General features: G+C 53.2%; 2 protein-coding genes across 3 annotated transcripts in view; both read right to left on the minus strand.

Moving 5' to 3' along the window:
* Positions 1 to 544: 544 nt before the first annotated feature.
* Positions 545 to 26,105, minus strand: LOC135182009 (sodium- and chloride-dependent GABA transporter 1-like). The gene is made up of 14 exons (XM_064155655.1): positions 25,865 to 26,105; positions 19,380 to 19,511; positions 18,621 to 18,721; positions 16,882 to 16,991; positions 16,367 to 16,499; positions 14,564 to 14,698; positions 13,408 to 13,511; positions 13,013 to 13,137; positions 11,317 to 11,429; positions 6,719 to 6,850; positions 5,830 to 5,932; positions 5,287 to 5,387; positions 4,745 to 4,912; positions 545 to 704 (listed from the first exon to the last, which is right to left on the minus strand). Exons 1-14 carry the CDS (start codon positions 26,103 to 26,105, stop codon positions 600 to 602), a joined length of 1,803 nt encoding a protein of 600 aa, XP_064011725.1. The 3' UTR covers positions 545 to 599.
* Positions 26,106 to 42,404: 16,299 nt separating this feature from the next.
* The window catches only part of LOC135182008 (sodium- and chloride-dependent betaine transporter-like), a 37,083-nt gene continuing 10,140 nt past the window's right edge, over positions 42,405 to 69,347 (minus strand). The window contains exons 3-15 of one of the 2 annotated variants that reach the window (XM_064155652.1): positions 68,510 to 68,644; positions 67,092 to 67,232; positions 65,535 to 65,622; positions 63,909 to 64,041; positions 61,834 to 61,968; positions 60,422 to 60,525; positions 57,880 to 58,004; positions 57,499 to 57,611; positions 56,113 to 56,250; positions 53,828 to 53,930; positions 49,031 to 49,131; positions 47,985 to 48,155; positions 42,405 to 44,387 (exon numbers count right to left, since the gene is read on the minus strand). In XM_064155652.1, coding sequence (XP_064011722.1) covers positions 44,244 to 44,387; positions 47,985 to 48,155; positions 49,031 to 49,131; positions 53,828 to 53,930; positions 56,113 to 56,250; positions 57,499 to 57,611; positions 57,880 to 58,004; positions 60,422 to 60,525; positions 61,834 to 61,968; positions 63,909 to 64,041; positions 65,535 to 65,622; positions 67,092 to 67,232; positions 68,510 to 68,644 — 1,631 coding nt within the window. In that variant the 3' untranslated portion in view covers positions 42,405 to 44,243. The remainder of the gene's footprint in view (positions 44,388 to 47,984; positions 48,156 to 49,030; positions 49,132 to 53,827; positions 53,931 to 56,112; positions 56,251 to 57,498; positions 57,612 to 57,879; positions 58,005 to 60,421; positions 60,526 to 61,833; positions 61,969 to 63,908; positions 64,042 to 65,534; positions 65,623 to 67,091; positions 67,233 to 68,509; positions 68,645 to 69,347) is intronic. The other variant, XM_064155653.1, reaches the window with a different exon arrangement.

Raw genomic sequence — 69,347 nt, forward strand, 5'->3', positions numbered from 1 at the left:
AGTCTAGAACAGAGAAGTGGTCAGCAGCCAGTCTAGAACAGAGAACTGGTCAGCAGTCAGTCTAGAACAGAGAAGTGGTCAGCAGCCAGTCTAGAACAGAGAAGTGGTCAGCAGCCAGTCTAAGAACAGAGAAGTGGTCAGCAGCCAGTCTAGAACAGAGAAGTGGTCAGCAGCCAGTCTAAGAACAGAGAAGTGGTCAGCAGTCAGTCTACAACAGAGAAGTGGTCAGCAGTCAGTCTAGAACAGAGAAGTGGTCAGCAGTCAGTCTAGAACAGAGAAGTGGTCAGCAGTCAGTCTAAGCTCGTCAGAAAGGTCTCACCAACGGGAGGAAGACCTGGGCATCAGCTGCTCCTCCCCGAGAGCCTGGAGCAGGATGTTGCAGGACAAAGACTGTCACCACCCAGCACCCCGGTGGCAGCTTGTTCAGGGCCTTGGGAAACTGGGCTGGGAGGAGGATATGTGAGAGGATTCCTCTGCCAGGTCCTCTCTTCGACAAGCAACAGTGACTGCGGAGCTAGGAGCAGCAAGCTGTGCTGGAGGAGCTCGAGAGACAACGTGGCACAAGAAGCTAAAGCGTGGGGCAGGAGGTCCAGGCTCCCCTAGACGGCGGCGTCCGAGCCCCTCCCGTTCAAGGATGTCTTTGGCTGGAGGCTGTTGTTCTGAGCGTGCATCTCTGGCTTGGGCTGGGTCATCTGCTGCAAACGCTGCCCGGGAGGGAAAGGAAAGAGAATGTCAGCCAGGGGCCAGGGGCAGCAGCCGAGGGTGGAGAGCCCTCACTCCAAGAGCTCAGGGGACGGTGCATGCAGCAGGAGTTATTCCTCCAGAGCCTTGCAGCAAGCCGCTGGAAGCCTCTGTAAGTCACCTTTGCTTTGGTGCTCCATGCAGCACAGCAGCTCCTCCTTGTACCTGCAGTGCAGGGATTGCCCTCATGAAGCTGGCAACCTGTCACTGAGGTGCCAGCAGGAAGAGGACCTGGAGCAGAGCTTTTCCCAGCTTCCACCATTTTCCAGCCAGGGTTGGCTACAGAGCATTACTAACCAGCTGCCTCAGGTGTGCAGCCTGCAGAAGAGCAGGCTCAGGGCAGAGCTCATTGCTGTCTGCAGCTACCTGAAAGAGGTTGTAGCCAGATGGGGTTGGTCTCTTCTGCCAGGCAAGCAGCAACAGAAGAAGGGCACACAGTGTGAAGTTGTGCCATGGCAGGTCTAGGCTGGATGTTGTGAGGAAGTTGTTGGCAGAGAGAGTGATTGGCATTGGAATGGGCTGCCCAGGGAGGTGGTGGAGTTGCCATCCCTGGAGATGTTGAAGCAAAGCCTGGGTGAGGCACTTAGTGCCATGGTCTAGATGACTGGCCAGGGCTGGGTGCTAGGTTGGACTGGCTGAGCTTGGGGAGGTCTCCTCCAGCCTGCTTGATTCTATGATTCTATTCTGTGATTATATGATTCTATTCTGTGATTATATGATTCTATTCTTTGAGGCTATGGTCTGTGCTGCTGCTTGAGCCCAGGCCATGCCACCTGCACAAACCTTTGCACCAGCAGCCATTGCTGCCAGCCTGAGCAATCCAGATGACAACTGCAGAGCCAGGTGAAGTGCAACAAGAACCCAGGAAAATAGAGGGGGGCAAGTGACTACTGGAGGTGTGAGGACTGAGCATCAGCAGCGAAGAAGAACTAATCACTTCTGCTCGTCAGGGAGGGATTAATGAGGCAGGTTGCAGAAAAGAAGGCAGTGAAGAGAAGAAGGCTTGAACCTGACCTGAAGAGGCAGCACCAAGTCAGGGAGAGGCTCTTTTGCACAGAGGCAAACGAGCTCCTGCTCTCTGAAGTGGCTGTTGCTGGGTGAAGTCCCTGCAATATTCGCTGCGCTGCTCCTGCCATTCATGGTCTTTTTTATCCCTTCACATTCATGCTCAGTAGGACTAAAGTGACTTGTAATCTTCCCTGCCTGTCAAACCCACTTTATTCAGCCTTGCCATCTAATTTCCCTCCAGCTCCAGCTCTATTACAAACTAATCCAGGATCTGTGCATGTAAGAGGCCAAAAATTCTGTCTCTCTGAAACCAACACAGGCACAGAAGCCAAATTTTTTCCTGCTGCCATCTGCTGCTCACTCCTGGGTCTGTGGATAGTGGGGACGAGTTCTGGGTCTCCTGTTGCACGTGGGTTCTGTCAGAGAGAGAGTGGGACACCCCAGCCACTCACACTGCTGACTTGCACTGCTGCTTTGCAAGAGCTGAGGGATTGGGTGGAGACTTGCTCATGAGCTGCCCCAACACGGCAGGAAAAGTCATCATCCCTAATGGAGGCAAGACTGAGCTCAAGCAATCTATATTTGCAGCCTTCCCTTCTCCTGCACATCCCCAGCTCATATTAAGAGGTGATAAGAAAGGTGATAAGAAGGTCTCCTTCACTGGAGACTTTGAAGGCCTGTCTGGATGTGCTCCTATGTGACCTGAGCTAGACTGGATGGTCCTGCTCTGGCAGGGGGGTTGGACTCAGTGATCTCCTTGGAGCCCTTCCAACCCCTAATACACTGTGAGCCTGTGATCTGGACAAGAAAGATCTGGGCATGCTGGAACATGTCCATAGAAGGGTCATGAGCATGATGAAAGGGCTGGAGAACCTCTGCTATGCAGACAGACTGAGAGAGTTGAAGCTGGAGAAGAGAAGGCTCAGAGCCCTTACTGTGGCCTTCCAGTATCTGAAGGGGGCTACAAGAAAGTTGGGGAGGGACGTTTTAGGGTGCTGGGTAGTGACAGGACTGGGAGGAATGGATCCAAGCTAGAGGAGGGCAGATTTAGATTAGATGTTAGGAAGAAGTTCTTCAGCATGAAGGTGGTGAGACACTGGCACAGGTTGCCCAGGGAGGTGGTGGAAGCCTCACCCCTGGAAGTTTCTAAGGCCAGGCTGGATATGGCTCTGAGCAATCTGATCTAGTGTGAGGTGTCCCTGGCCATGGCAGGGGGGTTGGAGCTAGATGATCCTTGAGGTCCCTCCCAGCCCTGACAATTCTATGATTCTATAAGGAGACCTTGAAACATCTGAGACAGGACCTACTGTTGGCACTGCTGCTGGTCCCCAACAGGAAAGTGAAAGAACCTAATCTGAGCCTCAGCTGAGAGAGCAGAATCTGAAAAGAGCTCTGAAACAGCAGACTTGCCCAGTTTCTGCACCCTAAGCCCATCCATATGGAGAGCTGGGAGGAAGGAAAGCCAAGTTCACCTGCAACTTGACCTCAGAGGTAGAGAGCCTGAAGCTGACCCAAGCCCAGCAATTGCAGCCAAATTCACTTCTGAATTAAACCTTGCTGAAATTACAACATCCATGGGCTAAGTTTGTGGGGTTCAGATGGTGTCTCGTGGCTGCTGCACTTGTCCTGGGAAAGCCAGAAGTCAGCACCCCTGCAGTGAATGCTTAACACTTGTAGCTTGCAGCACTCCACATCGAGACCCCAAGCAACTCTGCAGGCTCAGGATACCGTGACTGGAGAGCTGCTGGCAGAAAGGGACCTGGGAGGGGTTCTAATTGACAAGTGGCTGAATATGAGCCAGGAGTGTGCCCAGGTGGCAAAGAAAGCCAGTGGCATCCTGGCTGGGATTAGAAATGCCGTGGCCAGCAGGAGCAGGGAGGGGATTGTCCCCTTGGACTCAGCTCTGGTGAGGCCACACCTCGAGTGTTGTATTCAGTTTTGAGCACTGCAATACAAGAGAGATGTGGAGGTGCTGGAGCAGGTCCAGAGAAGGGCAACGAAGATGGGGAAGAGCCTGGAGAATAAATGTTATGAAGAGCAACTGAGGGAGCTGGGGATGGTTAGAGTGAAACAGAGGAGGCTGAGGGGAGACCTCGTTGCTGTCTACAGCTACCTGGAAGGACTTTGTGGAGAGGCTGCTGCTGGGCTCTGCTCACAGGTAACTGGAAACAGAACAAGAGGGAATGGCCTCACGCTGTGCCTGGGCAGGTTTAGACTGGACATTAGGAAACATTTTTTCCCAGCAAGAGGCAGGCATTGGGACGTGCTGCCCAGGGCAGTGGTGGAGTCACCGACCCTGGATGTGTTTAAAAGTCATTTGGATGTGGTGCTTGGGGATGTGGTTTAAGGGTGAACTTTGTAGAGTAGGGATAACAGTTAGACTTGGTGATCCTGGGGGCCTTTTCCAAGCAGCATGTGTCTGCTCTGGCAGAGGGGTTGGACTGGGTGAGCTTTGGAGGCCCCTTCCAGCCCCTGACACTCTGTGATGCTATGATTCCACGACTCACTCTGCTGAGACAGGCCAGCTAACCACGGCTGGCAGCCAGGCCACGCTGGGGACTGGCACCTCTCTGGGTTAAGAAACCCTCAAGATTTCTTTCCAGTCTCTTACAGGGCTTCAGTCCTCTGCACCAAAGAGATGTCCAAGGAGAGGGCTCCCCTTTTGTGGTGGTGACAAGGCAAAGCTCAGTGAAGCCTATCCACTTGGCCAGATGCAGCCAGCTGTGTGCTGCTCGGCGGTGCTCCCAGCTGCTCCCAGATGTTAGCGCTCAGTAACGCCAGCAACTGCTTCCCAGCCAGCCCCTGCCTCTGCATGGCTCTGTGCACTGGAGCTCATCTGAGCCCTCCTGGAGGTGTGCAGAGCTCCTGAAGCACCAGCCTGACGTGCTCTGGCAGCTTTGTCAAAGCAGAGCCTGCTTAGTTGCTCTTAGTTTCAGTGCAGCAGGGGGCTTGCTCTGAGCGGAGAAGAGAAGAGGAGTGGAGAAGCTGCTCGTACCTGCCGGAGAGTCCCCGTCGAGGTGAAGAAACAGTACAGCATATATCCTGGAATCAGCACCATGGAGGACAGAGCCATGAGCCAGCCAATGCCCTGGCCCCACGCAGGATAAACGTATTTGCCTAGTGTCAGGGGGGTCATTTCCACCACGCTGAAGAAGAACACACCCTGGGGAAAGACAACTGTAGGTGAAACTGTGCAAAAGCAGGCTCCAGCCAGCCAGGCTTTCGTGCACTGTCCTCTCAGCTCAGACAAGCAGTGCCCACACACCAACTCCTCCACAGCCCACCCAAACTAAGAGGCTCTGCTGGATATCCCCCTACATTCTCTGCCTTCTTCTCCTACCCCTACTAGCAGTGCCCCCACACCAACTCCTCCACAGCCCACCCAAACTAAGAGGCTCTGCTGGATATCCCCCTACATTCTCTGCCTTCTTCTCCTACCCCTACTAGCAGTGCCCCCACACCAACTCCTCCACAGCCCACCCAAACTAAGAGGCTCTGCTCGATGTATCTCTGCAGATAGAATGCCCCAGGTCTTACCAGGCAGACAAGGGGAGTGAAGAAGGCCCAGCAGATCTTCCACCAGGCACAAGGTTTGTAGCCAATCATTTCTTCAATGTTCCTGTAGAACCTGTTCACACCTAGGGGAAGAAACAAGTGCTGGAAAAAGCCATCCCACCTCAGCTCTGTGGGCAGCATCTCTGCTCAGGCACAGCACAGGCTGCCCACAGCAACAGGCTGACAATGTTGGGCACTGCCTAGGAGGGCTGAGAACTCAAAACCAAATTCATGCTAGCAGCTTCCATGTTTCTGGTGTCCTCTTTGAGGACTAGAGGCAGAACTCTAGGCAACTGCCAGTTCATGCAGAGGTCTTTGTGGTGTCCTGTAGCAAGGAGACGACAGCCTTCTGCTTCTGGGTGTTTTTTGGGCTGTTGTGGGGTTTTTTTCTGTTGTGTTTTCTGCAGTTATCACCCTTAGCTATTTTCAGTTGCAAAGTTTTCATTGGCTCCACTGTGGGAGGCTTCTGAAATAACCCTCTGTGCCCGTGGAGCAAACAAAGGGACAATGTCTTTTATTGCCTACCATAACACCAAGAAATGGAGATGGTCTCAAAGAAGACGAGGAAGAGCAGACACATGCCACTGGCTGAGTAGTAATCAAAGAGCTTGAAGACATAAATGCCACCCTGAGGAGACAAAAGCAGGGTCAAGGAGTTTAATTCTAGATTATGGCCAACAGTATCAGTGGGTTGCTTGGGTTGTTGCTATCTCTGCCTGCTGGCTTTAACGTTAATTTCCTCGGACAGCGGAGCCAGCGTTGCACTGGAGTCTGCTTCCCAACAGCAACACTGATGTGCTCTTGCAGGCAGTTAGCCAACCTGTCCTGGCACAGCCAAGGGCAAGGAGAAGTGCAGAAGTTCATAAAGGGCACTCAGTGAAGGAAGGGTTAAGAAGCAATGCAGACTTTTATGCAGGACCCCTCAATACCCACAACTCTAATCTCATTTAAAACCCAGTTTGAAAGGCTTTGGCCAGGGGTTTGTTTAGCAGTGAGTGGTGAGTCTCTGGTTTAGATGGAGTTGCTTCATTTAGTCTGCTCTGCCTCTTCCAGGAGCTTTGTTGTCTTGCCTTCTACACTGCTCCACTCAGCCCTAACCTCCACGCACATGATCCTTGGCTCCAGACCCAGAGGATCAGAGCCCCAGCAGACTGGTCTTTATGTTATTTTAAGCCTTTGCACCAACTGGGCCCTGGTGGCTTGAGCCCTTAATGCAAAGAGCAAAAAAAAAAACCACAGGATGGTGGTGAAAAGCCTGGAGACATCCTAAGTCACCTGAGATGTAGCAGTGATGAGCAAACCCAATCCTTCAGCGTTAGGATGACTCTTATGGAAGCTGTTGCTTCTCCCAAAGCTTTCAGTGCTGCTATGCTATGCCACAGTGACTAGAAAGTGGCCACCAATGTGGAGGTACCTGGGTGATGTTGGAGAATCCAATGAGATAGGAGATGAAGCAGACCACAGCAATGAAGATCTTCTTCCTGGCTCTCAGGAGATGAGGATACTCATCCATCAGGGCTGTAATGAACCCTTCCACAGTGCAGAACTATGGGAAAAGGTATACACCAAAGACACATATGTAAGGATCTTAGCCTGACATCATCACCTCCTGCATTTAACTCCAGTGTTGGGAGACTCATTGATTTAAATGCTCTCTGCAGACTCTAGAAAAGAGGGCACAGCTGCACAAAACTGGTCCAAACCATCTCCTGAGAATGCCTCACTGCCTCTGCTGAATATAGAGGGAGATAAAAGCATCAGGGTGAAATACCTAAAATGAGACAAAATTCTGCTTCCTGTTTCCTATGGAAAGCCTCCTTGTTCTTTTCCTTCTCTACAACCTCCTCACCACTGCCCTGCTGCTGCAGGCTGCCAGGCTCAGCCACAGCAACAGCTCTGCTTGCAGTGAGCAGGCTGCCTGCTGATGGAGCACGTGCAGGGCCTTGCTTGCTCTTCATTTCCCCTGGGTGCTCTTCTCAGCCTTTTGCAGCAGCACTTACTCACTAAAGAATCATAGAATCAAGCAGGTTGGAAGAGACCTCCAAGCACAGCCAGCCCAACCTAGCACCCATCCCTAGACAATCAACCAGACCATGGCACTAAGTGCTTTGCTTCAACACCTCCAGGGATGGTGACTCCACCACCTCCCTGGGCAGCCCATTCCAATGCCAATCACTCTCTCTGCCAAAAACTTCCTCAGAACATCCAGCAGAGACCTCCCCTGGTACAGCTTGAGACTGTGTCCCCTTCTTCTGTTGCTGGGTGCCTGGGAGAAGAGACCAACCCCACCTGGCTACAACCTCCCTTCAGGGAGTTATAGACAGCAATGAGCTCTGCCCTGAGCCTCCTCTTCTGCAGGCTGCACACCCCCAGCTCCCTCAGCCTCTCCTCACAGGGCTGTGCTCCAGGCCCCTCACCAGTCTCCATGAGCAAAGCAAATCAACTTTCCAATCAATATTCCTGTTAGTTCTGCCAGATGGCATGAGGACAGTCTGGTTATAAATATTTGAGGTGCATCCTTCTCTCCTATTGCTTGATAAATCATGAGCTTCACTTCTGTATCTCACTCCCAGAAAGCTCTGGTACCACACAGCTCTCAGAGAGCACATCCTGCCTCTAACAAAAGTCCTGGGAAGCTTATGAAGGCAGCAAGACTTGAGCTTTCCTCATCACCCTCAGCATATGCATCAGCCAGAGCAAGGAAAAGGAAAGAGGTCTCCTTGCTGTTGATGTCAGTGGCCACTGAGTCTCTGGGAAAGTGCTCTAGAAAGTCCTGCATGCTTCAGATGTGGCTTTGAGCAGGGAAACAAGATGAACAAAACCCTAGAGTGGAGGTGGAGATAGTGTCACACAGGCTAAGAAGAGCAGCAGAGGGCTGGAAAGATGTACTGAAGATGTGGAGACATCTGTGCTGCTCCTAGAGCTAGGCAGGGACAGTGAAAGAGCTTGCACACCCTGGCTGCTGGGGTTGGCTTCCACGTGGGACAGAATGAAGCAAGGGGAGATGTTTCTGCCCAGGATTTCATACCCACACAGTGCAGCATTCCCTGAGCACCAAACTCAACTGCGTGAGATGAGCCTTCTCTGTTGGCCACAAGTGCTCTCGAAGCAGCTCCTGCTCCCCAGGCATGGCATAAGCTGTCTTTATACTCATCAGCAGAGAGCTTTTTACCCTTTCCCACACAGCTCATTGTCTGGAAGAGTGAGAGCTAAGCTGGCACCACAGTGTGAAGAGCTGGTGCATCAAAACCTCGCTGTCAACAGCTATTCTTTCCACTTGGATGCATGGCCAGGTGCTGCTAGAGCCAGGGGAAGGCAGAGAGGGAAAAGGGTTCAGGGGGGAGTTAGGGGTGGTCAGGGGCAGAGGGTGGATGTAAGGAGTGTCCAGTGAAGAAGATGATGTCTCACACAACATGAGGGAGTAAAGCTGACAGCCCTTTGGTGTAGGAAGAGGGAAGCCAAGTCAGGGAAGGCAGAGAGGGAAAAGAGTTCAGAGGGGAGTTAAGGGTGGTCGGGGGCAGAGGGTGGATGTAAGGAATGTCCAGTGAAGAAGAAGATTTCTCACACAACATGAGAGAGTAATCCAGTGAAGAAGAAGATGTCTCACACAACATGAGAGAGTAAAGCTGACAGCCCTTTGGTGTAGGAAGAGGGAAGCCAAGTCAGGGAAAGCACAGAGGGAAATATCAGGGAGATGGGTGATGAGGAACAGGGCTACAATGTGCAATGAAATCTCTTTGGCTCCTACCAAAATCAGAGAATCATAGAATCAGCCAGACTGGAAGAGACCTCCAAGCTCATCCAATCCAACCTAGCACCCAGCCCTGTCCAACCCAGCAGACCATGGCACTAAGTGATGAGGTAGAGAACCACATGGCAGCACTAGGCACAGAGCAGGCAACAGCCTTCATAGCGCTGACTGCAAACTGCCTCAGCCCAGCCTCAGCTTTCAGAGGTGATGCTGCCTGCAGCAGGTTCACATCTCCAGCTCCAGTGACTATGGCTCCTGGACTGGCCTGGAGTCCAGATTGCCCACCCTGCATACCCAACCTTAGATTGAGCATCAGGCAGGCACTGGAGTGGAAGCAGGCAGGACACTGTGGTGCCTCCTGGTCTCGCCTTTGCCCTGTGCCTGTGCTTGTGCATGCAGGCGGATGCAGGCTCACTCAGGCACACACTTCAGTCTCCTCTCCAAAATGTCCCATTTTCCTCATTGTCTCCAGCCACAATCTTTAGCACATGCTCTGCTCTTCCTTGATATTGTTATTTCCATTTGCTTCTCTCTTTTTCTTCCCCCCCTCCCCATTCACACAAGTTTCTGGGTCCAATGACCTGGGCTTGGCAGCCAGCACAGGTAGGACCTCAGTCTGAAGGGAAGTCTCTCCCACCTGCTCCCAGTGTCAGGGGCTTACCCACAAAAAGCCCCCTGCCCGGGACCCACGGGCCAGCTGGGAGTCCACCCACAGCTGCCAGATGTGTGGCAGAGAGCCAGGAGGGTGGCTCTCTGCAGTGCCAGCTGGAAGTCCTCATGAGCAACCTGCGAGAGGCAGGCTCACATGGGACGGACGCAAGCTTGCAGTCACAAGGCTCGCTGGCTCCCCCGGGGACAAAACGCCTGACCTGGAAACGGGGAGGTTAAAAAAAACCCATCAGCGTGTTATGCAAGAGGGGCTGGATGCGAGAGAGATGCAGGCAGGGTGGATCAGAGGCAGAGGGGACGTCAGGGCAGAGGAGAGGCGAGAGAGCACAGCAGGTAGGGATGCGCCCAGCGACACAGGTCACTCATCCCGGGCCAGCAGCGCAGCGATCAGAGAACACCACAGAATGCCAGGGGCTGGAAGGGACCTCCAAAGCTCATCCAACCCCCCTGCCAGAGCAGGGTCACCCAGAGCAGATCACACAGGAACACAGCCAGGTGGGCTTTGAATATCTCCAGAGAGGAAGATTCCACAACCCCCCTGGGCAGCCTGTTCCAGTGCTCTGTCACCCTCCCAGGGAAAAAAATCCTCCTCATGGTTAAATGAAACTTCCTATGCCTCAGCTTCCACCCAGTGCCCCTTGTCCTGGCACTGAGCATCACCCAGCAGAGCCTGGATCCAGCCTCCTGCCACTCACCCTGCACATATTGATAACCATTGACAAAGTCACCTCTCAGGCTCCTCCTCTGCCAGCAGCACAGCCCCAGCTCCCTCAGGCTGTTCTCATAAGAGAGCTGTTCCATTCCCTTCAGCATCTTTGTGGCTCTGTGCTGGACTCTCTCAAGCAGTTCTATGTCCCTCTTGAACTTGGGAGACCCAGAACTGGACACAGTACTCCAGATGTGGCCTCACCAGGGCAGAGTAGAAGGGAGGAGAACCTCTCTCAACCTACTAATCACAGCAGACTCACTGTTGAATGCACTGAGGGGCAGGAGTGGACCTTCTGATACCATCACTGAGGCACACGGTGAATGCAGGTCTCAGCCCTAGCTCCCACAGCCAGCCAGGGCTTCGGAGCATCTTTGCTGTGGCTACAGCCCCATGCCTCACTGGTGGCAAGGGAAAGCCCCAGCCCAGAAGCCTTGGAAGTGCAGGGCACCCTATGGCCCCTCCTCACCCCCAGCCCTCAGATATCTAGAAACATTTATTAACTCCCCTCTCAGTTTTCTCTTCTCCAGACTAAGCAGCCCCAGGTCCCTCAGCCTCTCCTCCTCAGGCAGTGCTCCTGTCCTCTCATCATCCTCCTAGCCCTCCACTGGACCCTCTCCAGCAGATCCCTGTCCCCCTATACTGGGGAGCCCAAAACTGAAGGCAGTACTCAAGATGAGGTCTCACCAGGACAGAGCAGAGGGGGAGCAGAACCTCCCTTGATCTGCTGGACACACTCCTCCTAATACACCCCAGGATCCCATTGGCCTTCTTGGCCACAAGGGCACATTGCTGTGCCATGGATAACTTGTTATCAACACAGCCACTCCATCATATCTGATGATATTTTAGCATGTTACCCTACCTTGTCCCTGGGTTGTCTCACCTGACTATCCAGACCCAACATCATCAGCATGGAGAAGAAGAGGATTGACCAGAGAGGTGACAGGGGCAGCTGCGTGACAACCTGCGGGTAGGCAAGGAAAGCCAATCCAGGGCCTGTGGCAATGAGAAGAGGAACAAGTCCATGGTCATAAAGTATTTGATGGGAAGGGTCACCTAAGGGTCACAGGTACACAGAGACGAGGACCAGAGCCTGGAATTGCAGGATCACAGTCTGGAAGTGCAGGTGTTTCACACAGGAGCCAAAATCCCAAGCCCTTGCCCTCAGCACAGCGATGCCCAGGGAGGCAGAAGCCACTGGAGATGTGCTTAGCCTGGAGATGTGCTTTGGCTCTTCTCTTCCCACCAGCCACAAAGGCATCAAACTACTGCTACCAAATGGAGCTGGAGCACTTTCCTAGAAAAACTAATGGCTGTTCAGGGCTGGCTATAACTTTTCTGAGGCATTTTTCCTTTCCAGAAGAAAATGTGGGGCTTTTTTTCCTCCTGGGGATAAAAGCTTCCCCTGTGAAGACAGCAATTTTACAAGATGTCTTTGTGCAAAAGGCAGCCTTGGCTGCGAGGAAAAGGTTATTCTGAGAGCAAAATTTCACAGGGAAGAGTGGCTGCAAATTTTGGCCACATCTACTGAAAACATAGACAGGATCTACTCACAGAATCACAGAACCTTACAGGTTGGAAGGGACTTCCAGACATCATCCAGTCCAACCTCCCTGGCCAAGGCAGCATCACCCAAGGTAGTTCACACAGGAATGCATCCAGGTGGGTGTTGAGAGCCTCCAGAGAAGGAGACTCCACAACCTCTCTGGGCAGCCTGTGCCAGGGCTCTGTCACTCTCACTGTAAAGAAGTTTCTTCTCATGTTGAGCTGAAGCCTTCTATGCTCCAGTTTGTATCCATTGCTCCTTGGCTTACTGCTGCTGACCAGCAAAAAGAGTTTGTCCCCCTCCACTTGACCCCCACCCCTCAGATACTTGTACACATGGATCAGTTCTCCTTTCAGTCTTCTCTTCTCCAAACAGCCCCAGGGCTCTCAGTCTCTCTCCATAGGGGAGATGCTCAAGTCCCCCACTCATCCTTGTGACTCTCTGCTGGACTCTTTCCAGCAGATCCCTGTCTCTCTTGAACTTGGGGAGCCCAAAACTGGACAGAGTATTCCAACGTGGTCTCACCAGGGCAGAGTAGAACCTCCCTAGCCCTGCTGGTGGCACTTTTGCTGATGCACCCCAGGATGCCATTGGCTCTCTTGGCTACAAGCACATTGCTGGCCCGTGCAGAACTTGCTGTCCACCAGCACTCCGAGCTCATAGAATCATAGAATGATTCTCCAAGGTCTTTGTCCACAGAGCTGCTTCTGAGGTCATAGAATCATAGAATGATTCTCCAAGGTCTTTCTCCACAGAACTGCTTCCTAAGTCTCCTCAGGAAGGTTTCAGAAAGCAAATGGCCTGAACACTTCACACAAAAGTTCAGCACTAAAAGCAGGTGAACATTAAACGCAGGTGCAAATGTCCCTTGCAGCCCAAGTGCAGTGAACAGAAGCCATAGGTGCCTGAGATCCATCCTGGTGACAGGGCATTCGAAAAGGGTTGGACATTTGGATCCCCTGCTCCTGAAAAAAAAATGTTGCTATGTTTGCCCCTGAGTTTCTGCTGTGTTTGCCCCTGGGTTTCTGCTTACCAGAAGAGGCCAGCTCTGAGATGGACTTCTTGGTGATGTGTGACATGAAGCCAACAATGGAGAAGATGACAAAGCCAGCAAATATGCTGGTGGTGGAGTTTATGCAGCAGACAATAATGGAGTCTCTGGAAGAGAGAATGAAAGAAAGGAGGAAAAGAAGTCACCTGCACATCCCTACCTAGAAGTTAGGAGTGGAGAATGGGGCAAACAAAAGGCCAAGCTCTGTGGAGAGCTGTTACAGTGCCCTGGAGAAGCAGCAGGGATGATGTGTTAGATGCCATGCAAATGGGAGAGCTGCACTGCTTGCCACAGAGAAGATGGCAGAGGCCAGGCACCTCAGACTCACTGTGACCCTCTACCCCACCCAGGAGGAGGCTGGAAAGAAACCAACAGACCTGTAGACGTTGTTGTGGAAAGTGTTGTAGCTGCCCAGAGCAATCAGGGACCCCAGCCCCAAGCCATAAGAGAAGAAGATCTGTGTGGCTGCATCCATCCAGACCTGAGGAGGAGCCAAGAGACAAGTGCAGGACCCCTGCAGCAGCTCAGTGCAGAGCTACTGAGGGGACTGGACCCAGATTGCACCGCCCACTGGGGTGGATCCCCATCCTTTCCATGTGGCAATAGCATCCAGGGTGCAGTTTGGCTCAGCACCAGATGTACATACCCAGATCTCTAAAACCTGTGACTCCAGTCTCCTTCCAGAGCTGGATAGGGATGGAGAAAGGCTCTGTCCATTTCATTTCTGAGCTGTGCCCTTCAGCCCCCAGGGCAAGTCAGAACAGACTCATGCACCCTCAGAATCTGTGTGTGTGGCACCCTGAGGGGTGCTGCTTCCCTTGGAGCCCCATGCCCCACACTCATCCCCTCCATTTCTCTTCCACTAGCATGTTGGGGTCTTCTTAATTCAATGTGCAGTTTCTTGTGCCAACGACTATAGAGGGCAGCTTGCAACATCAGTCTCAGTGCCTTTGTGGCACACGAAAAGGAGGCTGCTCATTTTTTAGTGGCATAACACTAAAACACCTCTCCTGATCCTGAGGTTCCTGTTTCCAATGTTACAGCCAATGCAGCACACTGACAGTAAGTTTCTGCCAAGAGGGATCATTGAGATCCCTTTGACAGCTATGGGCGTTCAGCTGCTCCTGCTCACAAGTGCCTGCTCACCTCTGGAGCATCACTGCTCCAAAAGGCAGAGTCTGTGCCTGATGCAAAGCTGTACCTCTGCAAGCCTCCCTGCTCCTCACACAGGCTCACAGGATGTTAGGGGTTGGAAGGGACCCAGGGAGATCACAGTATCACAGTATCATCAGGGCTGGAAGAGACCTCACAGATCATCAAGTCCAACCCTTTACCACAGAGCTCAAGGCTAGACCATGGCACCAAGTGCCACGTCCAATCCTGCCTTGAACAGCTCCAGGGACGGCGACTCCACCACCTCCCCGGGCAGCCCATTCCAGTGTCCAATGACTCTCTCAGTGAAGATCATCAAGACCAAACACCTGCCAGAGCAGGGCCAGTAGAAAATGAGAGCTTTCTGGAAGAGATGCTCACCTCAGAGTCAGAGAGCTTTCTGAAGTCTGGTGTGAGGTAGAAGAGGATGCCCTCCTTGGCTCCCGGCAGCGTGACTCCCCGGAAGAACAGGATGAAGAGCATGAAGTAGGGGTAGGTGGCAGAGAAGTACACCACCTGCAAAAGATACCATGGGAGAGAAGCCATCAGAACACCAGTGCTGCCCATGATGGCCTTCCACCTAGTCAGTGTCTCCATGAGAGGGGCAGGCTTGCTGGAGATAGCTACTGTTGGCAGCACTTTGCTGGCCCCTGCTCCCTGCAGCTGTGCCTGCTTGGTAGAGGCTACTCTCTTCCAATGACACCCAAGGATGCACTAATGGCAGCAGCAGCATGCTAAAGGCTGGGTGAATTTCCCAAAGACAAGGGAATTGCACAGGGATACATCACAAAGTCTGCCATGATTGTGTTGGTGGAGCCCTTCCCACCTCAGCATGGAAGATGTTGGCAGGATGAGTGGTGAAAGCAATGCACAACTCCCAGTCACACAACAGCAAAGGGCTCTGAAATGGCCACAGCTCTCCTAGGACAACCATCTCCTTAGCCATGGAGGTGCAAAATAAGCATGAGGTAACTACTGCCATAATTAACAGCAGCAAGCAAGTGAGTGGGCAGTGCCCATGTGGTAGGAGGTGAGAAACACAGAGGTGAAATGGAGAGGAGTGACAGAGACCACAGAAAAATGGGCAGATCCTTTTTTCATGGACTGGGACAAAGGTCAGTCAGTGCTTTCCACCTAGAAAAGAGCTGGTTCTGAGGAGTGAAAGGGATTTAAGACCAAAGGAAGGATCAATGACTAGGCTGGACTTGATGATCTCAGAGCTCTTTTCTAGCCTCAGGATTCCGTGATTCTGAGATGCTGCAGACTTAAAGCAGGTGTTCCTGCAGTCCACTGCATCCAGGAGGGTCACCTTGACTCTGCTGCTTTCATAGAATCATAGAATCAACCAGGTTGGAAGAGACCTCCAAGCTCAGTCAGCCCAACCTAGCACCCAGCCCTGGCCAATCAACCAGACCATGGCACTAAGTGCCCCAGACAGGCTTTGCTTCAACACCTCCAGGGACAGGGACTCCACCACCTCTGTGGTCAGCCCATTCCAATGCCAATCACTCTCTCTGCCAGGAACTTCCTCCTAGTATCCAGCCTGAACCTACCCTGGCACAATTTCACACTGTGTCCCCTTCTTCTGTTGCTGCTTGCCTGGCAGAAGAGACCAGCCCCACCTGATCAACATTTTTCTGCATATCACAGAATCACACTGTGCCCTAAACACCTCTCAGTATCTCAGCATTGCTCTTTCACTAAACTGAGCAACTGCCCTTCTGCTGTGCCTGCCTGAATTCCTGCACAGTGAGTGCAACACCTAAAGGGCAGCAGGGACATTTTCAAGAGAAGTGGTGAGTTGTTGTTTGTCTGGTTGGGTTTTTTTTTGTTCCCCATGGCAGTATTTTGACACAATTCTATCCATAAAGAGTGAGCCTAGAAGAGTTCTCTCAGGGCTGCCTCTAAAAACCTCTTTCCAAGTCTCTTCCCATGGAGACTGGGCACTCAGACCTGTGACTTCACAGGGAAGAGCTTTGAATGGCAATTACCATAAGCACAGCAGCAATTTTTACAGCTGTGAAAAGTAAATGTCAGCATTTAATAGCAGCTGCTGGGCCTCTGCCCTGAAGCAGGGCAAGCTCAGCTCAAACGAAATTGAGCCCAGAGGATACTCCAGCAGCAGTGAGCTGAGCGCAGCAGCAGCCAGAGGCAGCACCGACAGGCTCAGCCCTCACACCGTACCTTGCCTGTCCACTCCACGCCCTTCCAGATGGAGAAATAGACCAGCAGCCAGGCCAGGGCCAGTGTGCCAGCCAGGGGCCAACGGATGGTGCCAGGCTCCCCCAGGCTTCCAGACATCTGGTGCATGTTCCTCCTAGGGATGCATGAAGTTCAGTTAAGGGCAGGTCTGACCCTTGGGGGAAGAGAGATTGGAGACCCTGGAGGCTGCTGGAGGGTGAAGGGCTGGGTGTAGACAACCACAAGAGCCTGCAAGACCCTCAAGGGATCTGAGGTTCACTGATGAAGGAGGGAGAAGAGAGGTAGGGACCTTCTTGTGCTCTCAATCTACCTGAGCTGCAGCTGTGCCGTGCACCCCACACCCATGCCCACCCCTGCCAGCAGCTGGTGCTGATGCCTTCCTGCCAAGGCAGTCCAAGGAAAGGGGCCAGTGTGTAGTGCCACAGCCCCATCGAGCAGGCACACTGGAGGTGGGCAGGGGGTGAAAGCTGGTGTAGGCAGGCTGTGGACATACATACTCCCAGAACTCGGTGACAGCACTGGTGAGGTTGGTGGTGTCACCCAGCGAGTAATTGGAGAAGCAGCGGTCGGTGTTCCAGGCATTCCCACAGCTCTGCCACGGCAGGTCCTGCACCAACACAAGGACATGAGGGTTAGCATGAATGTGGCATCTCTCGAGGGCAGCAGTGACAACAAAAATTGGCTTCTTTTAAACTCTTTTTTTATTTTTCCAAATAGGATGTGCAGCTTCCCAGGAGGAGCAGGAACCTTGCAGGCAGAAGCACAGAGCAATTCTCCAAAGCAAGCATAGAATCATAGAGTCAGCCAGGTTAGAAGAGACCTCCAAGCTCAGCCAGCCCAACCTAGCACCCAGCCCTAGACAATCAACCAGACCATGGCACTAAGTGCCCCAGCCAGGATTTGCTTCAACACCTCCAGGGACAGGGACTCCACTACCTCCCTGGGCAGCCCATTCCAATGCCAATCACTCTCTCTGACAACAACTTCCTCAGAACATCCAGCCTAGACCTCCCCTGCCACAACTTCACACTGTGTCCCCTTCTTCTGTTGCTGCTTGCCTGGCAGAAGAGACCAACCCCACCTGGCTACAGCCTCCCTGCAGGTAGTTGTAGACAGCAATGAGGTCTGCCCTGAGCCTCCTCTTCTGCAGGCTGCACACCCCCAGCTCCCTCAGCCTCTCCTCACAGGGCTGTGCTCCAGGCCCCTCCCCAGCTTTGTCGCCCTCCTCTGGATACCTTCCAGTACTGCAACTTCTCTCTTGAATGGAGGAGCCCAGAACTGGACACAGCACTCAAGGTGTGGCCTGAGCAGTGCTGAGCACAGGGGCAGAAGAACCTCCCTTGTCCTGCTGGCCACACTGCTCCTGAGCCAGCCCAGGATGCCATTGGCTCTGCTGCCCACCTGGGCACACTGCTGCCTCATCTTCAGCTACTCTCTACCAGCATCCCCAGGCCTCCCTCTGCCTGGCTGCTCTCAACCACACTGTCCCCAGCCTGCAGTTCTGCTTGGGGTTGTTGTGGCCAAAGTGTAGAACCCTGCACTTGGCCTTGTTCAATCTCATCCCATTGGCCTTTACACTGATTTGAAATTGATGATCAAACAAAAAGTAACACTGGATCTACAGCATTGATAGTGGCATGTCAGGCTTACAGCTAAGTGAAACAAGATACCATTTGAACCACAGAGCTGATGTTCTTAAGGCTGCAGGTTGCTCAGAGAGTTAAGGAAGCTCTTCCCAGCTACTGGACTCAAATAAATCACTAAGAGGAAGGGGCAGATGTCTAAATACTTGCTGAATCATTTTTCCATCAGAAAAACCCTCTGGGATTTCCTCTATAAATGAAAGAGTAAATGAGTACTAATTAAAGACAGGAAAAGGTTGTGACAAAGCCAGTAGTAGAAAAGTGCAGCTCTTGAGCTTACAAAGCTCTAGAGATATGACAGAGCCACCAGGTGGGTTTGTAAAGAACAAAGTGATTAGCCACAGTTGCCAGCACTGTCTCCTCTGGAGGACCACTCTCTCCAAAGGACAAGCTTTCATTCCCATCAGCACCACACAACTGCCTCCAGGGCTGATGAACCTCCCTTGGGAAGGGACCAGCAGGGTGCTGACCAAGGCTGCTTGCACAAACTACAGGCAGTTAGTGGATGGCCTGTGGCACAAACAACTACCTCTTGTAGAGCAGAGAGTAAGGACCCACAGCACAGACACACTGTTGGCATGTCTGTGACTCACCGTGGTGAAAGAGTTGAAAAGATAGTAGAGAGCCCAGGCAATGATGACAATGTAGTAGATGTTGAGCCAGAAGGAGAGAACCACAGCTGCCAGCCCCACTCCTATGAAGGAAGGCAGAGCACTCTGTCAGTCCAGCTCTCCAGAGCCCAGTTGCACTCATGGACATGGACAACACAATCTGTGGCAGAACCAGCTCATCAGGGAGCCAGTTTATGCAGCTAAACTGAACTGCTCTGCCAGGGAGTCTCTTCCCTCACATCTCTCACCCACTCTTATCTCCACGGAGAGAAGAGTGCTGCCTTTCATTATGCTACAGGTACTTTAGAGACAGAGCTCCTTGTCAACAGGATCTGGTCACTGAGTGGATGACATTTCCCTCCCCCACATCCAAATCACTTCTAAACCACTATTGCTTTTCAGAATGCTGCTACTGGCTTACATCCCAAATTTACAGCTTTCCTATGCAATCAAATCAAGCCCACCTGGGGAGGCTTAGGGAAGGCTTTGTGCAGCCAAAACCTGCCCATCACAGTCCCTGCTGCTCGTAAAATGCCTTGTCACATGCAAGACATGAACAGCAGTAGGCTGATGATAGTGACTGTGGACATCAGGGTGAAGGACAGCTTGACAAAGAGACAGGGGAAAGCTCCCCTACCTGTTACCCCACCCCAGGCTCCAGAGCTTTGCTTCCCAAAGCATTCAAGTGGGTTTGCCTGTAGTTGTGTGTGCTGTCACCTTCCCGAATTTCCAGTACAGTACCTTTAAACATAGGAGCTAATTTCCAGACTCCCAGTCCACCAACAGAGGTATACTGGCCCAGAGCAGTTTCCAGCAGGAAAAGAGGAATGCCAGCAAACACCAGTGTCAGGAAGTAGGGGATGAGGAAGGCCCCTGAAAGACAGAACAACGTGGCCAGGTGGGTCAGCTTCAGCAGGAAGCAAAGGCCTGCAGCTGTAGTTCCTTACCCTGCAGCATCCACGGGATCAGAAGCAGACTCGCTTGGGGGTGGCAGTCTGCAGCTGGAGCTGCTGTGTTCAGTGAGTCACAGTATCACCAAGGTTGGAAGAGACCTCACAGATCATCAAGTCCAACCCTTTACCACAGAGCTCAAGGCCAGACCATGGCACCAAGTGCCACGTCCAATCCTGCCTTGAACAGCCCCAGGGACGGCGACTCCACCACCTCCTCAGGCAGCCCATTCCAGTGTCCAGTGACTCTCTCAGTGAAGAAAGAGTCTCCTACTCTCTTCTCCTTCCCTGTTCCTCTCACCACATGTATCATATCCACTGGCATCACTAGCAATGTGGTGATGCCAGCCTCACTTTGCTGTTAGGCAATGCTAAGTTCAGTGTGACAACAAACCTGACGGTGACATTGGTGACTTGCCAGTGGTCTTTCTGTCTTACATGCCTTCACCTCGAGGGAGAAGAACACAGGAATCTCTGGCATTGCCTAATACTTTGTTTTCTCTATGGAGCCTGTGGAAATAATCTCCTCACTAGGAATGAGGCACAGCAGCCATTCAACAGAGGCACTATTTGCACCCTGTTGTTATTACAAGAGCAAACAGAACAGGAAAGCTTCTTTTATGTGTGATTTGAAGGGTGTACATGGTCAGGTTGTTCTGACTTTTAGGACCTGGGACAATGCTCCTCTTCCAGGTTCTTCATACAGAGAATCGAGGAGCACTAGAATGTTTTGAGTTGGAAGAGACCTTTAAAGATCATCCAGCCCAACCCCTGTCACGCTGAGCAATGACATCATTAATGAGATCAGGTTGTTTAAAGCCACATCCGACCTGACCTTTAATGTTTCCAGGAATGGGGCACCTACCACCCCTCTGTTTCACCACCCTGGAGTATGTGCTGGAGCATGTCATCAATCCAGAGCTGGACAAACTCTTGCAGAAGATGCTGACTGAGAGGAGAGATGGGACACTCAGTTTGCTCAGGAGCAGCTGGCTGTGTTCCCCACGCCCTGCTGCTGTGTTCTCTGCACTAGCCACAGCTCTCCACTGTCAAAGTCTTATTCTCCAGATACTAGTGGAAAAGCAAACACGGAGCCAGCGAGCAAAGCCAGGCTGGAAAGCTGCAACCCAGCTTGCACCTGGCAGAGCCAGGCTCCAGCAGCTGCTCTCTGAGGGCAGGGAAGCGGCGGGAGGCAGCCAGGGACGCTGGCTCAGGGGACACCCAGCTGGGGACGCCTGCCTGCCAAGCAGGGAGCTGAGCCCAGCTGGGAGAGGCAGGCGTCAGCGCCCGGTGTGGGATTTTATGGGAGGCTGCATGCAGAAGGGGCTGGCAGCAGGTGGCAGGGAGAAAGCAGAGTCGGGGCCAGAAACGCGCTGACCGTGAGCCCGAATCAGAAGCTGGCGTGGAAGCTCAGGCTCTCGGCTTCAGCAGCAGCTTGGCACGGAGGAGCAAACAGCTTTGAGCATCGCTGTGGGAGGAGCAATGTCTGCTCCGCAGTCTCTTCTGTGCTCTTGCTAGACGCTGCAGCCTGCGAGGTGCAACCTGATAAGAGCTCTGCAGGAAGGCAGGGTCTGCTCTGAAGGCGTGGGGCTGCCTCACTACGGCTGTGCCTGAGTCTGGAGACTGAGCTTATCATCAGTCACAGTGCCCTGCTTACCTCTGTCAAAAAGGATGATGAAATTTGGCCACAGTCCTGATGATTCTGCACTTTTTATCTAGAGCAGGCCAGGAAAGTTTGTAGGTGAAAGATTTTGTTAGACTGTTGAGAAGAAAGCAGACAGACTTTTGGACTTAGGTCACTTATCCTGGTTTGGCAAAAACCCTCTACAGGGCAGACCATAGCCTTGAACTGAGAGCTGATGACAACGAGATTGTTACTTTAGAGAGTCAGGTCCCTGAGCAGACACAACATCCTTGGGTGCTCTACAGCCAGAAGGAAAACCAGTTCTGAATTTCTTACCTAAACTTTGCATGCCTGAGCCTACATTTTTGGCACAGAAAGAAAGAAATGGACTTTGACCTCCAGCCATGGATGGGCTGCTGAAAGGGAGGTTGTTCTGCCCCTGTACTCAGCACTGCTCAGGCCATACCTTGAGTGCTGTGTCCAGTTCTGGGGTCCTCCATTCAAGAGAGATGTTGAGGTGCTGGAAGGTGTCCAGAGAAGGGAGACAAAGCTGGGGAGGGGCCTGGAGCACAGCCCTGTGAGGAGAGGCTGAGGGAGCTGGGGGTGTGCAGCCTGCAGAAGAGGAGGCTCAGGGCCGAGCTCATTGCTGTCTACAACTGCCTGAAGGGAGGCTGTAGCCAGGTGGGGTTGGGCTCTTCTGCCAGGCAAGCAGCAACAGAACAAGGGGACACAGTCTCAAGTTGTGCTGGGGGAAGTCCAGGCTGGATGTGAGGAGGAAGTTGTTGGCATAGAGAGTGATTTGCATTGGAATGGGCTGCCCAGGGAGGTAGTGAAGTCCCCATCCCTGGAGGTGTTGAAGCCAAGCCTGGCTGAGGCACTTAGTACCATGGTCTGGTTGATTGTCTAGGGCTGGGTGCTAGGTTGGACTGGCTGAGCTTGGAGGTCTCTTCCAACCTGCTTGATACTAATGGTTCTATAATTCTATGGTTCACTCCTGGCCTGCTACAAATGATTGTGTGTGACCTTGGGAGAGTCCAGACTCGTATCCAAACTCCATAGATCAGATGGATGATGGTACTGGTTGTGCTCTGCCTGCTCAGGGCACCTGCCCTTGGAGGCAGAGAAGGATCACACAGCTCCTGACACTCACCCAAATCTGTTTGCCAGCTCCAGCTCCTAACACCTCGCAGCAAGGCATCATAATTAATCCTCAGCATGGCAAATGCTGCCCACGGATCAAAAGCTGGGCACTGCAAGCTGTCACATGCAAATGAGAATGCATGCTGCGTGGAAGGAAACGCTCTTCTCTCGAGTTATTCAAGCTCAGGCTCTCAGGGACCATTTTAGCACCTCCTGAGTTGCATTTACAGTCAGCTAAAATCCTATTGACATCAGAAGGACCGAAGGAGGCTTAGAATGCGTGGCAAAGGCTGGGGCGTTAGTCATAGCTGGGCACATTCCCTGGCACACAGAGCCAAGCCTGCCCCCTGCAGCAGATGGACCCTGCGCTGGGCTGCCGCAGCCTGGCTACGTATCCCTTAACGATGCTGCCGCCGGCAGCGCCGAGCAGCCCGGCCGTGAGCTGATGCGGTGTGACAGCGGCAAGCGAGACGACGATGTTTCCGTTCCGCTCAGCCTGCCTGTGCGTAATGGAAGCGGCGCACACGGCCGCGCTCCGCGCTCCGCACACGCGGCGGCTAAAATTAGAGCCCCGGGCGCAGCCTGCGCCGCTCCCCGGGGCAGAGCCGGGCCGGGGCGCACCGATCGCACCCGCACGCCGTGAGAGCCCTGGCGGCCGCCCCGCAGCGGCTCGCCGTGACGCCGCCGTGCGTCAGCTCCCTCGCCCGGCCGCGCCGCAGCCGCCCCCGGTCGCTGCTCCTTGCTGCGCTGCCGGCCGCGCGTACCGGCAGCCCGGCGGGGAAGCGGCGAGAGCAGCCAGCGGTGCGGGCTGCCGGGAGCGGCGCAAACCGGCAGGTGAGGCAGAGGCTCCCGTTCCCACCTTTCATCTGCCTCGCTCTTTGCTGACGGCTGGCTGCTCCCTCCGTGTGCCTGCAGCTGCCGGCGCACAAATCGCTCTGTTGCTAATCACAGCACCATAGAATCAGTCAGGGTTGGAAGGGACCACAAGGATCAGCCAGTTCCAGCCCCCCTGCCATGGGCACAAACACCCTACCCTAGATCAGGCTGGCCACAGCCTCAGCCAGCCTGGCCTTAAACACCTCCATGGATAGGGACCTATGCTAATAACAGCACTGCACACCCCCACAGCATCTTCCCACCTTGGAGTTGAGAGCAGCCCTGTGGAGAAGAGCTTGGGGGCACTGGAGGATGAAAAACTGGGCATGAGTTGGCAATGTGTGATTGTATCCCACAAGGCCAACTGTATCCTGGGCTGCATCAAAAGAGGTATGGCCAGCAGGTCAATGGAGAGTGTTTCTGCCTCACCACTATGCTCTGGTGAGACCTCACTTGGATGGCTTGAATTGGAAGGGACCTTAAAGATCAAGTTCCAGCTCCCCTGCCATAGGCAGGGCCAGCTCCCACCAGACCAGGCTGCTTGAAGCCTCATCCAGCCTGGTCTTAAACGCTTTCAGGGATGTGGTATCGACAGCGTCTCCAGGCAGCCTTTCCAGTCTCTCACCACCACCATAGTAAAAGATTTCTTTCTGATGCCTGATCTAAATCCAGCCTGCTGTGGTTTAAAACCAATGCCCCTTGTCCTGTCACCACATGTCCTTATAAATCATCCCTCTGCAACTTTCCTGTAGGCCCCATTTGGGTACTGGAAGGCTGCTATAAGTTCTCCCCAGAGCCTTCTCTTCTCCAGGTTGAACAGATCCAAATCTCTCAACTTGTCAGATGGTAAAAGTGATCAGAGGGCTGGAGCACCCCTCCTGTGAAGAAAGGCTGAGAGAGATGTGGCTGTTCAGCCTGGAGAAGAGAAGGCTCTGAGGAGAGCTAATTATGGCTTTTCAGTACTTAAAGGGAACCTACAAGAAAGGTGGAGACAGTTTTCTCAGGAGGGCATGCTGCACTGGGGACAAGGGCTAGTAGTATTAAACTGGAGCAGATACAAGAATGACATTTTTTACAGTGAGGGTGGTGAAACACTGGCCCAGGTTGCCCCATCTCTGGATATGTTCAGGGTCAGGCTGAATGGGACTCTGAGCAACCTGATTTAGTTAAAGGCAGTCCTGCTCACTGCAGTGGGGTTGGACTAGATGACCACTAAAGGTCCTTTCCAACTCAAAGCATTCTGTGAATTCTATGATTCACTTAGAATCATTAGAATCAACCAGGCTGGGAGAGACCTCCAAGCTCACCCAGTCCAACCTAGCACCCAGCCCTGGCCAATCAACTACACTGTGGCACTAAGTGCCTCATCCAGGCTTGGCTTGAACACCTCCAGGGACTCCAGAGTGAGGAGAAACTCATCAGTAAGTGGATGCTTTCCCAGTATCCACTCCCTGTGAAAAAATGAGGTTTCCAGACACTCTGTGGTAACCCTGCAAATTTGGATTTCAGAAGCTTGGCAAAATGCAAACTTCTCCTTATATTTTTTTGTGCTGCTTCTTCACAGCCTGCATTTGCTCATACAGCCCCAGGCTGTGGGATATGACCACCCAACAGCTTAACAGCTCCTATCCTTATGGAGTGTCCTTGCTCATACAGCCCCCAGGCTGTGGGATATGACCACCCAACAGCTTAACAGCTCCTATCCTGATGGAGTATCCTTGCTCATACAGCCCCCAGGCTGTGGGAACTAACCACCCAACAGCTCCCATCCTGATGGAGTGTCCTTGCTCATACAGCCCCCAGGCTGTGGGATCTAACCACCCAACAGCTCAACAGCTCCCATCCTGATGGAGTGTCCTTGCTCATACAACCCTCAGGCTGTGGGATCTAACCACCCAACAGCTCAACAGCTCCCATCCTGATGGAGTGTCCTTGCTTATACAGCCCCCAGGCTGTGGAATCTAACCACCCAACAGCTTAACAACTCCCATCCTGATGGAGTGTCCTTGCTCATACAACCCTCAGGCTGTGGGATCTAACCACCCAACAGCTTAACAGCTCCCATCCTGATGGAGTGTCCTTGCTCATACAGCCCCCAGGCTGTGGGATCTAACCACCCAACAGCTTAACAGCTCCCATTCTGATGGAGTGTCCTTGCTTATACAGCCCCCAGCCTGTGGGATCTAACCACCCAACAGCTCAACAGCTCCCATCCTGATGGAGTGTCCTTGCTCATACAACCCTCAGGCTGTGGGATCTAACCACCCAACAGCTTAACAGCTCCCATTCTGATGGAGTGTCCTTCCTTATACAGCCCCCAGCCTGTGGGATCTAACCACCCAACAGCTCCCATCCTGATGCAGTGTCCTTGCTCATACAGCCCCCAGCCTGTGGGATCTAACCACCCAACAGCTCCCATCCTGATGGAGTGTCCTTGCTCATGCAGCCCCCAGGCTGTGGGATCTGACCACCCAACAGCTTAACAATTCCCATCCTGATGGAGTGTCCCTGCTCATACAGCCCCCAGGGCCCTGATGGAGTGTCCTCAGCCAGAGAACCAGCTGCTGCCCCAGACTGCCACCTTGAGGGGACAAAACTACCCAGGACCGAGTGAAGGCTCTGCCCATTTCTCTCACCTCCTCCATTCTTGCCACAGAGGTAGGGGAAGCGCCAGACGTTGCCCAGCCCAATAGCATAGCCCACGCAGGACAGCAGGAAGTCAAATCTCCCCTTCCAGGAGCCTCTGTCTGGGATTTCCTTCTTTTTCTTCTTGGTGCTCATGGCCTCGGGAGTTATTGGCTCCAAATCCTCCAGGGCTGCCTGCTTCACCTCAGAGGGAGAGCTCAGCTCCACAGAAGGGTTGTCCATCTTCCCCATGGTGACTCAGGTGTATGGCCACTCTTGCTCAGGAGCTGGAGGAGCAGGAAGGGCAGCCACGACCCTGGCCAAGCAGAGGTGAGATGGGCAGTGCTGGGCAAAGCTCCTGATGGGAAAGAAAAGAAAGCATTCTGTATTAGTGTAGCAGGCTGAACAGAGGGCCTTGTGGGGTGTGAGAGAGCTCCCTGGGTAGTCTGGTGCATCTCAGGGCAGGCTTTCCACACCTCCCTGCTTTCCTTGCACAGCAAATTGAGGATGATTTTGTTTTGCTGCATAGCTGTGGATCCATGGTCATGCAGATTGCCAACAGAAAGCTCAGAAGTGGTCATTACCAGCACATAGCAAACCCTTCAACTCTCATCATAACTCCACTTCATCTCAACACCTGCACTGCAAGAAAGGCTCCAGGTCCAGCATGCATGCAGAGAGGTTATAGCCCAGAGCCATCCAGGTTGTGAGAGATGGGGCTGTTCAGCCTGGGCAAAAGAAAGCTCTGGGGAGACTCTACAGCAGCCTTCCAGTACCTGAAGGGGGCTACAGGAAAGCCAGGAAGGGACTTTTTGCAAGGGCTTGTAGTGACAAGATAAGAGGGAATGGATCAGGCCTGTGGAGGGGAGATTTAGGCTAGACATTAGGAAGAAATTCTGTAGCATGAGGGTGGTGAGGCAATGGAACAGCTTGCCCAGGGAGTTCATGGATATCCCCTCCCTGAAGCTGTTCAAGGCCAGGTTGGATGGAGCCTTGAGCGACCTGGACTAGTAGAAGGTATCCCTGCCTATAGCAGAGGTGTTGTAATAAGATGATCTTTCTGGTCCCTTCCAACTCAAACCATTCTATGAATCCATGAATCTACATTTAAATGACAGTGGAGGAGAGCATGATGGAGGTGCTACATCCCTCAAGATCTCAGGCCCAAAACTGAGTGCATCAGCCACGAAGCTACCTGAAAAACAGAGTGGCCCAATCATGGCTGTCACAGTGCAGCTTTGCAATGAGACCCTCACTATGTCCCACACTACAGTCCCATGCTTTAATCCCCTGCCGTGGCAGGGGAGCAGCCATGGTAACAGCTGTGCACTTGCAATGCCTGGCAAAGACATCACTGAGCAGCTCAGCACCTCCTCGTACACTGTGTCGCATGGGATGCTGCAGTGGCCAGGTCTATCCAAATGGTGCTTGAGAGTGACTATAGCCAGCTTGTGAACCACTGAAATCCCACTGCATGAGACTCAGAAGTCCTGAGGATTAATGGGATGAGGCTGACTAAAAATTGAGCGAATTAGCACAGTAAAGCAGCTCAGAAAGAAGGGGAGAAGTGGCATTTGAAATGACATTGCACTCACAGCTTGCAAACTAAGCCCAGCTCTTCCTTCTCCTTGCAGAAGCAATTGCAAAGTCTGAGAAAGGCATGGAGGAGAACAAAAAGGATGCTCAAAAGTGGAGCATCTTCCACATAGGGGGAGGCTAAATGGCCTAGGTAGGATCCACCATCCTGAGAAAAAGTGGCTGGTGGGGACCTAGAAACGTCAGCATCTGAGTGTTGGCTGCTTCTGACTCTGGGTGATTAAAGCAGTGGGCAGGAGATTTGGAAAGAGCAAAAGATACAACTCCACAGGCATAGCTATGGAGTGAGACTCCCCACCCCAGAGCATGCTACGTGCAAAGGTTTTACATGGCTTCATTAGGGAAATGTAGAGGGGAAATAATGGAAGGGAAATCCACCAGAAGCTGCCACTGCAGTTGGGAAAAAAATCCCTCAGCTGCAAGTTGCTGGAGACTGAGGATCTCCTCTGTGTGAGTATTGATCCCTACTTCTCCTGGTTTTGCCCTCTGCAACTACCTGAAGGGAGGTTGCAGCCAGGTGGGGTTGTCTCTTCTCCCAGGCAACCAGCAAAAGAATGAGGAGGCACAGTCACAAGTTGTGTCAGGGGAGGTCTAGGCTGGATATTGGGAGGAAGTTCTAGACAGAGAGTGATTTGGTTTAGTCAAGGACTTGCCAGTATGAAACTAATGATTGGACTCGATGATCTTGAAGGTCTTTTCCAATCTAACAAATTCTGTGATTGGCATTGGAATGGGCTGCCCAGGGAGGTGGTGGAGTTGCTTTCCCTGGAGGTGTTCAAGAAGAGACTGGATGGGGCCCTTAGTGCCATGGTCTGGTTGATAGCACAGGGCTGGGTGCTAGGTTAGACTGGCTGAGCTTGGAGGTCTCTTCCAACCTGGTTGGTTCTATGATTGTCTACCCTCAGTGTCTGCCCTAAGCCAGTGCAGAAGTCAAGGGCTGTGACTGGCATGGTGCTGCCTCTCATCCAGTTCTCAGCCTATTTGACACGGAGCAGAATTTAAGCCTTGACTTGAAGAGAGCTCTCTGAAGGCTGCCTTATCCCCTGCTTACTACACTTGACACCCCAGGATTACAGCAGATGGATTTCCTTCCCCCACAGGATTCGTTGCTTAGGTTAAGGGAAAAAAACCCAACAACCTGTGTCAACTGTGAAATGAAGGCTGGAGGAGAAACTAAATGTAAAAATAACTGCAGTTCTGGCTTGTATTGTTGGACACCCAAAGCAAAAGCTTCGGTTAGTAGCTCCCCTTTCTGTCCTACACCTTCTGATAACACTGCCACAGCTCCTGGCTCCTCAGTCAGGCAATGGGGAAAAAAACAAATATTGTACAGAACATGTAGGAGGACAGGAAAATAAAGATAGGTTTAAAATCCAAACAGAAGAAATAGCACCAACACCCCTGGGAGGAGTGCAGAGCTCAGCTAAGTCAGGTTCATTAGCTGTGCCTGCAGACATCACAGATGAGGCTCAGCTGGAGATGTTATTTTCAGAGACAAAACCCAGTGAGTAAGTTGCTATCTTTAAGAGTATGCATGGCTCAGGAGCAGTGTGGCTAGTGGGATGAGGGAGGTTGTTCTGCCCCTGTGCTCAGCACTGCTCAGGCCACCCCTTGAGTGCTGTGTCCAGTTCTGGGCTCCTCAATTCAAGAGAGAAGTTGCAGTACTGGAAGGTGTCCAGAGGAGGGCGACAAAGCTGGTGAGGGGCCTGGAGCACAGCCCTGTGAGGAGAGGCTGAGGGAGCTGGGGGTGTGCAGCCTGCAGAAGAGGAGGCTCAGGGCAGAGCTCACTGCTGGCTACAACTAACTGAAAGGAGATTGTAGCCAGGTGGGGTTGGTCTCTTCTGCCAAGCAAGCAGCAACAGAAGAAGGGCACACAGTGTGAAGCTGTGGCAAGGCAGGTCTAGGCTGGATATTAGGAGGAAGTTGTTGTCAGAGAGAGTGATTGACATTGGAATGGGCTGCCCAGGGAGGTGGTGGAGTCACCATCCCTGGAGGTGTTCAAGCAAAGCCTGGATGAGGCACTTAGTGCCTTGGTCTGGTTGATTGTCTAGGGCTGGGTGCTAGGTTGGGCTGGCTGATCTTGGAGGTCTCTTCCAACCTGCTTGATTCTATGATCCTGCTCTCCTTGTGCTCTTTCCTCTGTTTCTGGCACAGTTCTGGAGTGATGCTGCAGCTAAATGATCACACCTCCTGTTTCACAGACACAAGGTGTGATGGGATGGTCTGGGAGCAGCAGACCTTACCGGCAGCTTCTTCTTACCCAGGAAGTGAAGTCCTTCACCTTCAGCTCAGGAAGACCAAACTGGTTTTTAGAGGTTTTTTCCACCATCAAGAGGTAGAAAAACAGTCAAGAGGATGCACTCATCCCACCTACTGTCCTGTCTCCTACAGTAACAGATGGTTAGGGCAGAATCACAGAATTTCTTAGCTTGGAAAAGACCTTCAAGATCATCAAGTCCAACCATTAGTTTCACACTGACAAGTCCTTGACTCCACCAGAAGGGCTGACACATCCTGCAGCCCAGCCACACCATGTCCTTCCCCAGACATGCATCTGTGGGCAGGAAGAGCAGAGGCATAGGTCGCTGCAGGCTCAGTGTTTGGTTCCTATCTTTAGGCATCAGCTCACATGCAGGACAAGTGGTCCTGTGGGACAAAACTCACTGACCTCTCCGCACAGCTCTCCTCCAGCTCTGCCCTGTGCAGACAGCCTAGAGAGAGCAGAGGCAGTTCAGCAGCTCTCTGTCATGTCACATTATTTGTCCTGAGAAGCCCACAGTGCTTTGGGCACAGAAAAAATGCTTGAAGGACTCGAAATGATAATCAATAAGAGCAGAGCTACGAGCTGGAGGTGGGCTGTGCTTCACAAGGACAGAGAGTTTGAACACGGCATTACAGCAGGTTCCTTGTTTGCCTGCTTCTAAAAGCATCATATCATAAAGCCAAGAGCTTCCAACCAGGCACTGAAAGCCTGACTCATAACCCCCTGGCAGTCAAGGAGTCACCCAAATTTCACCAAGTCATGCAGCAGGCCTGGCCCTCTGCTCCTCAACTCAATAAAAACAAAGGCATTGTCCTCGTGGGTGCAAAACCAACCAGCCTGGATTGCATTCTACAAGCAGCCCCTTCCCTTCCCTTCCCTTCCCTTCCCTTCCCTTCCCTTCCCTTCCCTTCCCTTCCCTTCCCTTCCCTTCCCTTCCCTTCCCTTCCCTTCCCTTCCCTTCCCTTCCCTTCCCTTCCCTTCCCTTCCCTTCCCTTCCCTTCCCTTCCCTTCCCTTCCCTTCCCTTCCCTTCCCTTCCCTTCCCTTCCCTTCCCTTCCCTTCCCTTCCCTTCCCTTCCCTTCCCTTCCCTTCCCTTCCCTTCCCTTCCCTTCCCTTCCCTTCCCTTCCCTTCCCTTCCCTTCCCTTCCCTTCCCTTCCCTTTTCCTTCTTTACCAACTTCTCTTCAAATAAAAAAGTAGCCCTGAAAGCAGTGCTGTCTGAGGCTGCTAATTGTGGTGACCTTTTTGCTCTCCCCTGCTTCAGCAGGAAATGTTAACAGCCTCCTCAAATCTAACAGGAACCTAAACTTTCAAGACCATAAAATTGCCTGACCCAAACCAGCAAAATTACTTCTGGTTACAGATGAAAGAGATGGCTTCACACCCCCTCACCTCTGACTTGTCAGTGGTTTAACAGCCACACAAATCACTGCTGACCCACACAGGTAGAGTCACAATTAGTTTAACTACAGGGTGGTGGCTGTTGTTCGGTCAGTGAGAGTTTTCTGTCCATGCACACCATTTTAATGACAACCCAGCAGCCCCAGGGCTCTTGTGTCTTGTTTAGAGCCACCAGCAAGCTGATCAGGGCACAGCAGGCCCTTGGATGATTTTCTGCTCCCTGCTGCAGCAGCAGCATATGCTTGAGCATCCCATGTCCGTGGAAGCTTGAAGAGTCTGTGAAGTACACACCCATGGATGCCACTGAGGCACTGGCTTCATGTGAAGCCTGCTCAGGGCTGGAGCATCACTCCCCTGCTGAGCTGGATCAGGCAGACAGAGCTCGTGTCTCACAGCCCTCTCTGTGCTCTGCCCGAGAGGCAGCCACTGCAAGCCACCCAACCTTTCATCTCCTTTTCCCTGGAGAGAAACCATGGCTTGGTAGAGGAGAAATCAGCACTGGCAGAAGGCACGAGAAGGAAATAATTAACTCTGCTGGGTTATGGAGCTGCTGGGTGGTCTTCACCTCTAGCCCCTCTTTCCACCTTCCTGCATGCTCTTTGGGTTGTTGGTGTCCTGGTTTGACCTGCAGCCGTTGCCATCTCAAGTTATGCCAGGGGAGGTCTAAGCTGGATGTTAGGAGGAAGTTGTTGGCAGAGAGAGTGATTGGCATTGGAATGGGCTGCCCAGGGAGGTGGTGGAGTCACCATCCCTGGAGGTGTTCAAGCAAAGCCTGGATGGGGCACTTAGTGCCATGGTCTGGTTGATTGGACAGGGCTGGGTGCTAGGTTGGACTGGATGAGCTTGGAGGTCTCTTCTACCCTGCTTGATTCTATGATTCCCCCCTCCACCAGCAGCCCTGGGTGACCCAGATAGCTCCTAATGACACAGCCAGTGAGGTTGTCACCACACTACAACCATATCCAGATAAAGCAGAGAGAGCAAGGCAGGCATGGGCCATGTTTTGTAAACTCTTAAACAAGCAGGACATCCAGGTGAGGCCAGAAAACATCTTGCAGCCCCCAGTCATGATCCTGGGAGAGATGCAGCAGTCCCTCACAGCCCAGACAAAAAGAACTACTACTAAGCTGCTGGTGCTGGCTTCATCCTACTGCCCGTGGCTGTGCCAGGCAGCACCCAGCCAACAGGACCCAGTGTCATGGGGAGGTCTGCTCCAAGTCCATGGATCTTAATCATTTGTGCCTTGTGCCCATTAAGCTTCTCCAGAAGGAAACACATCTCAAGCTGCTTGTCTCTATAGCCTCATTTTTGTTCTCCTCTGAACAAAACCCCAAACTGCCACAGAGCTTCTCTCGAGGGAAGCAAAAGAGAAGTTAAACATGCTGGAGGTCTCCACCAGATGCTGGCAGAATCACAGCAAGGCCACCAGTGAGGTGGGGAGCCTTTGGTAGCCAGTCTGCAGATTCATCTGCCTCCAAGCAGCACTGGAGGGGGGGAGGAGGGAGAAGTTAGGAGGGGAGGGGCAGGGGCGTTTGGCTGGTTTCCCATTGTTATGGAATCGAGAGAGGGATGGAGATGGTTTCACCTTGTGAGAGAGGCATCTCCCTCAAGATCAGAGTCTCTGAAGATAGATAGGAAGGGAGGGCACAGACATGGCCAACCTGAAACACTTCAGCAGCTGTATAGACAGGAAAGCTCAGCTCCACCTAGCCCATCCCACTGAGCCCTACCCACTGGAGACCCATCCTTTCAGACCCCCAATGCTGCTGTGGGACCATTCCCCTCTCCCTTTCCCTGCACAGCCAGGAACATTTGCAGCTGCTCCTTGGATGGGAGTGGGAGGCTGCTCACGAAGCAGGGCAGGAAGCAGCACCCACAGGTCCTCCCTAGCCACCCCTGCTGCAACATGTGAAGGGTGATGGATTGTTTCCTGCTTCTTCACTGCAGCAGGAACACCCTTCCCAGCCCAGGCTTTGCTTGGGGTGGGGGAAGTTTGAAGTGGGCATTGGTTGCTGCATCTGCCTGTTGGCACTGAGGGGACTCCAGTGAGCTCCATGTGATAAGGGCAGATGGGAATGACTCTGCCTTTCTCGACCAGAGGAACATTGCAATGGCAATGGCAACTGGCAGGAGAAATTCAAGCACAGTAGTGGTGCAGGTGAGAGTAAAGCATAGCCAGTGCCTGCTCCTGCCTTGGGCACCATGCCTGCTTCACATTGCCCCGTTTGAGCTCCAGGTAGGCAGATCTGTCCCCTATGCTCAGCTTTCTGGCACCTTAGGGGAGGACGAAGCCATCCTCCATCCACATACTGAGCCCCTCTGCCCCTCATCCAACCCAACACGGATGGAGAAGAGCTCAGAACCCGCAGCAGTCCTTCCCCCAGGATGCTCATGCACGCAGGCAGCTCTTGCCCACCACTGCTGTAGTCTTGCCCTGTGTGCCCCCAGTGCTCAGATGCCCAAGACCAGCCACTGCTGTGCCCTGGGCACACCTACCTGCAGGTGCGGGTCAGTCGTGGGTCCTTGGCTCATGCAGAGCTGCTCACGTCGACACCAGCCCGGGGAGCCACATACTGAATTGCTGCTACACGCAGAGGGCAGCTATGAGACCCTCCTGCCGTGGGGCTCCTCTCCCCCTGCTTCACCCCACATCGCCTGTATTGATGAACCCTTAATGAGCTTTGAGCTCACGTCCAGTCAAATCAAGGCCCTGCATGTCGCGGGTGTGGGGCGGGGGGGGCCCAGAGCCACTGGAAAATTACACAGCCTGGCAGAGAAATGTCTCCAAGGGCATGGGCAGGAGAGAGGGCAGGAGTGTGGGCTAAGGGCCTGGCACCAAAACATGGGGACAGCAAGAGGCTGCTCGGGGATGGCTGCAGGCATTGCCGCAGCAGTTTCTGCAAGGAGGGCTGTGGCAGCACATGGGAGGCCACACCAAAGACTTCATGCACACCCCTTACCTTCTGTGTCTGCAGTCAGACAGTGCTCTCCATCTTCTCCATCAGCAGGGCTGGCTGCAGCCACGCAGAGGATGTCACACCAGGCATGGCAGGGAGGTTGGGTGCCTGGTCCATAAGCCTCTCCTGCTCGCACACAGCCCTTGCACAGGGCTGGGCTAGCAACAGTGCAACCCCACAAAGGGGGCACAGGGCAGAAGGAGTGCTCCCAAAGGACATCATGGTCAGATGCACTGCTGGCTGTGGGTCAGGTTTTTGGGGTAAGAGGGGGAAAGTAGGAGAAGGGTGGATAGGGCTGGGTGCTAGGTTGGACTGGATGATCTTGGAGGGCTCTTCCAACCTGGCTGATTCTATATGATTCTAAGGGGGTTAAAGTGGTTTGAAGTGTCAGGTACTGGCCACCAGCTAAGCAAAAAGAGGGACATGTGGACAACTTGTTGTTTAGGGTGCAAATCCTGTCACTGTCTCTGACAGCAGCTGCTTGGAGCCTTTATTTCCCTTTTGGTTCTCGTTCATAGAATCATAGAAGGGTTTGGGTTGGAAGGGACCTCAAAGATCAGCCAGTTCCAACCCCTGCCATAGCCAGGGACACCTCCCACTAGAACAGGTCACTCGAACCTCATCCAACCTGGCCTTGAACACCTCCAAGGAGGCTGTGGAAGATAGAAGCATAGAATGTGATCTTTGATCACATTGGGTGCTTCTGTCCTCCATAACCTCCCTGGGCAACCTGTGCCAGTGTCTCACCACCCTCACTGCAAACAACTTCCTCCTAACATCCAGTTTCAGTCTCCCCTCTGCCAGTTCAAACCCATTCCTCCTCATCCTGTCATTACAAGACCTTGTCAATAGTCCCTCCCCAGCCTTTCTGTAGCCCCCTTCAGATATTGGAAGGTCACTCCAAAGTATCCTCAAAGCCTTCTCTTCTCCAGGCTGCAGAGCCCAAACTCTCTCAGCCTGTCCTCAGAGCAGAGCTGCTGCAGCCCTCTGAGCATCATTGTGGCCTCCTCTGGACTCATTCCAACACTTCCATGTCCTGCTTGTGCTGGGGGCTCCAGAACTGCACACAGGACTGCAGGTGGAGTCTGAGGAGAGCAGAGGCAAGGGGCAGAATCCCCTCCCTTGCCCTGCTGCCCACACTGCTCTTGCTGCAGCCCAGCACAGGGTTGTGTCTGGGCTGCACTCACACTGCAGGCTCATGCTGAGCTTTTCATCAGCCCAGACCCCCAGGTCCTGTTCCTCAGGGCTGCTCTCAGCCATTCCCCACCCAGCCTGGATTTGTGCTTGGGATTGCATCGACCCAGCTGCAGGACCTTACACTTGGCCTTGTTGAATGTCATGAGGTTGGCCTGGGCTCACCTCTGCAGCCTGTCCAGGTCCCTCTGGCTGGTTCCCTGCCCTGCAGCAAGTTGACTGTGCCACACAGCTTGGTGCCATCTCCAAACTTGCTGAGGGTGCACTCAGTTCTGGGACTTGAATTGCTTTATATCTGCTGGGAGGACAATGTCTCCCTCAAAGGCAGCACACACAAGCCTCCTTAGCAGCAGCATTTGCAGAGGTGGAGGGGAAGGAGCCCAAGTGAATGAATGCACAATGCTGCTGGGAGTCTGTTGGCAAGCTCACACCTTCTCACTTAGCAGCTTCTCTCTGTGTGAAAGCAGAGCTAGGTAAGTTTAAATTAGTGACAAAAATACACTTTGCAGCTTTCACTGGTGCAGAGGTGACATGGCTGGTGGCCTGGATTCCCCTCATGCATCTTTGCTTCCCCCCCCACACAGCCATGACTGTTGTAGTTTGAGGGGTCCCAGGTTCCCCTAAGAAAACTACAGAGACCAAGACTCATCCCAGGGGATGGATCTGGGCATCCTAGGATGTTGTAATATTGATATTCCATTTTCTGGCATCACAGCTTATTAAGCCAGTGCCTGGGTGATATTGCTCTCATTCCTTCCCTGCCTCTTCTCCCTTCACTTCTTCTCCCCAGGAAGGGCATAGAATCATAGAATCATCCAGGTTGGAAGAGACCTCCAAGCTCATCCAGTCCAACCTAGCACCCAGCCCTATCCAGTCAACCAGACCATGGCACTAAGTGCCTCATCCAGGCTTTTCTTAAAGACCTCCAGGGACAGTGCCTCCACCACCTCCCTGGGCAGCCCATTCCAATGGGAAATCGCTCTCTCTGGGAAGAACTTCCTCATGGTTTGTGTAGGGGAGATCATAGAATGGTTTAAGGTGGAAGGGACCTCAAAGCTCAGCCAGTTCCAACCCCCCACCATAGGCAGGGACACCTCCTACTAGAACAGGTCACTTAAGGCCTCATCTAACCTGGATTTGAACACTTCCAGGGAGGTTCTGGAACACAGAAGCACCCAATGTGATCAAAGAGGTTGTTCTGAATGTTTAGTCTTGGTTTGGGTTTTTTGTTGGTTGTTTTTTTTTCCTACACCTGTATGAGTTGTCCCCTTTGTTTGGCCTTTGGATTGTGTCCCTATCTGGTGTGTTTTAGCCTTGCTCAGTGATTGAGGAAAGCTTGTAGGAGTCATTGCCTTCCTACGTAACTCACAACACCTCAGTCCCTGTGCATGAAGTGATTTTGACCCCTGTGAAGTGCAAGATCTCACATGAAAGTGTTAAGTTCTGGGAAACACTCTAGATTAGAGAATTTCTTTACTTCCTTAGGTTCATTTATCTGTGGAGTTCATGCTTTAGCCAAGTGGGGTTGGTCTCTTCTGCCAGGCAAGCAGCAACAGAAAAAGGGGACACAGCCTCAAGTTGTGCCAGGGAGGTCTAGGCTGGATGTTCTGAGGAAGTTGTTGTCAGAGAGAGTGATTGGCATTGGAATGGGCTGCCCAGGGAGGTGGTGGAGGCACTGTCCCTGGAGGTGTTGAAGCCAAGCCTGGATGAGGCACTTAGTGCCATGGTCTGGTTGATTGGGCAGGGCTGGGTTCTAGGTTGGACTGGATGATCTTGGAGATCTCTTCCAACCTGGTTGATTCTATGATTCTAAGCCTGGATGAGGCACTTAGTGCCATGGTCTGGTTGATTGGCCAGGGCTGGGTGCTAGGTTGGACTGGATGATCTTGGAGGTCTCTTCCAACCTCTGTGAAGTGCCCTGCAGGTGCAACCTCACTTATCACAGCACAGGAAGCAATGGTGCCCACCCTGGGAGGGAAAAATATCTCTGACCTGCAGCTCACTGCTGCTTGCCCATGTGATGCCCACAACCAAAACAAGGCTTTGTTTGCAGCAATCACATTCCCCCCCCCCCCCCCCCCCCCCCCCGGGGATTCGCTCCTATTGATGGGATCGGATGGTAGGAAATTGCTTTGCTGCAGTTCAATGTGCATCACAGTGCCCAAGGGACGGGGGCCAGGGCAGCCACAACGTGCTGCCCAGGGCCATCACAACACCCTTCCCTTCCTTCCAGAGGCAGGAGGCATCCTGGAAAATTTTACACAGATTACAAATTGCCTCTACCTAGAGCCAAGGTCCAGAGAGTCACAAGCTTGAAACACTGTCAGCAACATATTGACTGGCCAGTGTCTGGCACAACAGGGAGAGCAGTGATGAGATTAAGATGTCATTCTCCCCCAGATGCCCTCATGCAGCTGCACCCACCTGGAGATGCTGTGAAAAAACCTAACTGGACCTCACCAGCACTGCTTGCCCCCCTGGAGGCACACACTCCTCTACTTCTCCTGGCAAAGAGGGTAATGGGACAGGGCAACTGGAGGCTGCCTCCATGCTCCTGTCGTACTTCGGCACTAGCTTACACGTTAACTAAGCAGCAGGTGTGAAGCTGAGCCCTGCAGACCAACCAGGAATGGGAATGGTGCTGGAGACAAGACTGCATGGGGCATGGCAGAGAGGGCCCCACTGCTGTCTCTGGATTGTGGGACCAATGTACACACCATGCTGGTGCCAAAGGCAGCCACGGTCCCCTGCCTGGCTGGGGAGGTCATACACCACCCAAAAGCACAGCACAGAAAGCTAGCACTGCCCTAAGCCCTGAGCCACTATGTGCCAGGCTGCCTGCCTGAAGAATCATAGAATCAGCCAGGTTGGAAGAGACCTCGAAGCTCATTCAGGCCAACCTAGCACCCAGCCCTGGCCAATCAGTCAGACCATGGCACTAAGTGCCCCAGCCAGGATTTGCTTGAACATCTCCAGGGATGGTGACTCCACCACCTCCCTGGGCAGCCCATTCCAATGCCAATCACTCTCTCTGTGAAGAACTTCCTCCCAACATCCAGCCTGTACTTCCTCTGGCATAGCTTGAGACTGGCCCCCCTTGTTCTGTTGCTGGTTGTCTGGGAGAAGAGCCCAACCCCACCTAGCTACAGCCTCCCTTCAGGTAGTTGTAGACAGCAATGAGCTCTGCCCTGAACCTCCTCTTCTCCAGGCTAAACAACCCCAGCTACCTCAGCCTCTCTTCATAGGGTTTGTGCTCCAGGCCTTTCACCAGCCTTGTTGCCCTTCTCTGGACACCTTCCAACACCTCAACATCTTTCCTGAATTGAGGCTATGCCAGGGTTGCTGATTTACACCACTGTGACTTGCTACCCTCTGGACCCACCTGTGTGCTGCTTGCAGCATCCCAGCACAAAACCACTTACTTGCATAGAGCCTGGTCAGGAAGCAGCAGGCTGCAGCTCTGGGGTCATCCCCTCTGCCAAGCTAGTCCACGGGAAGGGAGGACCACGTTGTGTGGTGCAGCAGTAGCCCCTCTCCAGGAAGTGGGAAAGTGACAGTTTCCCTTTTGGTTCGGGGATGGGTTGGTTCCTCCGCCAGAAAAATAAGCTTGTTTCATCCTCTGTTGAAAGATGAGGTCGAGAAAGGCACCAACAGTGTCTAATCCCTCACCCCTCCTTGCAGACCACTGTCTGCACCATGGCATGGGCAAAGCCTCACATAATAATGTGGCCAGCAGGAGCAGGGCAGTCCTTCTGCCCCTGGACTCAGCACTGCTCAGGCCACACCTTGAGTGCTGTGCCCAGTTTTTGGTCCCTCCATTTAAGAAAGAAGTTGAGGTGCTTGAATGTGTCCAGAGAAGGGCAGCAAGGCTGGTGAGGGGCCTGGAGCACAGGCCTGTGAGGAGAGACTGAGGGAGCTGGGGGTGTGCAGCCTGCAGAAGAGCAGGCTCAGGGCAGAGCTCATTGCTGTCTACAACTCCCTGAAGGGAGGCTGTAGCCAGGTGGGGTTGGGCTCTGCTGCCAGGCACCCAGGGACAGAAGAAGAGAACACAGCCTCAAGTTGTGCCAGGGCAGGTTTAGGCTGGATGTTAGGAGGAAGTTGTTAACAGCAAGAATGAATGACATCGCCATGGGCTGCCTGTGGAGGTGGTGGAGTCCCCATCCCTGGAGGTGTTTAAGAGGAGGCTGCATGAGGCACTTGGTGCCATGGTTTAGGGTGATAGGTTGGACTTGATGATCTTAAAGGTCTTTTCTATCCTGGTTAGTTCTGTGATTGTGTAATGGGGCCCATAATGGCAAAGGATGAAAGCACATGAGTGTGTCTCTGGTCCAGAGAAGACATCCTAGGCAGCCAGCAGGGCAGATAAAACTACCCATCCTGGCTGTAACCCACAGTAGGCAAGAAAACATTCTACAGCCTCTGAGGAGAGCAAAAAACAGGAGGAGAGGAGCAAACCTCAGAGCCCATCTCACAGTGTGGTCTTGGCACATCACAAAAAGCAAGACAGGATGGAATTGCTCACAACTGACTTTGCACTGCAGTGGAAAGCATTTCTCCCTGGAAATGCCTTTCTTTTCCACATAGCTTTCCAAGAGCAGGCTTGATAAACCAGAACAGACAGCTCCAAAAATACACCTCCTCCTCTGCAGAGATCCTCACGGGCCAGGGATTCAAAACGGAGACAGAATCAGGCTCCAAGAGCACTAAAAAGGGCAGAGCTGATTCTGGATTGCAAAACAGAGCAAAGCAAAACAATTCTCCCCTCCAGGTGTTGCTGGACAGGTTGCTTCCTTTGTCCCCAGCCTGGCACTCAGGAATGAAGTCTTAGCTGCTGATGCCCCAGCCCTTCCCTGCCAACCCGTGGGAGGAGCGAGATGGCAGCAGGGTAGCATCTACTGATCCCCTCAGACCTGAAATCCTCACCCTTACTTTTTGAAAGCTTATGTATAAGTGCACATGACCTACTAAAGGCCAAGGACAGTAAGGCAACCTGAAAGTCTCTATGGCCTCATGACAGCAGACTGCCTCTTTGCTGGCCCTTCTTGTCTCTGCACCCAGGTCACTTGGCTACTGGCTATTATTTCTACCTAGGCAATACCCACCCCCCTTCAGGCCAGGAAAGCAGCTCACCAAACCCTTCCTTTCCACATGCCAGAGAAGCAAAAGCTCAGCAGAGCCCCCAGATGCAAAACCCCCAGATGCAAATGCTTACAGGATGGGTGTCATAGAATCACAGAATGAGCCAGGCTGGAAGAGACCTCCAAGCTCAGCCAGTCCAACCTAGCACCCAGCCCTGGCCAATCAACCAGACCATGGCACTAAGTGCCTCATCCAGGCTTTGCTTGAACACCTCCAGGGACAGCAACTCCACCACCTCCCTGGGCAGCCCATTCCAATGCCAATCACTCTCTCTGACAACAACTTCCTCAGAACATCCAGCCTGGACTTCCCCCAGCACAACTGGAGACTCTGTCCCCTTCTATTGCTGCTTGCCTGGCAGAAGAGTCCAGCCCCACCTGGCTACAGCCTCCCTTCAGGGAGTTGCAGACAGCAATGAGGTCTGCCCTGAGCCTCCTCTTCTGCAGGCTGCACACCCCCAGCTCCCTCAGCCTCTCCTCACAGGGCTGTGCTCCAGGCCCCTCCCCAGCCTTGCTGCCCTTCTCTGGACACCTTCCAGCACCTCAACATCTCTCTTGAATTGAGGAGCCCAGAACTGGGCACAGCACTCAAGGGGTGGCCTGAGCAGTGCTGAGCACAGGGAGAGAATTGTCCTACTGGCCACACTGTTCCTGATCCAGTGTCAGGAGGATGGAACCAATCATTTTTCAGTGGTGCCCAGTGACAGGGCAGGAGATTGTAGGCACAAACCTGAACATAGGAAGTTCTACCTAAATGCATGGAGGAAATTCTTCACTTTGAGAGTGAGAGAGCACTGGAACAGGCTGCCCAGATAGGTGGTGGAGCCTCTGTCACCATTCATGGAATCATAGAATCAGCCAGGTTGGAAGAGACCTCCACGATGCCATAGTGTGCAACCTACTTCCGGTGGCAGGAGATTTGGACTAGATCTTTCTTTTCTGGAGAGAGGAATGAAAACTTTCTTTTTTAGTAGGAAAAGACCCAACCAAACAAACAAAAAACCAACCTGAAAAGCCAGAGGTGTTAATGAGGTGCTTGATGGATGAGTGTCCTTTCTTCTGAGCAGCACAGTATGAGCTCCTCCTCATAACTTCTCTTGGACTTCAGCTTCACATGCATCAGATCTTGGTGTGTTCATGGAATCATGGAACAGCCCAGGCTGGAAGAGACCTCAGAGATCATCTAATCAAACCTCCCAGCCCTCCAGCTGATGGGACCAGCCCTCCTTGAGCCCAGTAACTTCTCCATCTGATGGGGCCAGCCCTCCTTGAGCCCAGTAACTTCTCCAGCTGATGGGGCCAGCCTTCCTTGAGCCCAGTAACTTCTCCAGCTGATGGGGCCAGCCTTTCTTGAGCCCAGTAACTTCTCCAGCTGATGGGGCCAGCCTTCCTTGAGCCCAGTAACTTCTCCAGCTGATGGGGCCAGCCTTCCTTGAGCCCAGTAACTTCTCCAGCTGATGGGGCCAGCCTTCCTTGAGCCCAGTAACTTCTCCAGCTGATGGGGCTAGCCCTCCTTGAGCCCAGTAACTTCTCCAGCTGATGGGGCTAGCCCTCCTTGAGCCCAGTAACTTCTCCAGCTGATGAGGCCAGCCTTCCTTGAGCCCAGTAACTTCTCCAGCTGATGGGGCCAGCCCTCCTTGAGCCCAGTAACTTCTCCAGCTGATGGGGCCATGCCACCTTGGCACTGCTGCTCCTTGGTGGCAGCAACTGACATTTTGCTGTGGCCGCAGGCAGAGACCTGCTGGCACACCCAGCAACACTGCTGGAAGGAAGAAGAAGAAAAGACACCCAAATACTTACCCTGAGGCCTGACCACAAGCCTCTGGCTGTTCAGCTCTTCCCATGCCCATTGCTCAGAGGTGACATCCACAAGCACAACAAAAACAAATGGTATCTTAGGTGGTGGCACAGCCCCTTGCAGGTGAGGAGAATGAGGCTGCCCTGCCTCAGAATGAGGCTGCCCTGCACAGCAAATCAAAGAATCGTGTCCCTGAGAGGTACAGATTTTGACACTTGACTTCCAGTGTTTATTTCATGAGCAACTTTTAGTTTTTAAAGGCAAGGAAATTGAACGGGGGAAAGATTGCCCTGCGCTAATTCCCCCTGTTAAACTCAGAGGCAGCCGCAGCAGATAAGGTTCCCATAGCAATTGGAACAGGTAGCAGCACACTGCACAGATTTCCTCCTGCTTGCTCTCAGTGCCAGTGGTTTATCTCCACAAAGCACAGGGAAAAGCAATTACTGGGAACAAGAAACAAGGGGAAGGAGCCTGTGGCATTTCTGAGTCTTTTTAATGGTCTTTCACCGTCCTGGTTTGAGGCACTGTTATTTGTAACACAGCCATGTGCCTTCAACCACAGGGAAGCTGCTGCAGGGACTCTCCTACTGTCTTCTGCTGTGGTTTTGACTGTGAAAATATGATAGGCATTCAAGCAGCTTCTGGCAGGGAGTTTTACAGCCCTAGTCTCCACAGGAGAGAGCTGCGTGGCTCTGCACTAAAAGCCAGGTCCAAGTGCGATCCCTCCAAGCCGCTGCCTCACCTTCATGCCTAGTCTGGCACGGAGAGACCTTTAATTCAACACCATCTGCTTTCAATGAACCCATCTTAGCTATTCCTGTCCCAGTTTATCTCGCCTGAGCTTGTGATTATTGCACCAAATTATGTCTTGCTCATCCCCTGAGCAGTGGTCTGCAGCAAAGCTGGGGGAGCACAGTCCCTCTCCCGCTCTCACCCCACTGCTACTCCGCAGCACAGGATCAGGCCCATCAACTCTTCCATTAATTCCTCTACAGAGTGCCCCAGCAGTGCAGCTACAGTTGTGGGCATGCAGTCCCCGGGGACTCATTTCTCCCTGTTGTGCTGCAGTTCCTCTGTTCCCCACCAGCTGCTCTGGGACTTTCCCTGCATGCTATGGACCTTAAAAGACTGTCAAATATTCAGCCCTTTCAGTCTCAGAGGGGTTTTCACTGGGCTGTGTGGCTTTGACCAAAAGCAAGTCCCCTGCATAGTTACTCCTCACCCCTTTTCCCTCCTAAGAATGCCTTGAGAGCCATCATCAAGCCATGACTGACCCAAACACCTTGGCACTCTCTTCCTTTTCAGTGGCAATGGAACCTGTGGCTCCACTGCAGCCTCCTTTTATCACAGCCACAGATAAGTTCCTGGCTCCATCTCCCTTCTACAAAGGTAACCTGGCAATGCCCTTTCCTTTGTCATCCTCCAGCTTCTTATGTACTTCTGAACCAGCTTACTCACCCCCTTGTGCTAATATCCCCTTATTTAGTGCCTCTGCATCCCTAACTCTGCCCCTGCATGCCTCTACTCTCTCCTCTCTCTCACCACTGTGGTTTCCCTTCATCCTCCCAGCATGACAGCTTTTGGCTCTCCTCCTTTTGTTGTTGTTGGTTGGGCTGGCTTGTTTTGGCAATACACTGTTTTTTCTCTCCCCCATCACAGTCAGACCTGGAGGGCACCTCTGACGAAAGTGTATTGCTCTCTCCCCATCTGCTGGCAGGGAGGAGTTGTCCCCTCCCTGGAGACAGTCCAGACCCGCCTGGACGCGGTCCTGTGTGGTCGTGTATAGGTGACCCTGCTCCGGCAGGGGAGTCGGACTGGATGAGCTCTGGGGGTCCCATCCAGCCCCTGACATTCTGTGGTTCTAGAACTCCCCAGGGCGTTCAAGGAAACGCTGCCCGCGGTGGGTGCAGCTGGAAGGAGAGGATATCCCAGGCGCTTCTGCCTCCGACGCGAAGCGGAGAGGGGAAGAGCCCAGGAGAAGAGAAATCACTTTGGGAAGAAGAGAGCAGATCGGTCCAGGGAATGGAGGAGACGTCCCCAGTGCCTCAGAAGTGGGTTTCTCTCTCCGTGACGCTGACCACCTCTTGGAGCGGAGGCGCCCAGCCCTGGCGCTGCGGTGCGCCCGGCGCTGCCGCGCACCTCCTCGGCTGCGGCAGGTCCTCCGCCGGGGCCATCAGCTGCGCCAGCCGCTGCGGGAGGGAGGGAGGCCTCGTTAAGCAAGCTGATAAGCAAACTGCCACCCAATGGTGACCCACAGCCAGTGCTGAGGGCAAAGACATCTAGAGAGCTCCCAGCATCCTGCTGCTCTCCCGTGGAATGGCTGCGAGAGGGGGAGGAAAGAGAGCAGCCTTGCTTTAGCTGCTCTTGCACTGCTGGGCTCAAAGCTGGACTCTGGGTGACAGCTCAGCATCCAGGGCTCCTCACAGACGTGTTTCTAGGAGGAAGCATGCCCCATGGGTGTTTTATCTGCCCATGGGGAAAAAAACAACCCAAAGTATCATGCCCTTTCTCCTCCCTGTATGAAGTGCCTGTGCTTTCTGCTGGCTTTGGTGGCAGCTCTGGAACCTTCCAGACTGTCTGACCATGAGAAAACGCTGGGCATCTCCTGCTATGGTCCAAAACAAGGTGCCAGGTGAATACCTACCTCATTTTCACTTCCCTGGCAAAGCATTCATTCCATAGACTTGCCCCTGCCCCCATCTCCTGTTATGGCTCAAAACAAGGTGCCAGGTGAATATCCACCTCATTTTCTTTCCCTGGCAAAGCACTCCCTCCACAGACTTGCCCCTGCCCACATCTCCTGCTATGGTCCAAAACAAGGTGCCAGGTGAATATCTACCTCATTTTCACTTCCCTGGCAAAGCATTCCTTCCACAGACTTGCCCCTGCCCACATCTCCTGTTATGGTCCAAAACAAGGTGCCAGGTGAATATCTACCTCATTTTCACTTCCCTGGCAAAGCACTCCCTCCACAGACTTGCCCCTGCCCCCATCTCCTGTTATGGCTCAAAACAAGGTGCCAGGCGAATACCTACCTCATTTTCTTTCCCTGCTAAAGCATTCCCTCCACAGACTTGTCCCTGCCCCCAGGCTAGCCCAGCTCCCTTCTTCCAGCCAGCCAGACTGCCATGATGCAGATGTCACAGGGCAGCTGTCCTGTCCCCTGTAGTGCAATGGTGCAAGCAGGCTGCTACACACAGACACAAACAGACACAGAGGCACACACACAGAACTCCTAGAGAAGAAGAACTCCACTGAAGACGTCACTCACTGGAAACACAAACTGAAAAGGACTTGGACTTCGGAGATTCTCTGCCTCCTCTCCTCCAGCCAAGGATGAATCTGGGAATGCCTGCTCCAAGCCAAGGCAGCAGCACCCTTCCTAGGACCAGCTCCAGCCACAGAAAGCATCTTGGGGGAGTGTGGGGTGTGGTAATACAGTTCCTTTCCTGCTCTTCTCTTCTCCTCTATTTCTCTCTTTCTCTTTCCCTTTCCCTTTCTTTCTCTTTATCTTTCTTTCCCTTTCCCTCTTTCTCTTTCCCTTTCTTTATCTTTCTTTCCCCTTCTCCTTCTTGCCCTTTCCCTCTCTCTTCTCTTTACTCTTTCTCATTTTTTCCCTTTCCCTCTTTCCCTCTCCCTTCTCTTTCCTCATTCTAATTCTTTTCCTTTTCCTCTTTCTCTTTCCCTTTCTTTCCTTTTCTCTTTCTTTCCCTCCCCCATCTCTTTTCTCTTTCTCTTTTTTTTCCACTTTCCCTCTTTCTCTTTCCCTTTCTCTTTCTCTTTCTCTCTCCCTTTCCCTTTCTTTCTGTTTCTCTCTCTCCCCTCCTTCTCTCTCTTTCTCTGTTCCACTCACTGCATCCTTTAACAGTCTCCCTTTCAATATTTGGTCTCACTCGTACCTTAATTCCACAGCATGGCAATGAGTAGGAACATCTCTCTCTCCTCTGGACCAAGCACTCCTAAAGCCAAACAGCATGCCCTGCTCCAGAGGCTGGTGTATGACTTCACTGCTGGATACTGACTTTGCCCAGCTGCCCACTTTCGCCCATCACCAGCTGGTCAGAGCAGCACAGGCTTCTGCCCTGCAAAGCACATCACAAGCAGCACAGACAATTCACCCAGGGCTCACTGCACTGATTTCAGTGCTTCTGCTCCTTGTCAATTGCCTGCCAGGATCCTGAGTTTTGCTCATTGATTCACAAGTATTCCCCTCTTGGTTTCTGAAAGCAGCCTTGGCCTGCAGCTGCTCTGTGAGCTGATCATTATGAGTTTTCAGTCCATGGAGCCTGAGCTGTCTTAATCAGAGACATTAGGGAACAACATTTGTGTTTCTTAGGCAGTGGAGTGTGACAAGGAGAATCAGTTTGTCTCAGGGACTGATCATAATTACCACTTGCAAACTTGCTTCCAGTAAATGGTTTGCAATGCCCAGCTGAAAGGCTGCGTGCCTGGAAGCACTGGTGTCAGGAAATGAATCCACTACATTCCTGGGGTATGGCTGAAACAGGGGAAGAGGGACATCTTGAGAAACTCTGTCCAAAACTACTCCAGAAGTGTTGTGTGGTTGGCTTTAACTGCCCCTCCAATCAACCCAGGCTTAACAGCTGATTGCTTCCTAAACCACAGCCTTGGAGGTTTCTTCATTACTACTAAAATAAAAGCCAAAAGGCATTGGATTGGAAGGGACCCTCAAAGGTCATCCCCTCCCAAGCCCTGCAATGAACAGGGACATGTCCAACTAGATCAGGTTCCCCAGGGCTCCATCAAGTTTGGCCTTGATTGTCTCCAGGGATGTTGCAGTATTTCATTACCTTTACTGTAAAGCACTGCCTCCTGATGTCCAACCCACATCCACCCTGCTCTGCTTTCAAACCATTGCTCCTTGTCCTGTTGCTCTGTGCCTTTGTAAAGAGTTCACAGAGTCACAGAATTAACCAGGTTGGAAAAGACCTCTAGGTTGGACTCAATGATCCTATCACCGAACCCTTCTCAGTAACTAACCCATGGCACCAAGGGCCTCACACAGCCTCCTCTTAAACACCTCCAGAGACAGTGACTCCACCACCTCCACAGGCAGCCCATGCCAATGCCACTCACTCTTGCTGTGAAGAACTTCTTCCTAATGTCCAGCCTAAACCTGCCCTGGCACAGCTTGAGGCTGTGTCCTCTTGTTCTGTCCCTGGGTGCCTGGCAGCAGAGCCCAACCCCATCTGGCTACAACCTCCTTTCAGGAGCTGTAGAGAGCAATGAGGTCTGTCCTGAGCATCCTCTTCTCCATGCTGCACACCCCCAGATCCCTCAGCCTCTCCTCTCAGGGCTGGGTGATAGGTTGGACTGGATGCTCTGCACTTGCCTACATATTGTGCTGAGCACCACCAGCAGACATTTGGTGATCACCCTGGAAACTCTGCTGAAGCTCTCCAAGCCCTCCACACTGCCAGCAAGAGCTCTGGGGTGCTCTGGAGGTGGACCACTCTCACCCCCTCTAAGCATTCCACATTGCCAGCAAGAGCTCTGGGGTGCTCTGGAGGTGGACCACTCTCACCCCCTCTAAGCATTCCACATTGCCAGCAAGAGCTCTGGGGTGCTCTGGAGGTGGACCACTCTCACCCCCTCTAAGCATTCCACATTGCCAGCAAGAGCTCTGGGGCGGTCTGGAGGAGGGCCACTTCCCCCCCCCCCCCATTTCCTTCTCAAAGTAGCAATGTGCATCTTCCCTGGGGCCTTTCTCCTGAGCCATCTGAAGGAAGCAGCAGTAACAAGTCCAGCAACCACAATCCCAGTACCTGCTTCAGGGGTCCTTTGGTTTTGAGGAAGATGAAGATAGCATAGAGAGGAATGCAGACCATGGAGGAGAGTGCCATCATCCAGCCCACCACGTAGCCCCAGGCTGGATACACGTAGGAATTGTTGTACTTCAATGGCTTGTACTTGATCAGGGAGAACAGGAAAACAGCCTGAGGAGGAGAAAACACAGAGGTGGCTGGAGTAAAGAGAGCTGCAAGGTCAGGCAGCCCAGTGCCCCTCTTATGTCCCTCTGGAGCTCCTATTGCAAGAGGGATGTGGAGATGCTTGAGCATGTCCAGAGCAGGGCCAGGAGGATGCTCAGAGGGCTGCAGCAGCTCTGCTGTGAGCACAGACTGAAAGAGTTGGGGCTGTGCAGTCTGGACAAGAGGAGGTTCTGAGGTGACCTTCTTGTGGCCTTCCAGCATCTGAAGGGGGCCTAAAAAAATGGGGAAGGACTTTTCAGGCTGTGAGGGAGTGCCAGGAGTGGGGGGAATGGAGCAAAGCTGGAGGTGGGGAGATTTAGGCTGGCCATGAGGAGGAAGTTGTTGAGCATGAGAGTGGTGAGAGGCTGGAATGGGTTGCCCAGGGAGGTGGTTGAGGCCCTGTCCCTGGAGTTGTTTAAGGCCAGGCTGGCTGAGGCTGTGGGCAGGCTGCTCTAGGGTAGGGTGTTTGTGCCCATGGCAGGGGGGTTGGAACTGGATGACCCTCGTGGTCCCTTCCAACCCTGTCTGATTCTATGATTCTATTCTATGATTACCTGGGGGCACCAGAGCTGGATGTGGTACTGCAGCAGGGTCTCAGCAGAGCAGAGCTGAGGGGCAGAGTGCCCTCCCTTGCCCTGCTGGTCACACTCCTTTAGCTGCAGCCCTGGGCACAGTTTGCCTTCCAGGCTGCGAGCACACACTGATGGCTCCTGTCGCTCTTTCATCCACCCACACCTGCCAGTCCTGCTGCTCCAGCCTGCTCTGCAGCCACTCCTCGCCCAGCCTGCTCCTGTGCCCAGCCCTTGGCCCAACGTGCCCTGCTGTCACAGTATGCCACTCACCAAGCAGAGCCCCGGGGTGAGCAGCAGCCAGCAGAACTTGATCAGGGGCCAGGGCCGGAAGCCAATCATGTCCTCTATGTTGTCGTAGAAGCGGTTGGCACCTTGGCCACCAGCCAGCACGGAGACAAAGTCAGAGGTTAGACCATTGCTGCTTCCTTCAGTCACTGCCCACAGCAAATCCCAGCTTTCTTTATCCCAAGTGTTTCCTCTAGGCAAAAGCCTCTCTATCCTGGTAAGGCAGCAGCCCACGGGGGCTGTTTGGGTGTTGAAGAGGCCCGTGGGTGGCTGAGCACAGATGGAGGTTTTTAACCTCAGTCAAAAGCCACCACAAAGTTCCCCACAGAAGGAATGCCCTTGTCCCCCAGGAGGCAGCAGCTGTAAGTGAGAGGATGCAGCCCATGCACCACTAAGAGCCACACAAGGCAAGGAGGGGAGGCTGATTTATAGGTCAGCAAGAGAAAGCTTTTGTGGGCTGAGCACATGGGACTGTGTAAGCCCAGAACGCTGAAAGGAGCAAAGAGAGAGGAGGGCACCAAACAAATCCCCTTCTTGTCAGCAGGGAAGCCATGCCAAGAATCCCCTCTGAGCTGGGCATTTCTCCTGTCCTCAGGAGCCTGCTTTCCATAGAATACCATGTTTTGGGCATCAGCTCAGCAGACCTGGTGATTCAAACTCTGCTGGAGACCGAACCTTCCAGCTGCAAGTGCTGCCACACTGCCCAAGGGCAGCTGTCCAGTGAGCAACTACAGCACAGCAAAGTGCCCTTGTGGCCAAGAGGGCCACTGGGATCTTGGGGTGTATCAGGAAGAGTGTCCAGCAGATAAGCGAGGCTCTCCTTCCCCTCTACTCTGCCTTGGTGGGACCTCATCTCGAATACTGCTTTCAGTTTTGAGCTCCCCAGGTTAAGAGGGACAGGGATCTGCTGGAGAGGGTCCAGTGGAGGGCTACAAGGATGATGAAGGGACTGGAGCACAGCCTGATGAGAGGCTGAGAGACCTGGGGCTGTTTAGTCTGGAAAGGAGAAGACTGAGAAGGGATTTAATCGATGTTTATAAACACCTGAGGGCTGGGGGTCGGGGTGGGGGACAGGTTCTGCTCACTGCTCCCTGGGATTCATTGGAATGGGCTGCCCAGGGAGGTGGTGGAGTCACTGTCTCTGGAGGTGTTGAAGCAAAGCCTGGATGAGGCACTTAGTGCCATGGTCTAGTTGATTGCATAGGGCTGGGTGCTAGGTTGGACTGGATGAGCTTGGAGGTCTCTTCCAACCTGCTTCATTCTATGATTCTATGACTTTTGAGGTCCCTTCCAACCTAAGCCATTCTCTGAGTCTATCATTCAGTGTTTGCTGTCTGAGCAAATTAGAAGCTGGAGGACACATGCAGCAGCCCTTTCTCCCCAGCACATTAGAAGGATTAGATAAAGCTCCTGTAGAGAAAGCCATTAAAGCTACCCCAAGAGATTTTTGTTGGAATAAACAAAGACATTTGCTGTTAGCATCCCAAGAAGAGTGGTGTGCAGGCACAGGGCACTTAGCCATGCATGCTGGTACCAGTTCTCCTCTGCTGCCCAACCCTGCACACCTTCACAGCTGCCCCATGCCCTCCTGACAAAGCAGCTCATGTTACTACAGCAGTTCATGGGAACAGGTTTCAGCTGAGCCCGAGCAGAGATTTGCTTACAGCCTTAATGTCTTGTCCTTGTGGAGCCCTTTTCATTTTGCATAGCTTATAACAGCAGCAAATGGTAACCAAACTGAAAGGGACAAAGGTTTTAACTTTGCAGTATCCATAAACAGTGACAGCTCTGCTCAGCTAGGCAAGAAAAAGCCTTCCCCTTTACATCTGCTTTTATTTGTACTCACCTCTATCAAGTCCCACCCACAGGATTTCAATAGGTGATGCTCCTGGCTCTCTGCCACAGAGCTTAAGCCTGTATCTGCCTTCAGTTTTGGGCTCCCCAGTTTAAGAGGGACAGGGATCTGCTGGAGAAGGTTCAGCAGAGGGCTACAAGGATGATGAGGGGACTGAGGGAACTGGAGCACTGTCTGAGGAGGAGAGGCTGAGGGGCCCGGGGCTGTTTAGTCTGGAGAAGAGAAGACTGAGAGGGGATTTAATCAATGTTTATAACTATTTGAGGGCTGGGGGTCAGGAGTGGGGGACAGGCTCTGCTCACTGCTCCCTGGGATGGGACAAGGAGCAATGGATGGAAGCTGCAGCACAGGAGGCTTACAGAATCACAGGCTCACAGGATCATAGAATCAACCAGGTTGGAAGAGACCTCAAAGATCATCCAGTCCAACCTATCACCCAGCCCTAGCCAGTCAACTAGACCATGGCACTGAGTGCCTCATCCAGTCTTTTCTTGAAGACCCCCAGGGACGGTGCCTCCACCACCTCCCTGGGCAGCCCATTCCAATGGGAAATCACTCTCTCTGTGAAAAACTTCTTCCTAACATCCAGCCTATACCTACCCTGGCACAACTTGAGACTGTGTCCCCTTGTTCTATTGCTGGTTAACTGGGAGAAGAGGCCAACCCCCACCTGGCTACAATGTCCCTTCAGGTAGTTGTAGACAGTAATAAGATCACCCCTGAGCCTCCTCTTCTCCAGGCTAAACAGGCCCAGTTCTCTCAACCTCTCCTCATAGGATTTGTGTTCCAGGCCCCTCACCAGCTTTGTTGCCCTTCTCTGGACATGTTCCAGTACCTCAACATCTTTCTTGAATTGAGGGGCCCAGAACTGGACACAGTACTCAAGGTGTGGCCTGACCAGTGCTGAGTACAGGGGAAGAATAACCTCCCTTGTCCTGCTGGCCACACTGTTCCTGATGCAGGCCAGGATGCCATTGGCTCTCTTGGCCACCTGGGCACACTGCTGGCTCATCTTCAGCTTACTATCTATCAGTACCCCCAGGTCCCTTTCCTCCTGGCTGCTCTCCAGCCACTCAGTCCCCAAAGACATGTCAGGGGTTGGAAGGGACCCAAGGAGATCATCCAGTCCAACCCCCCTGCCAGAGCAGGACCATACAATCTAGCTCAGGTCACATAGGAATGCATCCAGGCAGGCCTTGAGAGGCTCCAGAGAAGGAGATTCCATAACCTCTTTGGGCAGCCTGTGCCAGTGCTCTGGGACCCTTACAGTCAAGAAGTTGCCCCTTGTGTTGAGATGGGACCTCCTCTGCTGCAACTCACACCCATTGCTCTTTGTCCTTACACCTCTTTGTGTTGAGGCTCCACCTCAACAGAAGGGGGAACGTCTTGACTGTAAGGGTCTCAGAGCACTGACATGGAAGAGGAGGCTCAGGGCAGACCGCATTGCTGTCTACAACTACCTGAAGGGAGGCTGTAGCCAGGTCAGGTTAGTCAAGCCAAGCAACACCTTGAGTATAGTGTCATGGTCTAGTTGATTGGACAGGGCTGGGTGATAGATGGGACTGGATGAGCTTGGAGGTCTGCTTGATTCTATAATTCTATGAAAAGAAACACCCAACCCAACCACCAAAATCTCCAGCACTCCCCTAGGGCCAGGGAACAAGCTGGGCAGGGCTGGTGCCAGGCAATCCTTTCAGAAGCAGAAAGTAGCATGCAAGGAAATCCTCAGATCTTTGCAGGCTGAAGGAAGCTGCCAGGTGGTGGGCAGCTGGCATATGTGCTGGGAGAGGAGGAAACTCAGGAGCTGTATTTGTGTTAGCAAAAAATGCTGGAATTCTTCACAGTGTAAGCAAGAGGCTCAGCCCTGCCAATTCTGAGCTGGAGCACTTCAGTCCCACTGCTGAGTTTAGCTGCAGACTTCCCTGGCAGTCAAAGCAGTTTCTCCCATTTCGTTCAGGAGGGTCAGGGCAGCCTGTGCCAGCAGGCAGTGTGTGCCATGGCAGCAGAAACACACAGCAGCTTTGTACCCCTGCACTCTGGGTGAGACCCCACCTGGAGCACTGCACCCAGTTCTGGAGCCCCTATGACAAGAGGGATCTGGAGATGCTGGAGTGTGACCAGAGCAGGGCCAGGAGGATGCTGAGAGGCTGCAGCAGCTCTGCTGTGAGGACAGACTGAAAGAGTTGGGGCTGTGCAGTCTGGAGCAGAGGAGGCTCCCAGGTGACCTTCTTGTGGCCTTTCAGTGTCTGAAGGGGGCCTGAAAAAATGCTGGGGAGGGACTTTTTAGACTCTCAGGGAGTGACAGGACTGGGGGGAATGGAGCAAAGCTGGAGGTGAAGAGATTCAGGCTGGATGTGAGGAGGAAGTTGTTGAGCATGAGAGTGGTGAGAGGCTGGAATGGGTTGCCCAGGGAGGTGTTTGAGGCTCCATGGCTGGAGGTGTTTAAGGCCAGGCTGGATGAGGCTGTGGCCAGTCTGATCTAGGGTAGGGTGTCCCTGGGCATGGCAGGGGAGTTGGAACTGGCTGCTCCTTGTGGTCCCTTCCAACCCTGACTGGTTCTCTGATTCTAAATTAACTGGTGGGACTAATGGCAGGATGTGAGCAGGCAGTAGCAGAGACCAAATAAGAGCAGTCACTTCTCTGTGGCTGCTTTTCTGCTTTAGAGGACAGATGGGAAGAGCAGCAAGAGAGTTCCCTAAGGAACCTTCAGAGAGGGGGAAAAAAAAAGCCATTCCTGCTCTAAATGTGCAGCAAGTAAGAAATGTTGCAAGGAAACATGGTGGAAAGCTGGCAAGAAAGAGACTAATTACAGCATTTCTGTGCCCCCTAAGGATCTTTACTATCCACTTCCACTTCTCAGCACCCTCCCCCCACCCCTACATGTGCCTTAAGAGTGAGCAAGACAGGTTTTTTTGTCCTCTACTTACCATATACCCATCCTATGCAGATGACTTCAAAAATGGACAGGAAGAGCAGGCAAGTGCCACTGGCAGCGTAGTAGTCAAAGAGCTGGAAGATGTACATCCCACCCTGGTGAAGAGGCAGGGAAGAGGGAATCACAGGAGGACTTATTTCACGTGAGGGAAAAGTGACTGAGCCCAACAGAAGGACAACAGCAGAAACACTGCACCTGGAGCAGGTGGGAGAAGGAGAAGAGCCTTCTCTTGGGGCTGCCCCTAGCCAGCCCTGGTGGCAGCAGGGCACTTCTCCATGCTATGCTACTGTGGAGCTGGCTGTTTTCCATACCCATGGGAGCAGGAGGCACTTTGCTTGTTCTAAACCAGCATCACTTCAAAACACCACACAGCAGTGCAGGACATCCAGAGACTCATTTTAGCTGCATTCACCTTCCTGTGTTGCTCAAGGCTCAAGCCCTCCACCGGCAGAGGTGTGTGTGCTCCTTGCTGCTGCCACCTTTGAGCTGAGCCCTGCACGTTTGCCATCTGCAGGTCACTGGATGACTCCCTTCTCAGACTTCTATGTGTTTCCCAAAGAGAAAGCCCCTCCAGTGCAAGCCAAGCAGATGCTTTCAAACAGTGCTGAAAAGCTCTAGACACTGCTGGAGTAGCAGAGCAGCCACCCCTTCATCCCACACCTATGAGGTGACATCCTGCAGTGACAGAAGTAGATCATAGAATCAACCAGAATGGAAGAGACCACCAAGCTCAGCCAGTCCAACCTAGCACCCAGCCCTGGCCAATCAACCAGACCATGGCACTAAGTGCTTCATCCAGGCTTTGCTTCAACACCTCCAGGGATGGCAACTCCACCACCTCCCTGGGCAGCCCATTCCAATGCCAATCACTCTCTCTGACAACAACTTCCTCAGAATATCCAGCCTAGACCTCCCCTGGCACAGCTTGAGACTGTGTCCCCTTGTTCTGTTGCTGCTTGCCTGGCAGAAGAGCCCAACCCCACCTGGCTACAGCCTTCCTTCAGGGAGTTGCAGACAGCAATGAGCTCTGCCCTGAGCCTCCTCTTCTCTAGGCTGGGGCAAAGCCTGGCTGGGGCACTTAGTGCCATGGTCTGGTTGGTTGGACAGGGCTGGGTGCTAGGTTGGCCTGGCTGAGCTTGGAGGTCTCTTCCAACCTGGTTGATTCTATGATTCCATGACAGTGCAGCACAGTGCAGCAAGAGGTGCAGAGCAGGGCAAACATTGTGCAGAGAGCACTGCACCAGCACAACTCTGCTCCTTCTGGCCCCAAGGCTCGCAGGTTCCCACTGACTCAGAGAGGGCTCCTGTGCAGCCCTTACCTACAGCTTCCCCTCCTGCTGCTCTGTCTCTCATGGAAAGCAGCCAGCAAATATCACTGCCCTTCTGCTGGTGCAGCTCAGCTTACTTCAGCCCTGGCATTTGCACGAAGCTGTATGGCAGTGTGCTAGTTTGAGGCTAACTGGAATATTTTAGTGAGAGAATTTAGCTTATAGGCTGTGAAAATGGTGATGTCTACTCCACTCATAGGCTTGCTGAGATGTATAAATACAAGGGCATAAATACAGACAAGACAGTCACTGTGTGTCTCTGGGTGCCTGTGCTTTTCTCCCTGGCCTGCTTTCTGTGTAACTAATCCCTCTGCTTCCCACCCCCTTGGCCAATCCTCCAACCTCACCTTGCAAGTAAGGCATACTCTGGGATAAGGTGGAGGCATGGAAAGGAGGTGGAAGGGTGGTTGGGAGCCCCTCCTGGGGACTCAGGTTTCTGGCAGGGCTGTTGTGTTTGTGTGTTACCTTTCACTTGTCTATTGCTGTCTATAGCTGTAGATATTGTAACTGTCTGCTTGCATCTTGTGCTAGGCTGTGAATATAAAGCTTCAGTCCTTAACCCAGCCAGCTGAGTCCAGTCTGGCTGATTTCATAGGAGTAGGGGGACAGGTAGTTCCCAAACCATCACAGGCTGGCAGCCTCCCTGGCCTTCAGGACCATCTTTGTGGCAGTGATGCATCACAGGGGGTGAAGGCAACACCAGCTGTGAGAGCTGCCAGCTTTCACAGTCTCACAGTATCATCAGGGTTGGAAGAGACCTCACAGATCATCAAGTCCAACCCTTTACCACAGAGCTCAAGGCCAGACCATGGCACCGAGTGCCATGTCCAACGAAGTGAAGGACAAGCACGCACACCAAAGGTGGGCTTGCCATCTCTGCCCGCCCCTCCAAAGCACTCTGCCTGGGTTTCTGCTGCCTGGCCATACAGCCTAGCTGCTGCTGCCTTACCTCTGTGACCAGCAGCAGGCCCAGCAGGTAGCATACGACTGCAATGGCCAGGATCAGCAGCTCCCTCCGGCCCTTCCTCCGCAGCACCCCCGGGAACATGTCGATCAGAGAGGTCACCACGCTCTCCACACAGACAAACTGCAGCACAACACAGGGCAGAAAAGTCACTTTCTCCCCTTCCCCAAGGACACACTCTCTCTCTGTGTCCTTTTTTTTTCCCCTCCAGCTACTCAAATCTTCCATTTTAAGTTTTCTGGCTTTGAGTCTCACTTCCAGCAAGGGACAGCTGCAACTGCTCACTGTGCCAGGGAGGTTTCCTCTGGACCTGCAGACCAAGGGGGTTAAAAGCACAGCTTTGTGGTGGAGGTGTGAAGAAGGAATTGCATCAAACCCAGCAGAGGACAGCAGGATCAACCAAAGGATGGGCAGGTAAGGGGCAGACTGTGCCCCTCGAGCAGAGAGGGGGAGCAGCTGAGATGGCACAAGGAAACTTTGTGGCAGAGAAGAGGTGCCCCTGCCAAGGGACTGTGGGCTCAGAGCTCGGTCCCATCAACAAGCACATGCCTCAGACAGCAAATATGCCAAGATTGCCTGGGAAAACCTGGTAAAGTAGGTACCCAAAGGTCTTGCAGGTGAATTAATGTCTTCTGAGCTGCCTGTGGGGCAGGACATCTGCTCATCACCACATGGCTCATGGTCCCACAGAACATACCTCCCATGGGGTACATAAGAGAACATCAGGCAGTACTAGGACAGCCCAAGCAGCATGAAGCTAAGCCATAAGCAGGACAAGGCAGGAGGGGACCTTGACCCAGAGGAAAGAGCTCTCCTCTTCCAGGTGCAGGGGCTGAGGTCCTGCAAAGCAGAAACTGAGCAGAGCACCCTGCCCAACAGTCATCCCAGGAGGTCCCGCGCTCCCCTCATGCTTGCACACTGTCCTCCACAAGGTGCTCTGCTGCATTTTGCTCCTGGCATAACAGAGGTATGGGAAGGTAAGAGATGGGCACACCAGTGAGAAGAGCACACAGGAGCTGATCTAGCAAGGTGCAGCTGGAAGAAAACAGCTTCATTCCCCTTCCCAGATTGCTCTGCTCTGTGCTGGGCTTCATGCTGCAGCACACAGGGTTTTGGTGCTGGCACAGAGGTGGTAGGGGATGTAGCTGGGACATCCTCATATATGCACAGGGAGAAACAAAAATGCCAGCACACATAACCTGTGGATTCCCATCAGGCCTGGCTCTGAACTACCACAGCATGAAAGTGCTACAGGCAATGTGGAGGGCACAGAGCTGCCAGCAAAGCAAATAAACACCTTAACCTTTCCCATGGCCTAAAGGGTGAGAGCAGGCACCTGTGTGTTGAATGAGGGTGGGGGGTTTGCTGTACCTGGCTGTCCAGTCCCAGGAAGATCAGCATGAGGAAGAAGAGGCAGGACCACAGCTGAGATACAGGCATCATTGTGACTGCTGTTGGATATGCTATGAAAGCCAGGCCAGGACCTACCAACAGACCACAGGATGACCACATCTGCCCCCACCACCTGCCACCCCCACCACCTGCCACCCCCACCGTGCAGCACAGAGCGAGCTTACGTGCTGCTTCAAACCCACATCCCCACAGCTCCTTGGCCAGGCAGGGCTGAAAGCTGTGCACGCACCCATAGCCATGGAGGACACAGATGGCATCCTGGGCTTCACTTCCAGAAGGGCCTCCCCCAACCAGGCTTTCTCTTTTGCCTTGCTTCTGACGTTTCCCAGAACAACCTACCTGATTCGGCCACTTCTGAAATGGGCACGCCCTGCTCTGCAGCCATGAAGCCCAGCACAGAGAAAATGGCAAAGCCAGCAACGAAGCTGGTGGCACTGTTCAGGAAGCAGAGCATGATGCAGTCCCTGCAGGGAGGAAGGGTAGGGAGAAATCAGTGTTGCCCACTGCAGAACGTTCCCACTCGGGATCACGCCAGCAGTCAGTTTCCCATCTGGACAGTATGGACCAAGGAACAGCTGCTTCTGACCTCCCCCAGAACTAAAAAACTCAGCACAGAGCTCAAAAGCAGGCTGCCTACCTTGTGCTCTGCTCTTCAAGAGCTGTGTGTGGCACAAAGAGCGACACAGAGCTCCCTCAGTGGCTGGTGAACAGGATGCCACATCGATAGACACAGGCACACAGCAACAGAAAGGTGGGCAGGGGTCAAAAGAGCAAGAAAACCAATGGAGAAAGTGTGGAAATGAGAGAAGAGGAGAGCCTGCTGAAGGAAACACTCAAGAAAGAGAAGCTGGAAGCTTGAACACATTCAGCAGGTGTGACAATGCAAGGCCTGAGGAGCTAAGGACATCGTCTGACACTGTTTGTGCCCACAGTGTCTTTATTAACTGCTCAGATAGAGGCTGAATGTGCTAGGCCACCTGTCCTGAAATGCCTGTGCACTTGCCTTTGATCCTGCATAGACAGGGCACCAATCTGAGCTGGCTGGGCTGGGACCCCTACATCACAGGGACATGCCTGAACAGCTGCCAGAGCTCACTCACAGCTCTGTGGGCAGACAGCACATTTGGGCCACCCAGAGCTAAGCTGCTAGCCCAAGGCAGCCAAGGCACAGAGGAAGGCATTGGAGCCATAGAATCAACCAGGTTGGAAGAGACCTCCAAGCTCAGCCAGTTCAACATAGCACCCAGCCCTGGCCAGTCAACCAGACCATGGCACTAAGTGCCTCATCCAGGCTTGACTTCAACACCTCCAGGGACAGTGACTCCACCACCTCCCTGGGCAGCCCATTCCAATGGCAATCACTCTCTCTGACAACAACTTCCTCAGAACATCCAGCCTAGACCTCCCCCAGCACAAACTGGGACTGTGTCCCCTTGTTCTGATGCTGCTTGCCTGGCAGAAGAGACCAACCCTACCTGGCTACAGCCTCCCTTCAGGTAGTTGAAGACAGCAATGAGCTCTGCCCTGAGCCTCCTCTGCTGCAGGCTGCACACTCCCAGCTCCCTCAGCCTCTCCTCACAGGGCTGTGCTCCAGGCCCCTCACCAGCCTTGCTGCCCTCCTCTGGACACCTTCCAGCACCTCAACATCTCTCAGCCAGACAGAGTTTAGGAGAGCAAGGGAAAAGTATTAATGACCTGCCCAGCAGCTGTGCAGCATCTACTGCAGAACAGCAGAGGAGAGATGATTGCTGTTTCCCAAGACCATGACATTTTCCCAACTATGCTGGCTCAGCACAAGAGGAAATAACAAAGGTCCTGATCCTCCTCAGAGGTCAGCAGAAAGCATCAGAAATGGTCCTGATGGCTTCACTGAGCTCCCTGGCAGGCCATGGATAAAACAGATCTGTAATTCAAGGGCAAGGAGGAGGCCAAGCAGACTCCATTCATCTCCTTGGCAGGACCAAAATGCCACTGGCAGTGCATTACTCTGCTGGTAGTAAAGTGCCGGGGACAGAGGGCACAGCCATCTGCCCTGCTGAGGCAGCGACAGCAGAGCTGACCATGCCAGCCCTGCTCACTCAGCCTGCCAAAGCAGCCCATGGTGTCTCTGCAGTGGCTCCAGACACTCTGCAGCAGCTTCAGACACTGCAGCTTCCTTCCTCCTCCAGTCTCTGCTGTCTGCAAGCTGACTCACAGGGGAAGGCAGTGCTAAAAGCTCCTGTGCTCCTGATGTGGAGATGCTGGAGCATGTCCAGAGCAGGGCCAGGAGGATGCTCAGAGGGCTACAGCAGCTCTGCTATGAGGACAGACTGAAAGAGTTGGGGCTGTGCAGTCTGGAGCAGAGGAGGCTCCCAGGTGACCTTCTTGTGGCCTTCCAGGATCTGAAGGGAGTCTACAACAAAGCTGGGGAGGGACATTTTAGGCTGTGAGGGAGTTCCAGGACTGGGGGGAATGGAGCAAAGCTGGAGGTGGGGAGAGTCAGACTGGCCATGAGGAGGAAGTTGTTGAGCATGAGAGTGGTGAGAGGCTGGAATGGGTTGTCCAGGGAGGTGGTTAAGGCTCCATCCCTGGAGATGTTTAAGGCCAGGCTGGATGAGGCTGTGACCAGGCTGATCTAGGGTAGGGTGTCCATGCCCATGGCAGGGGAGTTGGAACTGGCTGCTCCTTGTGGTCCCTTCCAACTCTGCCTGATTCTGAGATTTTATGATTCCCCTTGCCACTCTCCCTCCTCACCAAGTCTGCAGCTTCCATTCTCTGAGCAAGCCATTAGTCAGAGCAGCATGAGCCAAGGTCTGCCCCAGGGACAGAGCCTGCCTCAGAAGCAGCTCTGTGCTGTTTATCTCTGAGCCAGTCTCCAGCAGCACACAAGGAGTCCTCTCACCTGTAGCAGTTGTTGGTGTATTTGTTGTAGCTGCCCAGAGCTGTCAGACACCCCTGGCAGATGGCATAAGAAAAGAGGATCTGAGTGCCTGCATCCATCCAGACCTGCAACAGAGAAGGTCAATGCTCTCCAGAACTGGCAGCAAAACAAGCAAATGCCCCAAAGCCCTCCTCTGGAGCTCCTCCAGCAGAGGGACAGGGATCTGCTGGAGAGGGGCCAGCAGAGGGCTACAAGGATGATTAGGGAACTGGAGCACTGCCTGATGAGGAGAGGCTGAGGGACCTGGGGCTGCTTAGTCTGGAGAAGAGAAAACTGAGAGGGGATTGAATAAGTGTTTATAAACACCTGGGGGCTGGGGGTCAGGAGAGAGGGGACAGGCTCTGCTCACTGCTCCCTGGGATAGGACAATGGATGGAAGCTGCAGCACAGGAGGTTCCACCTCAACACAAGGGGAAACCTTTTGACTGTAAGGGTCCCAGAGCACTGGCACAGGCTGCCCAGAGAGGTTGTGGAGTCTCCTTCTCTGGAGCTTTTCAAAGCCTGTCTGGGTGCATTCCTCCATGACCTGAGCTAGATTGTGTGGTCCTGCTCTGGCAGGGGGGTTGGACTCGATGATCTCTTTGGGTCTCTTCCAACCCCTGACATCCTGTGAGACTGTGCCCTGTCTAACAACAACCTAGGAACAAAGCCATGGGACAGAGATGGGCCCCATGGATGCAGAAACCAGGATACTCCCTGGGCAGCCCATTCCAATGCCAATCACTCTCTCTGACAACAACTTCCTCCTAACATCCAGCCTAGACCTGCCCCGCCACAACTTGAGACTGTGCCCCCTTGTTCTGTTGCTGCTTGCCTGGGAGAAGAGACCAACCCCACCTGGCTACAGCCTCCCTTCAGGTAGTTGTAGACAGCAGTGAGGTCACCCCTGAGCCTCTTCTTCAGGCTAAACAATCCCAGCTCCCTCAGCCTCTCCTGGGCAGATGGGAGCAGTCCACAGGACTGGTGAAGGGAACCTGCTGCCCAGCTGGGACACAGCCTGCATTTCCTGTGTGCATTTGATCTCTGCAAGCACAGAAGTCTTGCACGCCCTGGCAGGGCTGTGCTGGAGCCAAGCAAAGTGGTAACCAGGGCAGAAAAAAAGGAGGAAAGCAGGGGATTACTTCCCCCCACCCCTTCTCTTCTGGTTTTGCTGAGCTCACGAGTGGAAAGGACCTAGGGTGCCTGTGTGCTGCAGACTGACAAGCACGAAGGCTGTGCTGAGCCAGAGGAACAGGTCGGCTGCTCCAAGGAGGTCTCACTGCTTCACTGGGCTCCTTTTGGAGCAGAGAGCTAGGTCCTCAGCTGGCAGCAGATGCAATGGCCAGGGAACTGCAAACCTTCCTTCAGCCAGGGCCTGCCTGTTCCCCACCCACCTGTGGGTCTGCCAGCCTGGAGATGTCGGGCTTGAGGTAGAAGATGATGCCCTGGGCAGCGCTGGGCAGCGTGACTCCTCGCACCAGCAGGATCAGCAGCATCATGTAGGGGAAGGTGGCAGTAAAGTAAACGACCTGTGGGTTCCAGGAGAGCAAAGGAGAGAGGTTTAGAAGGGAGGGGGTGCAGCTATAGTCTCACTTTAAGCACAGGCCCCCACCCACACATCCCTGGACGCTGCTGGTGCCGACAGCTGCTACTGCCAGCATAGAAGAGGGGTGGGAAATAGCTTAACCAAGGCTACATCTCCGCAGTGATTCAGCTGTCTACATTTTGTTCCTTGCCCAATCTTCTGCCACTGCCTGCTCTGCTGTGTTTTCTCTTTCCAGTCAGTGTAAATTCCCTGCTCTCCAGCTGCTCTCTGCATCTCTCTAGAGCATTAGAAGCAACCTAGATCTCAGCCTGTCACAGGGCTTTAATGAGGAGGTATTAAAATGCTTCTATGCCCACCAAGAGCCTCCCAAACTAAATAGCAACTTTTGCTGCCTGATCTGAGACACCTCTGAGGGGGTCTCATTTCAAGGAGGGGGCGGGGGGGGGTGTTGCTCCTGTAGCTCTCTCATCCCTTCGGTGCCTCTGAGCTTACAGGTGAAAACTGAAGGCACCTCAAAGCCCTAATGTGACTGCCTGGGTAACGTCCTTCCTGCAGCATGCAAGGGGTAGTGGGTTTAAACTGGCAGAGGGGAGATTGAAACTAGCTGTTAGGAAGAAGTTCTTCACACACAGGCTGCCCAGGAAGGCTGTGGAGCACAGAATCACCCAATGTGATCTTTGATGTCTCTCTGTTCGTGGGACATTCCCAACCATCATTAATGACCCACCCCCCATCTCACAGGAGCTTTAGGAAGGAAGAAGGTTCTGAGCAGGTCAAGGCCACAGCAGTAGCCTTAACACCCACTCCAAAGCATCACAAACTGGTTCACTGCAGCAGGATAACCAGCCCAGCACCAGGAGGAGGCACTGGCTGCAGCTTCACCAGCAGCAAGAGACCCTCTGAACCAAAACCCACAGAGGCAGGGAGAAGGCAAAGGAGGGCACAAAGACACCACTCCCACCACAAGCTTTTGGCATGACAAAGAAGCAGGAGAGAGTAATTGTCTGCTCCCTGAGCTGGCTACCAGCAGCAGCTTCTCCATTTTGTTCAAGCTTATAGCCACTGTCAGGGAGAGGAAGTCTGGCACTGCAGAGGACCTGGGTAAAGACACCAGGAGCCACAGCAGGGCAGCACACTGGGCAGTGGGTGTTCTCAAGGGTCTCTGTGAGTATCTGCAAGGCAAAAGGTGACCCAAGGCTCCCTTCAGTTCCCAGGTCTTTCCCTGTTGGGCCAACTTCTCTACTCTTCCTCTTATGGGTCTGCCACAACCACGGCTAAATCAGCATGGCCGCACCACATACAGGTGTGGCTTTGGCTCTGCTTTGAATCATAGAATGGTCTAGGTCGGAAGGGACCTCAAGGATCATCCACCTCCAACCCCCTGCTGTAGGCAGGGACACTTCCTACTAGAGCAGGTTGCTCAAAGCCTCATGCAACCTGGTCTTGAGCACCTCCAGGGAAGGAGCAGCCACAACCTCTCTGGGCAACCTGTGCCAGTGTCTCACCACCCTCACTGCAAACAACTTCTGCCTAACATCCAGTTTCAACCTCCCCTCTGCCAGTTTAAACCCATTCCTCCTCATCCTGTCATTACAAGACCTTGTCAGCAGTCCCTCCCCAGCCCTCCTATAGCCCCCTTCAGACACTGGAAGGTCACTCCAAGGTCTCCTCAAAGCCTTCTCTCCTCCAGGTTGCAGAGCCCAAACTCTCTCAGCCTGTCCTCACAGCAGAGCTGCTGCAGCCCTCTGAGCATCTTGGTGGCCTCCTCTGGACTGGCTCCAGCAGTTCCATGTCCCTCTTGTGCTGGGGGCCCCAGAACTGCACCCAGGACTTTTTACTTCCAGAAAAGGGAGAGATTAGAGAAGAAACGTAAGCTGGGTACAAAGGAGGCTCATGGGCCAGGAGAACTATCTCCATTCCTACTTTTCCTGTGGACTTGACCCCTTTCCAGATGCAGAAGTAGCAGATGATCCAGGCCAGCAGGAGGCACAGAGCCAGCTCCCAGCGCACAGCGCCCAGTCGGTGAATGCCATCCGTGAGCCCCAGCACTCGCTTCCTGACGGCGGCCAGGGACAGGGAGAGAAGCATTAACACTCCAGACCCTTCCACAGCCTTCACAGGTCACCCACAGCACCTCCTGCCCAGGGCTCCCAGCCGTGCAAATCACCTCACATCTACCCAAAGCTCCTCTCCCTGCCTGTCCTGCTGATGCTGCTCACCACATCCTGCCTCAAGCCTCCCACTCTCCAAGTCATGCCTGTGGGACCTGTGCAACAAAGAGTCACCACCTGCTCCCCACTGCTCCCCCTCCTTGGCACCTATCCAGCTGACACCAGTCAATTCAAACCAGACAGCTGATGCCACCATCACCCCATGGCCACAGGTCTCCCTCTGGCCTCCCTGGGTGCTACAGACACCTAAGCAGAGGTGGACTTTATTAGTTCCCATGCCCTTCCTTCAGCCACAGTCCTTGAAGCCTCACCATCGTGAGGGTGAGGCCACAGAAGATCTCAGTACATCAGCTGATGCAGTCCCCAGACACCCAGTTCCACACCTAAATTCCTCTGCACAGCCTTCTCCAAAGCCCTCCCCCCATGGTCTCTTTGCCCTTGCAGATGCTGCAGAGCACCTGGACAGTCGTTGCCCAGAGGACAGGGCTCTGCGAGCAGCAGCTGCAAAGAACAGGGCAGGGAATGGGCTCCAACACTGTGCAGGAGCCCATAAGAGCTCCTATGTGCCAGCTGTACGGGATGGAGGACACTCAGCTCTCTCACAGGCACTTTAGGAGCCATCAAATGGAGAAAACAATAAGAGATACCACTGAAGTTGTGCCCCTGGCACCCCTCTTCTTTGTGAGACTTCCTCAGTTGAGTGTGGAGAGGTAGTTTGGCCCCAGGAGCCATTCCAGCCTCTCCAGGCTGCAGTGATGACCCTCTTAGGGGCACTGTCTGGCCTGCTGCAGGACCTCTCCTTCAGAGGTGTTTTATTGCCTCCAGCCTCACGGCCAAAGCTCTCCAAGCCCCTTTCTGACGTCTCATGTGGGCACCTCAGATGCCTGCACTCCAGGCATGAACCTGAGCAGCCTGGTAGACCACGTGCCTTGGTCACCAAGAAAGACATGGCCAGAAGAAAAGACAGCTTTGTCCCTTCCTGGCTGACTGTAAAGGACTGTTCAATCTGCCCTGGCCTCTCAGGCTTGCCTGCCATCAGTAACCTGCAGCACCCAAGACAAGTATCCCTTGCTTACAGCAAGTCCTCAGCTTCTTTGGGTGCCTCTTTCTGTGGCCACACTCACCCAGGTAGGTCAGTGAGACCAGGGCAGGCCTGGGCACTATGCACAGAGCACCCTTGGGCAGGCACACTGAGAGCAGCCTCCAGGGCAGGCTGCGCTCCTCATGCCTCTGGGCTCCCTGCAGGTCTCCTGTCTGGCTCTGACAAGGGGCACTTCACTTGGTCCTACAGAGGCACACAGCCCTGCAGCCAGAGGCTCCTACAGCTGCAGCCTTTGGACAAGAGAGGAGCCTGAGCAGAGGGGAAGGGCTGACATACTCCCAAAACTCGATCATTGGGGAGGTGGCGTTCGCAGGCAGGGTCCTGTTGTCCAGGCTGGAGCTCTTCAGAATGTCCACACAGAGATCTACCAAAAGAAAAGGGAGCTGCTGAGCCAGAGGAATTATCCACTGGGGATGCTCCTTCCTCCTCCATGTCCTAACCCTCTCTCTGACAGCAAGACTCTTCATTAAGCATCTCAGTAAAGCCTGGCTCTCCCCAGCCGGGAATCCCAAGCCAGCAGCAGCCAGAGGGCTTCAGTCAGGGGAGAGGGGAAGGAAAGAGCAAAACTCCCTGTTAAATTGAAACCAGATGGCTGCAAATCGTGCAGGACCTGGGGGTAGCCACTGTGAGTAGCCAGGACAGAATATCCCATGCCTCTCCCACACCACACACCACCCCTGCCCACACATGCATGCCTGTGTCCTCACACACCACAGGTGCCTTTGTGCTCTGCTCTGCCATCCCAGCCCTGCCACCCAGTGTGAGGCTACTGAAAGCAGAGGCTGTGCCACAGGGCCAGGACATGCTTCTCAGCCTGTACTGGGCAGACAAATATGACCCACCAGAAAACTGAGGAAGCTCAGCTCTAGGCAGGAAGTTTCTGCTCATGAGGAGAACATCTGTGGCTTCCCTTGCAGGCAAACTCTCACTAGGGGAGGTGAAGGAATCAGATCAGCTCTTTGGAAGGTTGGATCCTGCTGCTGGGATCAAGGGGCAGGGGTAGCTGTGAGGGAATGGCCTATGGGGTGCAGAGATTTAACACATCACAGGAATGAAATGCCTGACTCAAGAGAAAAGGAGAGGGAACTGAACTGCCAAGCAAAGCCTTATCCACCAAGGTGGTTAAAAAGGCCTGCCAAGGACATCAGCTTACCTCACAGCTACCCTGCTTTGCCAGGCACAGCCCAGGTGCCCTGTACAAAACCAAAGTCAGGTCTTTTCTGCTGGGTACATTGACGTGAACTGTGGGCACGAGGACATGACAACTGCCCGATGTCCTGGGCAATGTGATGGCACAGAGGCTGGCACAAACGTGATGAGACCAGAGAAAGAGTGGCTTGAGAAGCTTTTTGTTACTGGTTCCTGCATCAGGAAACCTGTACTGGCAAAATCCTCCAGTGCAGGAACTGAGATCATAGAATCATAGAATGTGAGGGGCTGGAAGGGACCTCAAAAGATCATCTGGTCCAGCCCCCCTAGAACTAATTATCCCAGAGCTAACACAAAGCTCCAGCCACATGAGGAGGACACTAAACTGGCTTGAAAACTCTCCCAACCCACCTACCTCTCCTGCTTGCCAGATCTGCCCAGGAAGGCTCAACGCCCAAAGGATCTCTGTGTAGCAATAGCTTCACTGTCCCCTGCTGCTGGCCATACCCCTCACCCTTCCTGACACTTGGCCATGTTGAATGCAGGCAGCCAGCTTTGCTGCAGTGCCTAACCACATTGTGCCTCGTGGGAGCTTCTTCTCTAAACACAGAAATAGTCATTTCCTACAAAACCTAATGTCTGGGAATTAGGAAGGAGCTAGAAGCCCCCCAGGGGAAGGTGTACCTGAGTTCCAGGGGTTATCACAGCTGGCCCATGGTAGCACAGCAGTGAAGGAGCTGAAGAGGTAGAAGAGTGCCCAGGACAGGATGACAATGTAGTAGATATTTAGATAGTAGCCAATGACTTGTGAGGCATATCCAATTCCTGTGAAGGAAAGGAGAGGTGAGGATGGGCACACCAAGCAACTGCCAAGATGCTGGGCTTAACCTCAAAGAAAGACACAGATCAGGCCACAACAACCCCAAGCAGCTCTACAGGCTGGGGACAGAGTGGCTAAGAGCAGACAGGCAGACAGGGACCTGGGGGTGCTGGTAGATAGGTCGCTGGAAGAGGCTGTCCAGGGAGGTGGTGGAGTCTTCACCCCTGGAGGTGTTCAAGAAGCTGTAGATGTGGTGCTTTAGGATAGAGTTTAGTGGTTGTGGTAGTTCATGGAATCATAGAATCAATCAGGTTGGAAGAGACCTCCAAAATCACCTAGTCCAACCTATCTTAAGGTGGGTTATGGTTGGACTTGATCTTAAAGGTCTGTCCAGCCTTAGCGATTCTATGATTCATTGGTATACTAAATGCCATTAAACAACCTACTCCAGGGCCAGGAGTTCTGTTTCTTATACCTGTTCCTTAACTGCAACCCCAGCCTATATCCAGGCCATCAGACCAGTGCCTGCAGCATGATTCCTGGCAGTCTGCAGGATGCAAATGCTGCCACAGCAGGCCTGGGCACAGCAATGGGCAGGGAATGTGTCAGGAGCCAATCAGCCCTTCTTGTCCTCTTCTCTCATGCTTTTGAGAGGACAAGAGGAGATGACTTTACCTTGCATCATGGCAAGTTTAGATTGGATAGGAGGAAAAAGTCCACCCAAAGGGGTGCTGAGCACTGGGACAGGCTGTGATGAGTCACCATCCCTGGAGGCATTTAAAAGACAGGCAGGTGTGGTGCTCAGGGATGTGGTTTAGCATCTGCTGGCTAAGGGTTGAATTAAATGATCCTCTCCAATTTAAATGGTTCTCTGATTCTACAAGGCTGTATTTGTCCTGGGCTACACATTGGCATTTCCATCACCCTCTTCCTCCTGCTTGCTTGGGCATCTTGCTTCTCCTCTCTCCTGGTCTCTGAACATCTTGGAGCAAAGAGTATGGATTGGCTGGACCAGCACAGCTGGCAGCCAGCACCAGGCAGCTTCAGTCACCTACGGATGTGCACTGCCCCTGCACACACAGCAGTCTCCAGGAGGGATAACAGGGCTGGGAGAAAGAGGAAGGGAGGGAGGGAGGGAGGGAGAAGAGAAGACACAGAGAGAGAAGACACAGAGAGAAGACTAGCATTTCCCAAAGAGGCTCAGAGTCACTAACTGTTAGAAAGTACTGCCAGGAACTGGGGAGGAGAGGGGAAAGGGAAGAGGGAAACAAACTTGTCTGACCTTCAAAGATGGGACAGATCTTCCTCCAGGCAGTGACCCCTCCCTGGCTGGTGTACTGCCCCAGCGCCGTCTCCAGGAAGAACAAAGGGATCCCACAGGTGAAGAGGAAGATGAGGTAAGGGATGAGGAAGGCTCCTGCAGAGAGGGTCAGAAACATCTTTAGAACCTTATCCTCACCAGGTACCTGGGGCCACAGCTGGAATTGACTAAAGACAAGTGTTTTTCTGCATTAACTGTGCAACCTCTGCTAAGGAAAGAGCCAAACCAAGGCCAAGCCAAACCAAACCCAGGATTACAGCACCATCACTCCTCAGAAAACAGCACAAGTGTGGTCTGCCTTCTGCTCCTGCAGGACTTCTGCATCTGCAGGACTTCTGCATCTGAACGTGAGCCAGCAGTGTGCCCAGGTGGCCAAGAAGGCCAATGGCATCCTGGCCTGGCTCAGGAACAGTGTGGCCAGCAGGAGCAGGGAAGTCCTCTTGCCCCTGTGCTCAGCACTGCTCAGGCCACACCTGGAACACTGTGCCCAGCTCTGGGCCCCTCAATTTAAGAAAGATGTTGAGGTGCTTGAATGTGTCCAGAGAAGGGCAGCAAGGCTGGGGAGGGGATTGGAGCACAGCCCTGTGAGGAGAGGCTGAGGGAGCTGGGGGTGTTCTGGTTTGGTTCAAACTGCTCTGCAATCTCAGGTTCAGTGTTGAGCTTCCTTCTGCCACCTTTCTCATCTTCACTAGTGCAGAGATTCATGCTTGCACTCCTCTCCAGCAGGCCAAGGCAACTCCTCCCTTGCTGGTATAGCTGACTGCATCTGGTCCTCTCACACAGTGAACTTGGAGCCACC

Source organism: Pogoniulus pusillus, chromosome 15 (genome assembly GCF_015220805.1).
Source record: "Pogoniulus pusillus isolate bPogPus1 chromosome 15, bPogPus1.pri, whole genome shotgun sequence".
NCBI lineage: Eukaryota > Metazoa > Chordata > Aves > Piciformes > Lybiidae > Pogoniulus > Pogoniulus pusillus.

Coding starts and splice junctions, on each gene's coding strand:
- LOC135182009 (XM_064155655.1), bottom strand. CDS start 26,105: ATGGGGAAGATGGACAACCCTTCTGTGGAGCTGAGCTCTCCCTCTGAG. Junction 16,992..18,620: donor TTTTCAACTCTTTCACCACG/GTGAGTCACAGA, acceptor GTGTTGGTGCAG/GACCTGCCGTGGCAGAGCTG. Junction 13,512..14,563: donor GAAAGCTCTCTGACTCTGAG/GTGAGCATCTCT, acceptor GCTCCTCCTCAG/GTCTGGATGGATGCAGCCAC.